Source organism: Phragmites australis, chromosome 4, assembly GCF_958298935.1.
Source record: "Phragmites australis chromosome 4, lpPhrAust1.1, whole genome shotgun sequence".
Classification (NCBI taxonomy): Eukaryota; Viridiplantae; Streptophyta; class Magnoliopsida; order Poales; family Poaceae; genus Phragmites; species Phragmites australis.
This window is the reverse complement of record NC_084924.1, coordinates 45,703,756-45,773,705: the sequence shown is the minus strand read 5'-3', so window position 1 is coordinate 45,773,705 and position 69,950 is coordinate 45,703,756. Positions and strand designations below refer to the sequence as shown.

Below are 69,950 nucleotides of genomic sequence, written 5' to 3'. Positions count from 1 at the left end.
ATTGCTTTTCAGCCCATGCTATTGTTAGGTAGGTGGATAACTCTTACTTTGTAAAAAAATCTATATAACGGTGCTTTAGGGACCTTGTCTCATCTAGATAGCCACCATAAGTTTTAACATAAATCTTAAAATGACTGATCTTATCTAAGTAAAATATTATCCTACATACTTCTTATTCAACATATATAATATTTCATCATCCGCTACAAGTGACGAGGGATATGCAGTCAAAAATACTGTAGCGCCCAGGTGGCGAGGCACCCCACGTTGAGCTGAACTGAACCGAGCATGTGAGAATGCAAACTTGCCGTGCGGCCTGCGGAGGCCCACGATTTGTGTGTTGGGCAGATCTCGACAGCCTGTGACCACGGATGCTCGGCGATGGCGCGGCCTAATCGCTTTGAATTGGTGATTCACCATGCCGGGCGGATCCGAGACAAACCGCCCAACGGTGGCCGAACTGGCCATGCATGCATTGGCACGCACCTCACTTTGCGAGGAATTGCACGTGAATTTGCTTCTTTTTTTTTGGGTGATGGCTCACACGGTACGGCTGCGTGATGGGCTAACGGCAGGCACGTTGGGGTCCCTGCCTCCCCTTGGACGAGGGCGCGGAGGAAGCGACGCTGAGACGACGCGCCCGACGCCCGTTTCGCACGTCGCTCGTGCCCAGGTCCCCCTGTCGAAGGCAATACAGCGACCGAGACGTGGTGGACTGATGGAGTGGCGCGGTACACGGCCTACACCCACATGGCCCTTGTGTGACATTTCTTATTGATCTAGCAAAGGCAATGGGAGGACGATGAATAGTGACGTATATCTTCATCTGTTATGTGAAATGTCATATATTATTATTGTAGATGTATTTATGTATGGATAAAAAATATTTTAAGTTGATCATAAAACATGAATTTATCGTAACACTCACATTTTATTCTTCTAAAGAACTAGCAAGTAGTACGCACTAATAGCATGCTAGTCTCGCTGCAATATTTTATTTCGATAAACTTTGGTTTAAAAATAGTATTTTAGTGTTACAAAACACATAAAATTAGAAAATAAGGTAAAAAATATATTAGTGAAAGAGAAAATTATTTATGCTCCAAACTCGTACCCAAATCGTATATATATATATATATATATATATATATATATATATATATATATATATATTAGTTTGATTCGTATATATTTTGATCAACTGTCGAAATCGTATATCAGTATAGGCAATTCAACTAAAATCAAAATAGCTTTGTCTTGACTGCATGTTGTGGCTTGCATGCTGACTGTTTGATGGGATGACCTTAAGCTACACGATGATTCTTAATCTATTATCTTAGTAAAAAATTTGATTTTTTATTTTTTAAATAAATTTTAGCTATTGATTAATTGTATTTTACATGACTCTTTATTTAGGTATTTGATTTTTATAATAATTTAATTTTTCTAACACTATATTTAATATGCATACTTTTTTCTCTATTCCAACCCCAATTTCAATTATTAATTTTATTTTATTTAGACTCTCTATTTAGATATTTTTCTTTTCAAACCATATGGAAATCGAACAGGTAATTTCCATAATTTTTAATTCTAAATTAGATATTTATTAATCATATTTGATATGAATTTTTTGGATTAATTTAGACAATTAGATTTTCATAATAATAAGTGATCTAGATTTTTTTAATTAACGTGGTAATTTTATGACCTTAAGAGCAAATGCGAGGTCTCATTTTCTCCTCAAATGTTAAGATAATAGATAGAAAATAGATTAAATAATATTAAAAGAAAATTACGCTTTTATAAGGATCAATTTAATAATTTATATACCTGATTTAAATTTGTCTTTTCTCATCCCAAATATCGTTTAATCCTGGCTGCCACCTGCCCGGCTGCCCGGAGGAGTCAATGCGCCGCGTCCACAGTTGTCACTGCTACGTACGCGAGGTAGCCACAGATCGCGATGCAAGGTAGCAAAATTGACCACGTCGTGCAGGACGATCGCCATACGCCATGATCGAGTTTGCACACGATCGCTTTTTTTGCAGGTTACTACCTGGTCTCAATAAAAGGGTTACTCAGTTAGTTAAAGACATTGATATATATCTAAATCACTCAGATTTTAAACCTCTTTGATACGATTTTTCTCTAATTAATAACTCTATCTAATTCCTTCTAGGTTGGTTTCAATTTCTTTTTCTTAACAAAAATGTTACTGTATCTGGCTTGCAAAATTGCAGGTAGATGGCGTTCCGTGAGGGAGAGAGTAGCAGTTTCGCGTTAGCATCCTGAACTGCCATCATTGAAGTTTCACTTTGCCTGACGCCGAGGATCTATGTCGCGGATTTTCGCTGTCGTTTCCTTCGACTTGGATCACAAAGAAAGGTTTGCATGCACTTACAGGTCACTGAGTCGACGATGCATCGAGGCTAGAGTCAAATGACTCCTCATTCCCGTCTCTGACTAATGGGAAACTGCTGACTAGTAAATGGTTTGTTCAAGTGGAGCAGAGCAGGCCTCGTCACGACTCAGGACGGATTTCCAGTGTTCACATGGTGCAGCGACTCTGCAGATTTCCATGGTTGCTTCAGTTGAGATCGGAATCGTGGCCTCGTGGGTATCATCTGCCAGAAAGGATCGGGGAGAACTACGCTTCATGTTTCCTGTAGCGGGTTGATTAATTATTGCATTCCTTGTTCATTTCAGGGTGCTGAATTTCGAACGGCAGGTCAAACAACACGGACGCATGCATACAGACTTCTTGCTTCCAAAACATTTGTCTTCCATGATTTTTGAAAGGGCGATGTTGCTTAGTATTCAAGCTCATCGAGCTGGAAAAACGCTATCCAGTACGAAAATGATGTCACATGTCATGCTTATGTTAGATGATGTCTCTAAAATTAAGCCAATTTCCCATGATGCGATCCGCTCTCGCGGTAGAACGTGCCTCTCCAGCACCCGAACCTCCCTCTCCTCTGTCGCCAGGCAGCCAGACCTTGACACCTCCGCGGTCTCATCTACACTGATCTAGTCGGATTAGTACCCTCTAATTTTACTCAAGCAAAAGCAAAGTTAGAGATACTACAGTAACGCGATTTTGGTCAGATCTCATGAGTGCTACAATATACGTGCTACAATGCTTATGCTACAGTGCTCCGATGCGATTTGTTCCCCATCCTTCTACGTCCTCAAGCGCCTCCATCAAGATGCCTTCATTGCCCGACTATTGTGGGGCTTCTTAGGATCACGCACTCCTCCGTCGCGTTGGCCTATCTCATGGTAGCTCCTCAGACAGATCTGCCTCGCGCTCACCGTGCTTGCGCCCCATAACAAAGGAGGCGTCAACAGGTTCTTTTTTTGCATGGATGTCGCATTTGCCGGGAGTGAGCATGCATGGGTTTTCCCCACTATGCTCGAGTTGCTCACTGTGCTCTAGAGGAGGTCAAGTAGAACAGGGGTGAGTATGCTAACAACTTGCTTACCGGGTTGTATGTATTTGCTCATGAACATGTAATAAATTGCTTCTAGTTTCGTACCAATTTGCTCACCGCATTTTTTTATTTTGCACAACTTACTTCCGAACTATACTGAATTACTCGTAATATGCAGCAACTTGCCTTTTCAAATTGTATAGATTTACTTGTAGATTGGTAAAAAAAATCCCTCCAATTTTTTTGACAATTTTTTCTCTCTTATTGCACGGTTTTTTTACACATAAAATTGCTCTGATGTTCTTGTTTGAAAAACATGGGAGCAAATCGATTTTGTTTTTTGACTTGACATGGTTACTAAATTGCTTTATAGATTCATATTGGTTTGCTTATTTTTTTGAAAAACAAAACTGCTTTTACATACCTGGTTGAGCAGGCAAAGAACAAACGGATTTCCCACCTGCACGGGTGAGCCTTGCTCTTCCGTCCTCTGTCACCTGCACCACTTACCTCCTCCCTACTCTACTTCTAGTGCAAGCCAAATGACTAGAAACGGAATGAAAGATGCCTTCAGACCATTTTTTTCTCAAAAACAGATGTGCATGATTATAGCATGCACGTGCAAGCGTTAGTATAGTCCTTTTTTCCGAACCATGTGTATCACATATTTGCTTTTCAAATTATTGCACTAGAGACTTCCTCATCAACTCCAGCAAAGAAGTTTCGCATCTGTCGCAATCCTTCTCTAAATAAATACTTATGAGTTGTGGTGCTCTTAATGTCACAGCAGCACTGGAGGAGATTCGGTGTGGTGAAGCTATCTATCTATTATTTTAATATTTGAAAAGAAAAATAAGCCTTTACATTCGCTTTTAAGATCATAAAATTATAACATTAATAAAAAAACAAAAAAAAATTATATCACTCATTATTATGAACATTTAACGGTATATACTAAATCAAATAGTTCATATCAAATACGATTAATAAATAACTAAATTCGGAATTAAAAATTATGAAAAATTACCAGTTCAATTTTCATATGGTTGGGAAACAAAAATATATAAATAAAGAGTAAAAAATAAAATAAATAAATAAATAATTGAAATTGGAGTAAGAATAGAAAAAAAGAAGGATCCATATCAAATATAAGTTTAGAAAAAAATTACTATAAACATCGAATACCTAAATAAAGAGTTCAGGTAAAATACAATTAATCAATAGATAAAATTCATTAAAAAATCAAAATTATTACTATGATAATAGATTAAGAATCACCGTGTATCTCAAGGTCATGCATCAAGCAGCCGGTAAGCAAGGCACAATACGTAGGTAAGGTAAATCTATTCTGATTTTAGTTGAATTGGCTATACTTGACATACGATTTTGACAGTTTATCAAAATATACACAAATCAAATCAATACATGTATACGATATTGTACAAATTTGGTGCATAAATAATTTCTCTTCTACCAACATAATTTTTATCTCTTCTTCTAATTTTATGCATTTTGTATCTAAATGACACTAACTTTATAAAAAAAAAAGCTAAACAGACTAATTTTTTTTTATCAAAGTTTATCATGACAAAATATTATAACCAAGTTAGACATGCTATTACTGTGTATCACCTTGCTAGTTATCTTAATATTTGAGGGGGGGGGGGGGGGAAGGAGCCTCCACGTTCGCTCTCAAAACCACAAAATTACTACATTAATTGAAAAAAAAAGAAAAAAAATCTAGATCACTTATTATTATGAATATTTAACTGTCTAGATTAAACCAAAGAATCTATATTAAATATGATTAATAAATAGTTAAATTCGAAATTAAAAATTATGAAAATTTACCATTTTGATTTCCATACGGTTTAGAAAGCAAAATATCTAAATAAAGAGTTCAAATCAAATAAAATAAATAATAATTGAAATTTGGGTTAGAATATAAAAAGTAGGATCCATATTAAATATAGTTTTAAAATAATATTATAAAAATCAAATACCTAAATAAATAGTTCATGTAAAATACAATTAATCAATTGATAAAGTTCAAAATAAAAAATAATGAAAATTTTAAAATTCTTACTAAGATAATAAATTAATAATCACCATGTAGCTCAAGATCATCGCATCAAACTGTTAACGGGTAAGGCACAGTAGGCATACAAGACAAACTATTCTGATTTTGGTTAGACTGTCTAGACTCGATGTATGATTTTAGCAGTTGATCAAAATATATACAAATCAAACCAATATATAATATATATATATATATATATATATATATATATATATATATATATATATATATATATATATATATATATATAGACACACACACACACACATGTTGGTATAAGTTTGAAGAATAAATAATTTTCTCTTTTACTAACATATTTTTTACCTTTTCTTCTAATTTTATGCATTTTGTAATTAAATGACATTACCCTTATAAAAACTAAAAAGACTAATTTTAATACAAGTTTGTCACGATAAAATATTGCATCCAAGCTAGAAATGCTATTAGCATGTGTCGCATTGCTAGTTTTTATTATCTTATGAAATAAAATTTACTTTATTAAAAAAGATATAGCGGGCACGACAAGAACTGGGGAGGAGGTGAGGTAGCCGACGCGCACGCCAGGTAGCGAGTTCCCACGTTGAGCTGAACTGGACCGAGCATGTGCGATCCAACAATCTTGGCATATGGCCTGTGGAGGCCCACAATCATTGGACAGATCTCGACAGCCCGTGACCTAGCGAGCCCACGGATTCCGGAGCTTGTGACACATGCACTCGGCCGAGAACCCAACGTGAACACCGCGGGTACGGCCGTACGGGTGCTTACATTTTCCCCCATGAGATCTTATGCTTTTACCATCTGAGAGATCCTTCAAGCAGAGGCAGAGCCCCCAGACTCGTAAGCTAAAGACTATTTGAGACATAGCATCAGCAGAGTTGAGTCCACCCATATCTTATGGCCAGCACAAAGGTTGCTAGTATCATTCATTCCATGCAAGAAATCAGCAATGCGCCAACGGCGGCAAGCACCACGCTGCCGCGCTACTGGCCGTCGCCGCTGGTCATATTCAGCGCCTGCCTTGTCCTCCTCGGCGCCGGCGGACCACTCCTCCTCCGTGTCTACTTCGTCCACGGGGGGCAGTGCCTGTGGCTTTCCACCATTGTCCAGCTCTCCGGCTGGCCTCTCCTCCTCCTGCCCATTTGCGTCTCCCTATTCCGTAGACGCAAGGACGACGGTATCGCCAACCACCTCCTCCTGCCTCGCCTCGCCGGCACCGTGGCCGTCCTCGGGGGGCTCTTCGCCGTGGCATGCTTCGCATTCTCGCTGGGGTCGCAGGCGCTGCCTCTGTCCACATCTTCGCTGCTGCAGGCGACACAACTCGCCTTCAACGCGGTGTTCGCGTTCCTGTTCGTCGGGATCCGGTTCACGCCCTTCTCGGCCAACGCGGTTGTCCTGCTCACCATCGGCCCGGCGGTGCTCAGCGTCGGGCAGTCGTCCGGAAAGCCGGTTGGCGAGGCCTCGAGGACGTACTGGGCAGGGTTCTGCGAGGCCATCGTTGCATCCGCGCTGGCTGGGCTCGTGCTGCCGCTCCTCGAGGTCGCCGTGTCCAAATACGGGCGCCGGAGCGGATCCGCCGCGAGAGTCCCTCCACCGTACGCAACGGTAATGCAGGTACAGGCCATGATGGGCGCGGCCGGCACGATGGTGTGCCTGGTCGGCATAGCCATCACGGGCGATTTCCAGGCGATGCCAAGGGAGGCAGCCAGGTTCGGGCTCGGCAAAACCAACTACTACCTGGTGCTCATCTTTGAAGCCGTTTTGTTTCAGCTTTTAAACCTGGGACTCATGGGACTCATCATCTACTCCTCGTCGCTCCTTGCCGGCATCATGTTCGCCGTTCTGCTACCGCTCTCTGAGGTCCTCGCCGTCATCTTCCTCCACGAGAAGTTTGATGGGTTGAAGGGCATCGCCCTTGTGCTCTCCCTTTGGGGCTTTGTCTCCTACTTCTACAGCGAGAAGGCGCAAAAGAAGATGGAGGCTAGCGAGGAGCAGGCTGCAGAGAGAACTGAGGAACTGGACTTGGTTGCCCCTTTGTTGGTCACTTGTAAGTAGTAATAATTTTGTATTCTCCCACTTGGACAAGCTTGTAGCATGTTCACGGCACATCAAAATAAGGGAGATGCTAAAAATCACATGATTCTTAGCCTTCTCTCCGACGACGAACGAGAGCTGTCCGATCAAAATCGTAAGCGTATCGTTCCTTCTTTAACCTCCTGGCCATCTTCAACCTCATGACACCTCCTTCAATGCCCTCACCTACCGTTCGCCTTCACCGTCTCCGACAATATGCTCACCGCTAGATCCACGTCCACCACCCATCATCACGCTAATCACTCTATTTTTCTCGCCCCTGTCGCTAACCCCTCCCACTACCTACCTACTACCCCCCTCAGCTCTATGACGCCACCATCATCTCGTCACACCACCACCTATCACTGGTCCGACCACCTCCCTCAAAACTTGAAGCACCGATTAACTTTGAAATCCCCAAATACTACCTACCCCACCCCTCATAGAAGGTATATTGTCGCCTTAATTTCACTACTACCTCACCCCTCATGGAAAATATATTCTCGCCTCAACTTACGAAGCATAGTTTCTAGGATCGACATCCTCGGAAATAGAGCACATGATTTGGGCTATTTGGGCACCACTAAAGTGCAAGTTTTTCTCGCGACTTTCATTCCAAAATCAAATTTGGACTACGGACAGGCTCATAATGAGAGGATGATCGAACTAGAAGACTTGTCCTCTATGCAGAATTGTAGATGAGTCGACAATCCATATTTTCGCACACTATAGATTCTCCAGGCGCGTGTGGAAGACTATATGCACTTGGTGTACTATGAAGACTAACTGCATAATGATATGGGATATCTTTGATACAATAAAGAAATAACGGACTACAATAGGATCTCTGTAATGTGTGACATCTAAGGCCATTAGATCTTTGATTATCCTTACAATATAGGGGCTATGAAACAAGAGAAATGAGTATATCTTTCAACAACACGAGAATACAAAGATCATCCTAAGCATGGTGACTTGCGAGAGCCAAGAGCTAGCATTTTTTATTTTGCATCTTTAGTTGGTTATCATTTTTCTTTTTAATCTCTTAAAGACTTTGTATTTTTTTTATACTTTATTAATATATAATTGGCAGAACTTCTACCGATTTCTTTAAAGATTAATAAATACTATTGTCCAACAAGCTTTACTGATTCCGACGTCGATATATAGGAATATATAGGTTCGTTTTATACACTTGAACTCTTGCCCGATTACTCATACCACACCTCAAGTGCCGCGCCGCTCAGTTTTCATACACTCAAACCACAAAGCAAAACACACACTAGGTAGTCCGACAGAACTACCGTTGCGGAGCTGGCCAAATTATTATTGCACGGTCCCCGATCCACTCTCTCCCAGGCCCCAGCGACAAGCTTGCATGCTGGCACGGCCCCCGATCGCACTCTCTCCCAGGCAGCCGTGCCAGGTCGAACTGACACTAAATATTACTCTACATTATTGCCGTCACATGCACTAGGGCCCCGCCTGCATGTACAGCTTGGCAGAGAGTAGGTGAGGCGCGGCCGTTCCCGTTCGTTCCCGCTGCAACAAAGAGGTAAACCCATTTCTACCGCGAAAGGTCATCCCACGGCCCATTTCTGGGTAGTCAGTCATCTTCTCCACGCGTGGCACCCTTCTTGCCGTCCACGCCGCTGCCCCACGGTCCCATCACTCTGCAGCAGCCAGCACATCAACTTCCACCGACCGCAGCCAGCGACGATCCCGCTGTTGCGCCGCCCACCGTCCTCGACCGCTGCGGCCTCTTCCTGGCTTCCTGGGACGTTCTTAACCTTTTCGGGCAGGACTGCTAACTTAAATTTGCATCTAATTAGCGTAATTCAACAGCCCTAGCACGTGATCACTAGAGCGGAAGCATGAATACATTATCGGATCCTTGCACGGCTATTAAACGTGATTAGTGCCTCGGGGTAGGTTGAGATGTACATGTTTATATTGGTGAGGATGTTACACCAAAGTTTGTCGGTGTTGATGAGTTGGTGTAGTGTCGGCTATCGACGTTGTTGCACAGATGATGTAGTGGGGCGTTGGCGTGATACAGATAGTGATACTCTAATGGTGATCTTCACTCACTGTAACATCCAAGATTATCAATCTAAGGTTTAGGTGTGTAAGGATGTGTGTTGGTCTCGTGTGATCGATAGCACTAGTGACCCGACGTAAGCCCTCTTTATATAGTCTTATGTAGAATAGGACCATAACCAATAGGTTGATTACACCCTTATCTGATATGAAGTGGGGACAAACCTTCCCTTATTTCTAGATCCGTTTTGTTAGAGATAGAACCAAAATTAATTTTAACAAGAATGTCCCTACTCCGACTCGTTCCACGGCCAGTCCCCTACCACCTGGGCCGGCGACATCCCCGCTGATCTACCTGCCGTGAGGAGGAGGAGACTGGCAGAACTGCTGGGAGATATTAAGAGGAGTAGGAAGAGATGATCGTGACCGTTGGCCGCTCACTCATAGGAATCTCAAAGGTGATTGATGGAGGTATGAGCTAAGTCGAGTACTCTATATTATTGGAGTAATAATTAAATGGCGTGGGCTACTCGGGAGGTCAGGGTATCCACGTCGGCCGCATCCCTGCGGGTTGTCGGATTGGCCTGCATGATGCTTGTCTCGGTGTTGGATCCTCATCTGAGTAGCAGCCCAGGCTCATTGGCTCCATCGTGCTAGGCGCCATAGACGGTCGACTCCAGGCATGGGACGGCTTGGCTTCTGTATGTCGTGTGGCTCCGTGCCTCCGTGGTGGGTTGCGTGCTGAGATGCCAGGCTTGGCCCATCTAGTCCTGCACGGGCCCTAGCCTGTGGACATGGCGCCTCCTGTGGTTGGGCTGACTACTTGTGCTTTGGGAGCATGGTGTTGTTCCCTAGATTTTGAGTCACGGGTTCAAATTCGAAACCGTTTATCGCATATGGTTGTGTGAATTTAAAACCGTATGGAATACAAAGAGCCAGCCGTTTAATCTCTTTCTCTGTCACTCACTTCCTTCTTGCTGTTCTCGTCCCGTTTTTCACTTTCAACTACCAATAATGGATTCATTTTCCCAGCAGACACCCTCTCCAAACGATTCATTTTCCCAGCAACCACCCTCTCCAAACAATCAACCATCGTCGGTTTGAGAGGCCAAACTAGACGTGGGCAGGACAATGAGACCAAGAAGGAGGCCATAAAAGAGGATGCCATAGCCACCACCAATGACCCTGCTATCACGCATGCTCTGCATGAAGAGCATGTGGCTACAGACCAGGATGCTGAAAGAAAAATGATGTCATCTAGAGATGAAGGTGAATAGATGATTTAACAAAACTTCATCTTATTTTACCGTTGATCTAAACTTGTAACGGAAAATAAACTAACGTATTTTTCACAAGTGAAAAAACTAAATATACTAGTCTCAATTAGTGCACAAACACACTAAATATGTGTGAAAGTTACAATCCTAAGGTGTGACAAAGATTATCTAAATCTAGCAAGGTATACAACAAAACTCTAATTAAAAATTTTGAAATTACTGTTCATCAAAAGTTCCAGATTAACCCGGAACTTCCGGGTTCAGACAGAGAAATGACTCAAAATTGAAATTAAAGTACGCCCAATGAGTTCTAGATCAAATCAAATGAAGTCATGTGTTCCAAAGGATGATTCTAAATAGATCCACAAAGAATCTACAATCAATTTCATATGAACAAGTAGATTGAGCAATATGCACAAATAGTGAACCAGAAATCAAGAACAAGAAAATAAGAGATGAGACATATGATTTGTTTTCTAAAGTTCGGACACCTCACCTAGAGTTTCCTACGTCTCCGTTGAGGGGCTTGGTCATACTTAAGCCGGTTCCCTCTCAACTCTTTTTCTCTCCAAACTCGGTCACACTTGAGCTTAGCTTCCACTCTTGATTTCTTCCCTTACGGAGGTGAAATCAAAGCCTTCACAAACTTCCTGCGGTACTTCACAACCTTGGTGCTCGCCGGCACCGCCTTGGTGCCTAGGAGCTTCAAACTCTAAGAGTAATAAATACGACGATGAACTTATTTGCCGATGACTCAAGTGCTCAAGATGGGAGCTATGCTCACTTGCACTCAAACTTACAATATCTCAACCCAACTCACTCTTCTTCTCAAATCTCACACTAGATTGGAGTGGGGAGAGTTTCTTTTGGCTCTAGAAGGTTTTTCTTTCATGCCCAAGCAGCAACCCCCTCAAAAGGGGTGAGTGGGTATTTATACTCAACCCCCCAAAACTAGCTGTTATGTCCAAAAGTCAGTACAATCCGATACTTCTGGATTCAATCCGAAACTTTCGGATTGAAACTTCAAACCACGACATAGAACCCCAACTCGGAACTTTTGTGTTCAATCTGGAACTTCTGGATTAAAACTTCAAATCACAACTGAGAACTCCAACTCGAAATTCATCCGGAACTTCCGAGTTAACCCGGAACTTCTGGATTCACCACAACTGACCCTCTGAAAAATGACGATAATTATTGATCCTGAGGTCCAATTTTGAACTCTATGGAAAGCTTATTCAGAGGGCTACACATCCCAATTGAAATTACGATCTCAAACACATTTGATCAAAAGTAGGAACACTCTAAAACCCGATTCGGACACTTCCACACTTTCAGCACAAAACTTCTAAAGCAAACACTCAAGTTAGAACTACCCGATGTTCGTGGGTGTTCACTTTGAGTTGGTTAGATACTCTTGAGAACTGAGATATAGCAAATAGCTTTATGTTGCATCCCTCTTAATAGTGCGGTAAACCTATACTTAAATTCAAAGATAAAACACGTTTGAACCACTTTGAGCATTTGAATACTTCAAGTATCGCTTCTTTACTTCAAACTTAGAGGGTTGCTAACTTTTATACCATCTTCACTTCATATCTTCTTGATTATTCATGTGATTAATGTGAATCACACGTAGCTTTCCATGGCCTTGCATGATATTGGCGCAAAGTCTTCACTCGCTCTTCACTACCGCCTTGGTCCTTCGGCATCAAGCCATTTGCTTACCCTTCACCATGGATGGTCCATCGCAGGCAAGTCTTGCTGGCCCTTCACTATCTTATAATAGAAAATAACTTTGTACTCGACATCTTCAATGAATTCACTATATCAAATATTGGATTTCAATTCAACTTATGTCTTCTTATGGGTCCTAACCCCCAAATCACTCTTAAGCACAAAATACATAGTTTAGTCCACAAATAACTTTATACCTTAAGTTACTTGATCTCCACAAGTAACTTAGCCTTCATGCTTATTGTTATTCTTCAATGCAACCTAACTCCAGTTATTTTCAATCACATAGCACACGAGTTAGTCCATAAAACTCTATTGACAATGGCATATCTTTAGTTGATTTTCACAAGTAACTTAGTCTTTATTCTTCAAGCTTCTTCTTCTTCTTATGAGCATCATTAAGATTTCAATGACTTTGATGCAATTATTTGAACTCATGGTATTTATCAACTAATTCATGCTTTATCATTTATGCATCTCCTATGGAATAACTTAATAAAAATTCTCAACATAATTGTTAGTCTATAGGTATTATCATTGACTTACCTGAGCATCACTTAGATCCCATCTATCTTAATGTATATCTCTTCTCCATACATCACATATGGAATAATCTACTAATAATTCTCAATATAATTGTTAGTCCGTAAGTATTATTATTAATTACTAAAATCACATATAAGGCTAGTGTGCCCGTGACAGGGTACGAGCGAGATCTTCCACCTCAACATCTGTTGAGTAGGAAGACGATGATAAGGAAGGCGCCGACGAGGATGAAGGGATGAGGAGGGAGCCGATGCTGACTCCGCCTTCGGTGACTCCGGTGATGACGATGACAGTGGTGCCACCGGTATCATTGCCATTAGCCATGCTGCCACCCTCGGCGGCCCCACAACGAAGAGGCGTAGACAAGCATAAGATATATGTAGAAAATTTATATATATATATATATATATAATTATGAGTGAAGAACTTATTTAATTAGTTATCTACATGTAGTAATAATATGCAGAACTAATTTATCCATGTGTGTACAAAATGGGTCAACTGCCATATTTTGGCTTTTGGTTAATTGTTATATAAATCAATGTGCAATTAATATATCTTTATATGTAGTTACATATACAATTGTAATATAAACCAATATGGATCGAAGATTGTAAAAAAAAAGAAGCAAAGCATAAAAGATATCGCAGACAGTTTCAAGTTAGAAAACTACCTCTAACGACATATTTCACATACATGGTTTTATGTACAATCGTCAGCGATATGTTTTCTCTCCTAAAAAATTTCATCCCAATTTTCCCTAAATCCTATGTAGGCCTGACATTTTCCAGCAGAACCCTAATGTCATCCAAATTGCTCCTCCACAGTGTTGACCTCCTTTAATACCCCATCATTGCCCCGACCTCATCCACCACGCTACCTAGCCCTTACCTCATCCACTGTGCCACCACTGCCTCGATTGTCCTCTGCTCTACCACCATTGCCATGACCTCATCCACTGCACTGCTCAGCCCTGACCACCTCCAGCACGCCATCACTACCTCTACCTCCTCCATTGTGCAGCCACTGCCCTGGTCTCATCCAACGCGTTGCCCAGCCTTGACCACCTCCATCATGCCACCTGACCCTGATCTCTTCCACCACACGTCGGCCCAGCCCCAACGTCCTACACAGTGTTGTTGTAGCCCCAACCTCCTCCAATGCACTGCTGATCATAAAATGCTCCATCGCGTACATCCCCGGTCCCGTCGTCTTTTAACACAACGCCCCAACCCCGACATCCTCCACTGTGACGTCCTCCACCACGCCACCCTAAGGTATGGATGGATGACGATGCCGATGTTGATGCTAATAGATGTATAGATTGATTATTGTTTGATGCTATATAATTTTATATGATTTTAGGTGCAATTAAAATAATTTTAGGATTTTAGTGGATTAGTTGCCTCTTCTAGCAACTTTAGTTGATTTTTAGGTGAATTGCGTGAACCCCACTACCCATAATATCATCTAGACACAATTGATTAATTTTTATTTAGTTTTTTTTGCCTATTGGTGATATGTTAATTATGAAATAGGCTAATGATACGATGCCACATATTAGAAAATGATGATGTTGGATAGCTAGACGCAATTTACACTTCTAGATACTGCAAACGATTGTTGGCTTTTCAGATTGTCAATTGAAACTTGATCAATTCATATGTAACAAGTCCAATGCTTGGTATGTCATAAGCCTAGGATTTACTCAACTTGGTTCACATGCCGCGAACAAGTTCATGGTAACTCGAGTGCTTGCTACATGAGGTATATAAATCATGTGAATGCTTTGGAGCGTTCATCTCAATCCTTTTCAACTCAAGTGATCTCTCTTTGGGTGATAAGAGTTCTAGTAACAGAAGAGAAATGGGAACTGTGAATATTGATTGTAAAAGTACTATCATTGTAATCCTTTATCTTATAATTTTAATTCTTTCTCTAGCATGTATTATTATCAACCTGGTTATGATGAATAGCAGAGTGTATATCTGTTGCATATGATGAAACTATGTGTATATCTACTGCCTATTATGAATGCATGTGTATTCTAATAATGCATGCAAAACACAACTCTATCGGCTTTCTAGTTAAACCAATTGTGATATGAGATATAAAGCAGACAATTTAAGAAGTAAACCATATGTGATATAAACATAACATAAACGGTTTTGCCGAACAAACCATCTATGATACGGAAATCACAGACGATTCTTATGGGTATTGCTTTTTTTTTCAGCCGCCTATTTTTGTTCGTTATTTCAAACGTCCAATGGCTCACAACCATCTTCAACCTCCTGCCCGCGCCTATCCCACCTCGCATCACTGCGCCCCCGCCCCCCGGCTGCCCCTAGCCGTGCCCGCCATGCTAACCCATCGGATTCGTGCTCCCCCGCCCCACCTTTGACCCATCGGCCATCCTCCGACACCCATGGCCGGTGGCACTCCACCGCCTCGCCGCCCCACCCCTACGCCCGCCTCCTTCGCGAGCTGGCCTACCTCCTTTAGAGCTTTCTCTAAAGCCGGCGACAAAGGAACCCCCCTCGAATCAATCCCCCATCGGGAAACCTCGCCAGCGCCTGTTAACGGGCACCTAAAATGTAGAAATGGTGGATTCTTATTGTTGTGCTCACTTGAACAACACACACACACACACACAGACACACACACACACACACACAGAGATATATATATATATTCTCTATTCTACTCCCTGCGCTAAAAATAGTTATTCAACGCACCGGTCGCACCGCTCCCCCCCCCCCCGACCCAGACCAGCCCTGAACCACCCCGAGCCCCGCCCCCCCCCCCCCCGACCCAGACCAAACTCGTGAAACCCCGCCAACCAACCTGCAATCGTAATCCAGCAATTATTACGACCATAAAATTTTATGTTATATGACCGTTTATGTATTATATCATTACCGTAATTATTTAATCTTTATAACCGTAACCATATAGCAACCAGATCAAAACAACCGCAACCGTGTTCCATTCATATTTCAATCGTATATTTATTTCTTATTTAACGATTCGACGTGGCAATTAACTGTATCGATTCCCAACCGTAATTTTATATTATATATGGTCGTATACGTGTAACATACCATTGACAGTCATGTTGACGCCGAACCCGCACATAACCGTACTGAACTAGATAATATAACCATATATTTTATTCTTTCACGGTCCCCCTTGCGGCACATAACCCTACCCATTCGTATTTACTCATTTGTTTTAACCGTATATACGTTATTTATTCACGACAGGATAATTTACAAAAAAATGTTGCCCCGCCCCCACCCCCCCCCCCCGACCCAGACCAATCTCGCGAAACCCCGCCAACCAACCCGCAATCGTAATCCAGCAATTATTACGACCATAAAATTTTATGTTTTACGACCGTTTATGTATTATATCCTTACCGTAATTATTTAATCTTTATAACCGTAACCATATAACAACCAGATCAAAACAACCGCAACCGTGTTCCATTCATATTTCAACCGTATATTTCTTTCTTATTTAACGATTCGACGTGGCAATTACCTGTATCGATTCCCAACCGTAATTTTATATTATATATGGTCGTATACGTCTAACATACCTTTGACAGTCATGTTGACGCCGAACCCGCACATAACCGTAGTGAACTAGATAATATAACCATATATATTTTATTCTTTCACGGTCCCCCTTGCGGCACATAACCTTACCCATTCGTATTTACTCATTTGTTTTAACCGTATATACGTTATTTATTCACGACAGGACAATTTACAAAAAAATGTTGCCCTGTCGATTTTGTCATTCATGTTTTAACATTAAAACTTTTACTCAATCATGTTTAGAGCGTTAAAACACGATTGTTCAATTTTTCTTTTTTATTATTTTTTTGGGTTGTTATTGTTCCCCGAATATTTTGGAAACCGCGCCATCTGCTTAGTGCGGTTTGGGGTGGTTTACCATTTACCACATTACGGTTACCATTTTTATTTTCTCGTCATTGCGCAATCTTCGTTCGTAGTTCCTAGGGTTCCGGCGGAAATTCTTCAGATTCATCATACGTTCTAGCCGCCTGGATCACCTTCCGCCGCCGCCTTCTTCCTCCTCCGCCACCTCGTAGAGGGTGAGTTCGTGATCCTGCTCCGCCGCATCGCTTCTCCTCCGTCGAGCGGCGCCATGGACTCTACCACTGGGCATCCGATTGATAATCAATCAAAGGTAAAATCTATTCTCGGGTTCTACTCAGTTTTTAGTTGTATGGTTTTGTTGCCATATAAATTTTGCTGATTTGTTCAACCCCTGACAACGATTTTATATCAGATTAGGTAGTTTTACCTCACCTCATTATTGTTTATCATCCAGTTTTCGTTCTCAGAAGTCATACTTTAGTATATTAGATGCAATGTGGAGCATTCCATCCGGAATATGTATAAATTTGTACATTTTCATAGGGTATTGTTTTAATACCCACCTGCTACAGTTTGACATCATTGTCATTTTTTATCCGTAGATGCGTCGCATTGATCACATACCAGAGCGCACAACCCGTGTCGCATTCATGAACAGCCAGGTTTATTACGACATGAATGTTGTTGGTCATCAGGCCCATGAAGAAAAATGTCCAAATTCTGAGGAAGTTGGTTCAGGTCCTGACAAATCTGGCACGGCCCACAATAATGAACAGGAACAATCAACAGATGATGGCGACTTTGTTAACCCATTGCCAAGAAAGAGAAGAGCTATCAGTAAGGCTCCGTTATCACGCAAACGTCACGCTGAGGACGCCGAAGCATCCCCAGTAATCCCTCCGAAGAAGAGGCTGGCTTCTGCGACTCGACATTCATCACGTTCACCCCGTCCTGAGACACAGACCATCAGGGTAAAAAAATTATTGTCAAAACATTCTGTTAATTACATCCTTAATCTGACCATACAATTACTGTTACATTTTTCAATGGACTTATTCGATATGTTCTCGTGCATACCTTAGGGTAAAGATGGTAAAAAGGGTAAGCTCATGTCTCGATGCAATCCAAAAGATGTCTTGGAAGCCATCAGGTCACTTTCTGATGATCAAGTGGCAGAAATCCGTCGTCTTGGATGGGGCAAATTTCTGGAAATCAAAATTGATGCTGTCGAGAGTCGCGAGCTTTACTGTTTTCTTATGGATCATATTGATATAGTTCACATGAATCTTATTTTATCTCATGATAAAATACTCCCAATTTCTGCCCAGTCAGTTCACATTGTTCTTGGTTTACCAATTGGCGGTGGAGAGCTCACCTTTACCAAGACCAAGGAGATTACAAATGCAAAAAAAGATCTGTTTGATATGCTTGGTGAGAAATTGTTGATCGAAAGGCTCAAGCTTGAAGTTTCCAAGGGCCTTGCGGATGAGTTGTCATTGAGGTGTTTCTTCATGATAGTGTTTAATAGGCTTTTGTTCCCGACATCATCATATGATGTTTCGAATAACGATGTCAGACTTACTATGGATATGAGCAAGATTGGTGAAGTTGATTGGTGCAAGCTTGTTGTTGAGGACATTAGAGCAGCGGCTTCTCAATGGCAACGTCGTGATTGTAAGGTCATTAACCCGACCATATCCGGTTGTTCCCCATATCTATTGGTGAGGCACTGAACCCTTTAGAAGTAATAAAATCCTAGTTCAAATTTCGGCATAACATTTATTTTAATATTTCCTTTGGTTTCTTTTAATTTGTTTGCTGTTCCTTTGCGTAACAGATATATTATTTGGATAATCTCAATCACGAGCTGAACAAAGGCGATAGGATTTCAATCCCTCGTGCAGCATTATTTGACAAACACAAGGTTGAGCACCTTACAATGCATGATAGATTCACCGACAGACATGGAAAATTGGTCTATGGTGGTACTCAGGTACTATTTATCTAGTTTAATTCTAATTTCCGCAACATGGATGTTGTTATATGGTTAAGAATCTAGAACCATAATTTTATTGTCAATACACCCGTATATATTTTTAATATGGTTTTATGGATGCTGTTGATATGGTTACATGGCTGTTTTGAATATGGTTAAGAAAATGGTACCATATTTTAACTGTATATTCAACCGTAATTCTTCATACATGTTGTGGCTGTATTAGAGAAAAACACGTTTACAATACTGATTTTAATATGGTTACATTCATATTATTAATATGGTTACATCATCCTCCATCTGTTTAACCTCACAGCTACATTATATTTTTATTTTTCTTAACAGTTCATGAGTCAGGTGGGATCGTGCTACCAATCGCATCATCCAGCTATCTTCGCTGGTCCTAGCCACTGCAGCACATCAGATAAGTCTACGGAAGTTCCGCTTCTGAATGATCTACTCTCTGGTGCCAGAACTTTTCTTACTGGCCGCAGTGCGAAAGAATTTTCCACGATGGTTTCAGAAGTTGACTCCTACATCAGCGCCAAGTTGGCAATTGTATATGATGCTAAGCAGAAAATACACGAGAATATGTGTGTTATTGATGATGCTCAGCAGGCAATAGTATCCCGTCAGCGTCAATTAGCAAAAGAATTTCGTCGACTCTTAGAAGGCCGGGACCTCAATCATACTTTTCTTATTTTACATTGAACACTTCCCTATTTTTTATTCATAACATTTGCATTTTCATATATTTTGTCACAGATGGCCAAACTGTTACAGAACCAGCACATACTGCTGAGGGGCAGCAACATGCACAAACTGAAGGCAATTTTGAAACTGTAAATCCCAACCTGTCTAAAGAGGCTGACATAGGTATGTAGAATAACCCCACACACCTTCACATAATGTATTTGGTATATGTGCTAGCCGTATAATAAATACCTTATTCATCCAAAATCCTATTTGTGCTGTTTGCAATTTTGTATCACGCTATCAGTAAGGCTCCGGTATCTCAATCATAATTTTCTTACTTTTCATTGAACACTTCCCTTTTTTTTATTCATAACATTTGCATTTTCATATATTTTGTCACAGATGGCCAAATTGTTAAAGAACCACCACATAATGCTGAGGGGCAGCAATCTCCACAAACTGAAGGCAATTTTGAAACTGTAAATCCCAACCTCTCTAAAGAGGCTGACATAGGTATGTACAATAACCCCACACACCTTCACACAATGTATTTTGTATGTGTGCTAACCGTATAATAAATACCTTATTCATCCAAAATCCTATTTGTGATGTTTTGCAATTGTGTAGCATCCGGAGACCATGTGGGAGATGTTAATGTTACTGATGATGAGCAGCAGCGTTCGCCACCACCAGGTGCTAACACGTCTCCGGGAGAAAATGATTCCTCGCCTCATGTCATCCCCAATCTACATGCATCTACATCTCCACCACATGAGTCTGGTCGATCGGAAGCTAATGTCAATGAGGATACTTTTGACCCTAATGGCGCCTTCAGTTTTCTTAATGATCCAACCCCTCCCCAGATAGAATCAAGTATGGCTGACGATTCTACTCCTCGTCAAAGTTGCTATCTCATTTTCCAGCTCATGTATTTTCCCCTCCACATTTTTAAATTTACGGTTATAACACATGCGCACCAAATATGCAGCTTCCGACCGTACGGTTGGCCTTTCAATTGTTCTGAACCAGGAGGTACTTGCTAATACATTGGCAAATCCCACAAAGGAAGGCTCTGCTGAAGGTGTCAATCATTTCTATCTTCTTTGTCTATTAATTTTTTTGTATTACAACAGTTACCACTACTCGACTGTACCGTATAACAATTTTATTTTTTTAGGCAAGGACGGCAATACAGATGATGCTATCGATGTTGTTGACAAGATTATCTCAAAATTACATATCGACGGAAACTTCAATGCATACTTGAATGACGAGGCAGTCCAAGCATCTACGGTAATATAGGATTATCTGTGACCATAAATTTTTTTGAAACTAACCGTAATTTAGAACAACAGAACAATAAATGTTTTTCCAATCCCATGTGTTAACCGTATATACATTCATCACGCAACCGTACCTTTTCGTAGATGTATGGAAACACCAATTATAATCTTCTGGTCACATATGCATTACCTAATTTACATTTTTTTCCCTTGGTTTCGCTATGGACTATAGGAGGCACCAACACAGCATGTTTTTGCAAAACCGGAAAGAATACATGATCTAGAGGCAATGTTCCGGGAAAAGCATCCAAATCAAAAGTTTAAGGTGAACCCATTGCCACCACCGGCAAACAAGGCGAAAACGTCCGAATTGTCGACCGACAATGTGCTGCCTCGTCATTACAAGAGAGCGAATCGGAAACCTCCAATGTACTCGTCGCCATTCAAGGCAGGAAAGAGCAGGACTGTCCCTGTAGTTGATCATGCAATGCAACTACGAGACCTTTTATGCTCCCCAGGTTCACCATTAAAAAGGTAACATATAATCCAATTCAAATATTTACAAAATTATAATAAATATTTGATTCATATGTATGTATCCTTCATTATGGGCTCTATTTTTCTACTCTACAGCCATTACTTGATTCAATTCCTCCCATTTGCATGGACGGGTTCAGATATTGCTGACTCATTCTCAGATGGGCGAATGACCGATATATTCTTTCTGGAGTATTTTGTTAAATGCTTGGCGGAAGACGATAAGTTGCACCGGGCAGAATCATACGGTTACAGGATTTTTATGCCGCCCAGAGTTTGTGTGCGTACATTATGTCATTTGTCATCTTTGCTAACCAATTGTTATCTACTTTTTTCCTAATAGAATGTTTATTCCCATGTAGTGTGCACTCAATCCAGAGGAACTCAACAAAGGCAATGATAGAGTCTTTGACCCTACCGCGCTAGACAACATGGTTAGGGAGAACCTTCCTCCCACCGATTGGTCCAAGGCAAAACTGGTGAGTTTAATGGACATAATAGATGTTGATTTCTTCATGTCAATGCAAGGCAATCTAAACAGTAAATCATTTATACTGACATGATTAACATGATCAACCGTATAGGTTTTCCTCTCGATGTGCCACCGCGAGCACATCTCTGTCTATTGCATAAACTTTCGGCACACTCGCATTGATGTACTTGACTCCCTTGACTACAAATCCATCGGAACAGAATGGGAACAACATCACGACAAAGAATTTTGTGATACCATGATGCAGCGTTTGAGTGATTCTTTTCAGAGGATTTCTAAGAAAGATTTCAAGGTTTTTGCAAACATGAGGCGCGTCCCCTTTACTGAAGCTCCCGTAATGGTTAACAGGAATGACTGCGCCTTCTTCTCTATGAAGTTCATAGAGTTCTTTGACGGAGAGGAGTCTTCACTTCGCACTTCAATTGCGCCCGTTAGTATTTTTCCTTTTTGTTAACATTGGTTTCATAGGAATACATTGGTTTCTCAATATTTCTATATTTTTGATGCAGGAGAAGTCTGGTGAGCTCCGATCCGAGATGCTCCATTACTTGTTGTTTCACACTCTGAACGATATAAAAGATATGCCTCCTGAGATCGAGCGGTTCCGGCTATCTGGAGTTCCGTTTTAGTTCGAACACATAATCCTTATTTGTAAATAACTCAAGTTACGATGTTAAGTTGTTGAATGGCATAGCCGATGACCTTAGCTGTAAACCACTTTTGTGTTTATATCATTATGTGTTTTTGGCCCAGAATTTGCATACAAGATTCTTCGTTCTACTCTTATTGTTCAATTATATCTCATATGTGCTAACTGTATTCACCAAACCGTATAATCTGATGGAGTCAAGTTTTAGGCTTAAAATCCTATTCACAATACCATATAAGAGTTACTACTTCGGTAATGTACTGTTTTTCCTGGTTCAAGCTTTGAACGTATAACTACATTCTTGTTCCCGTTATATATCGGTTTAGCTACCGTAAAATACAATTTACACTCCGATTTGATTGCCCTATATAAGAAATCAACGCATTTTCATGGCTCAAGTTTTGACCGTATAACCCTATCATCAAACTCGTTATTTACCAGTTTCTGTAACCGTAAAACCTATATTAATCTCTTATTTTCTGGTGCCAGCGTTACGCGTATAAAATTTATATTTGTCAACCGTCAAACATACAGTTCATCAACCGTAAAACAAAATTCTGCACCCTTATGTGATTTGATAATGTATATAAAATGACACAATTGAAGCATACAGTTAGGACCTCGACCGTATCGACCTTTAAAAAAAATAATCACTTCATTTTTCAAAGTGCATAAAGGAAACAGTCACAGCAGTATAGAAGATAAGTGCTGGTTCAATTTGTGACCGTAAAAATATTCTTTCATACCCGTAAACTCCCGACTTCACGACCGTATAACAAATTTTACACTTCCATGTCATTGCCCTGTTAATATCTATATAAATTCGACGATTGAAGCATTCATTTAACTCCACGTTTATTATTGTACCTTTACGTTCACGTTCCAAAGTGCATTAATGCAACAGTTACAACAGTAAATTCAATATTTCCATAACCATTAAAATGCAATCAAGCTAACAGTATATTAATTCATTCTGAATCTTCATCCGTTGTAGTTGCATTTTCCTCATCCCCAACTGAATATTCTTCTTCAGAATAGTTCTCAGAAACTCTACGCACGTGCAGATCTTCATCCAGCGACCGGTAAACCTTATTTTTATTGCCTGCCACCGTTGACTTCCCGCTACCCTTTGGCCTCCCCCTCTTTCTCGGACCTTGATTCAGCTTGGCAATCCTGTCCTTGTTCTTTGGGTTTTCTGGACAGGTTCCTCTATTATGTCCATTTGCGATTCCACAAAGCTTGCAAGCTCGGTTACATTTCTTAGGCCCTCTTGCGCCTAGTGTTCGCTTCTCTCCCTCATCCACCCTACGTCCCTTGGTTTTGGCCTTTGGAGGGGGTGCACGGTTGACCATATTGATTATATGTGGTGCTCTTGACTCCATAATTCCATTTACAGTTGTAGTGTGAATGTTTTCATCATGATTTTCTTCTGTGCACATGCCATCTGTCGCCTGGCTGCTATATGTTTGCTCCCAACCCTGTCTTGAGGTAATTGTACTTGTTTCTCCTTGTGAATGTCCAATGTCTGCTGGTAGGTTCTCAATATGTCCTCTTAGAATTTTCAGATCTTTCATTGCCTTGTCGTATGCCGGTCTTGACATGCTTCCTGCACGAACAATTGCCATTGCAACCACTAGCAGCGTTGTTTGCCGGTATTTCTGTGTTGTCCCATCCGGTCCAACCAATCTCTCATCATGTCGGTCAAATGGAAGTTCCATCCTTGCATTCCTGGTGTACCTCCTAAGAATATAGCTCCCTGGTATACTCTCCACCTGTGCTTGCATGAATGCTCGAATCAGATGTTCGTAGAACAAACCTGTGTAAGAGATATCATGTTCAATTATATATCCATAAAACATGGATGTTTGCAATATTGTTAAGAATGCAGAACCATAATTTTATATAGCAATGCACCCGTATATCATTTAATATGGTTTTATAGATGCTGTTGATATGGTTACATGGATGTTTTGAATATTGTTAAGAATATGGAACCATATTTTAACTGTATATGCAACCATAATTCCTATAACATCGTTACATGGTTGATTTTAGTATGGTTACATTGTTATTATTAATATGGTTATGAACATGGAAACATGTCAATTGTTGGTTCACTTTTTGACCGTATATAACTAATATATTAACTATAAAATATCATTTACTCAACCATACAACTCCACTTGTATGTTTGCACCAGCTAAAATAGAATAAGCACTTCACGTGTCAAAGTGCATAAAGGTACCAATCACAACAGTAAAAGATATCTTGTTCAATTATATTTCCAAAACTGTTGTTACCTGTGTGTTCCCATGTCCTACATTCGCACGTGAACTTCTGACATTCAATATCGGCACACACCTTGAATTGATGTTAACCCCATGATATTTTGTTTGTTCTTCTAGTGTGTGATACCAGGTAGTGGTTTTTTCCCCCCACAGGATCATCGTCAATTCGGTACCTTGTTGCTGAAGTCACTGTCCTCTGTACCTGCTCGAAAACTCTTCTTGTATACACCCGTCGTAGCTGATCAACAAATCCCCAGCCACTCTCATCTGTTCTGCACTGCATTTATCAATATCAAATGTTAGAATGCATATGGTCTAACCGTAAAATTATTTGCACTATGCGAAACACACTCACCATGCCACCATATTCCTCTGCGGCCTCGGCCGCTCTCCGCCTTTGGATAACCTTCAGCATTTGCTTGGCAAATTTATGGAGCACAGTTGTGTGGTTCACAAAGTTGTTTTTAACCATCATGTTAGTGCTCTCGCTCCGTTGTGTAGATGTCATCCTTCCACAATATTTATGCTTGAAGAATGCCTTTACCCACCTTTCCCTTATATTGTACAGGCTTCTTAATGTCGGGTCATCTTGCAGTTTGAATCTTGACAACATCTCTGCCCACGCACTCTCAAACTCAGTTGGTGTCAGTGGATGGTTGATGGTTGAATTGAACACATCTTTCAGTTCTTTGTGCAGCTCGTACAGCTCATTGAGTTTAGTCTGCACTTTATTTACCACATGCCATCTGCACAGCCTATGTACTATACCCGGGAACATCTCAGGTATTGCCACCTTCATTGATGGGTCTTCATCTAAATTTTTACCCGAAAACATATAATACGGTCAATAAACGAACAAAAGATTGCGTGCAATATTAAACTGCTTGCAAGATTCTTACCTGTTAGGATGCATCTTGGTGTTTTCCCTCCCATGCACCTCTTGAATGTCCCAAACAACCATCTGAAGGCATCAATTGTTTCGTGTCGTAGAAGTGCGCACCCAAATATAGCGTTCTGGTTGTGATGGTTCGATCCAACAAACATTGCAAGAGGCATCTCATATGCGTTTGTCTTATACGTTGTGTCAAAGGTCATTGCATCATTGGCACCAAAGTCCGCATAGTCCCCCTGCATGCTTGCATGGCTCCAAAACATGTTCTTGATGTATCCATCTTTATCACAATCAACGTCCCAGTAAAACTGTGGATTTTGTTCGTGACAGTAACGGAAAAATTCAATCAATTTCCCTATGTCATCTGCATTCTCCTCCCGCGTCTTACCTGCTTTCCTGCATCCAAACAGTATTATGTAACACAATACAGCCGTATATATTTATAGTATGTTACCATAATCGTCACATTAAAATGTTTTATTACCTGTTACCTATGTCACGTGCTGTTAGTGGGACGTTCTGCTCTCCCCCATGCATCTCGCTCAGCATATTTATCGTACAGTTGATTGGCACATTGCTTGTATTTAGTTCGTCCACAAGCTCCATCACCGTCTCATCCTTATGCTTGTGACACTCCATCTGGTTTGTTACTGTTGGTGTTTTCGCTAACGGATGGTTGTGTAACAGCCTAATATTCTCCACCATCACCTTGCCATCATACTCTCTGTCCTCATTCTCCACTTCCTTCAGCTTCATGTATACTTTGCACCCTGTTTTTTTAGAGAACTTGTTCCGCTTCCTTGTTTCCCCTGGCTTGAAGTACTGCCACTTCCCTGCCAATGAGCATGATATTTCCCTAATTGTTTTCTTAGTCCTGTCCCACCTTATTCCAAATCCAGCCTCCTTTGCATACCGTTTGTAGAACTCATACGCATCCTCCTCTGCTGGAAAGAACATTCCCACCTTTGGTATAATGGATTCATCCACATTGTCTCCCTAAAGTATCAATTAGTAACAACAATGTCATTGTAACAATTTATTCAATATAGCATAACCATTGTCATCATCAAAAGATGATATATGGTTGGGAAACATATGTTTTACTGTCACTTGAAGGCTTTGAATATGGTTATCAGTATGAAATAATCAGCTCTCTTCATGTTATATTTTACGGTTAGTCAAATTATGTTTTACGGTTCACTGTATGTTTGGAAAATGGTTATGTCTGTGTATATGGATTTACATTGATGTATAGAAATATACAACAATACGACTTTGGCAATCGAAATGCAGTAAACCCAATGAACTTACGTGAGTAAATGTTAGACCCTCCTCAGGTGTTGCCATCTCTTCCGGCGCCAGTGTTGATGGAGGTGTCCTTGTATCCGATGCATGAGAAGGTATCGACATCCGAGCTGTCAGGTCGATCGTCCTCTCGGGAGTTGGTTGAGACGCAGCCGTGGTTCTAGCACAGAAGTCGCTGCGGTCATCATCAGATCGCACAAACTGCTGCGTCGTTACGGGTGAAGGGCACGTGGGTATATTGCTTTGCATAGAGATCGTCTCTCTCCGCCGCTGCTTACGCACAGCGCTGTGTTCATGGTGTCGTCCCATGGCATACACTCGGATGACCTCCAACCCTAATCCTTTTCCGCAATATCCCGATTGATTCTCCATTTGATTTGGCCATTTTTTCCTGAGGCCTTTCTATTTTCATGTAACCTCCCCCCATTGGCCCAACCGTCATCCCGTGAATGGCGCCCATTTTGTTTCCCCCTCATAACGCCCTCCGTAAATAACAACATGTTCATACGGTTGCGGAAGCAAATTTACGGCTGCGATCGAAAGTTTTACGGCTAAAAATTATGCTCGAAACGGATCACAAACTAAATTGAATGGAGCCCTTTTAAATGGCTACGACTCCGAAAAAAGATTTAATCATAATTGATTTATGGTTACATGGATACTTTGAATATGTTTATGTGTACGAAAGATCACTCATTACCATAAAATTAAATTTTACGCTTCATAACAATATGATTTACGGCTCTCTGTATGATTCATATATGGTTCATAAATGTATATTTTACTACTGGCCAATCTAAGTTATACGGTTCCCTGATTGTTTTGTGTACGATTAAAAATCTGGAAATCAACTCGTTCTCAACAAAAATTATTTTATGGTTATACGGTTCCCTGACCAAAGGACATCTTCATACGGTTGCGGAAGCAAATTTACGGCTGCGATCGAAAGTTTTACGGCTGTGATCTTTTTCCCGATCGAAACGGACCAAATATGCTCTTCATACTGTTACGGAAGCAAAATATACGGCTGCGGTCGAAAGTTTTACGGCTTCGAGCGGATTTCCCGAGCGAATCCACGATCGGGGTGCGGGGTATCCTGGGGCGCTAAATAGCTATTCAACGCGCAGCGCTAAGAATAGCAGCGCCCTATATATATATATATATATATATATAGGACATCTATTCTATACTCCTAGGAGTATGTACTCCCACATGTAATATACCACCTAAACAAACACTTTATACTATTTTATCATTTTTAGTATACTCTAATACTAATTCTAAGATACTCCAATATGAGTTGTAAGAAAAAAATTTCAATGTTAGCCTTTCATTTTTGCTATATACTCTTTTTTATACATAAAAGAAGTATATACGCAAATTATGATAAAAATCATGGAATTTCATAAAAAATTTCGTGGAATTTGTATTGTAGTATCTTATAATTACTAATAAAATATATTTAAAGTGATAAAGAAGTATAACACACGTGTAAAAGTGGTATATGAGAGGTGGGAGTACATACACCTAGGAGTACATACTAGTTTTCCTATATATATATATATATATATATATATATATATATAAACGGTTCTTTCCTTGTGAAGGGTCTGTGATATTAGTTATCACATACTATAATTGGAGGGGTGGTTCAACTGCCGCACACATTAATCTGACCTTTTCTCCTATGGTAAGGGCGTGATTTTGTTTCTCAGAGTAGGTAAGACCGCTTGAGTGTTGGGTCTTGAGGTTGATCGTCGGAACACGCGCGCAAAATTGTTCAACGTGAATGTTCCACGCGCGCGGCCGCCTACACGGCAGCGTCAGATCTAGTAGTATGACCACATATTAGTTGGATTCCACTTGACCTCAATTTGATAGTAGATCACATTAGCAAGCATGTGTCGACAATATTAAGGGTACGTACCTTATCATACTTCCTGTACGAAACATGGGAAACAAATGATGTACGTATTTACCTAGCTAATCTCTACGTTAGCATGATATAAAGGGTGGCTAAATAAATGAACTTCTTAAGCGGCATTCGATTTATTTTAGGCGATTTTGTTCAGTTCAATTTCCTAAGTTTGTCACTCGGCACAGAATGATACAATATAGGAGTAGTTGCTTGCTAGCTAAATATATGTTGCGTAAGCATGACATGCATCCAGAATATACCATGGACTTGCAAACTCTCCGTCGTGCAATCGAGTTTGAACGAAGTGTTAAATTATGAATAACTACTCTCAACCTCGACATGCTTCAATATGTCTAAAAAAATAGCTTTTTTTATGACTGTCTGAAAGAAGTTGTGCCGCAATGCATTTGAAAGTCAATCTTTGATAATCCATCCGATACTGTTGGGCAAACATTCACGACATAACTGTAAGTCTGTACTCCCTTTGATTACAAATATAGGTTGTTTTAGACTTGTACATAAGTATTAAGAAAGTAGATTAAATGACATTGTTACTCTTTATTTATTCTACGTTAGAAAAGATAACGTATTTAATTGTGAGAGTGGTAGCATTTATTAAACAAGTGTAAGACGGGAACAAAAGAGAAAAAAAAATGCATAGAAATTTGATAATATCTTATATTTAGAGAATAATTAAAAAGGCTAAAACGATTTACATTTACAACCAGATTGGGGTGAGAGAGGCGCGGGGCGTAGTATCGTATCTGTACCAACTTTTTTTTAAAAAAACGTACCCACTTCTCCTTTTCAGGAACGAAATGCGCTTACCTACCCTCCCAAGGATGATACGATCTCGCTAGGCATGCACTAGGTTCAATCCACGACCTAGTGAGAGAATGTTCAGACATAGTTGAGCTAGCGCATGACTGAGTCGATTTCTCGCAGTAGGTCTGTAGGTGAATGCGTTTTCAGCACTTGGGTCGTTGTGGGCGTTACCAACGCACACTGAAAAGTGAAAACGCGGCACTTTTCTCCGGATAGGAGAACACCGGGAAATCCAACGAAAAAGAGACCACGCTTTTACATGGGAGCGACAACAGAGAAGCGCAATTCCTAGCTACCTCCAAGTTCCAGCTATCATTTTCTGCTCCAATGCTACCAATATTAGCCGCGGTCATCATCGTCGAGACCGGCAGGCTCAGCGACGACTATCCCATCAGGTCTGAAACCTTGCGTGATAAGAGTCCACTAGTGTTGCAGTAGCAAATATGCAAATGCAAAACGCACGTCGAGCTGATCAAAGTCTGAAACTGAATAATCCAATTTACGGTGCAATAGTACACTGTTACTATATTTCTGAATTATTACCACAAGGCACTAGTAAGCCATTTTGTAAACCTCGGCATGGCTGAAAAACGCAGGGAGGAACGTGCGGAAGAATTTCAGAATCAGAAGAACTCTGATACTATGTAGGAAGACAGGAGGAGAATTGAAGCAACGCTGATTGCATTGAGTGTAGAGTTGAACTTATACATATACAATGGTAGTTAGCCATAACGGATTGATCCTAGAAGCTATGCATGATCCTGAAGAATAGGTTAAACAAACAGATGTGTGCATCAACGGAAACGTGGTAGCTAACACAGTAGAATGGAACCGATCAAACATCTCAAATTTCTTTGAACACAAACATAATTTTAACAGCCAGTTGGGGGCAGCGCGCATGCGTCGCTTACCGGGTCTCGGCGGCCACATACACCAAACGGAGCCTGCACTTTCGAAGGAGGCGCTTCAGTTTGTTTTGTTTCGCTAAACAATGATCAGACCTCTGTGTAGACACGCGTGTGTGAAAGAATGGAGATTTCTTTTGTCAATACTTTATCACTGCTAGCTAGTATCGACGTGGACTAGTAGACCCACCATACTTCAGCTACGAGTACGTACTCTGGAGATGGTGGTTGGTTATGGACATGAATGATTAGTACGTACGGGTCAAACGGAGCAGAAGTCCGAGCCCTTGGAACGCTGACCGGCTTGCTCACATGTTGCTCCCTGTGGTCAATGACCAAGTATGCTTTACTCGGTCAGGACATACAAAGGACATGATATGTTGAAATTATAAGGAAACATATATTATATTAAGCTACATATATAAAACCCAACTAGTCTCACGCAACGAAAAATCGCAAAGAAAAAGTGCTTCTTCTATGCTTAAATATTTGCACGAAAAATGCACGTATATCCTGAATTATATGAGCAGTTGAGATTTCCACCAAATGTTTGCAGGCCTAGGCACTTCGGTTTTGAGAGGACATATTATAATTAGTGCTAATCATACATTTCGTCCAAAAGTTAGTTTTGGGTCCGTATTTGTATATACCACCCTGTAGCAAATTAGTATGTCCTTGCAAATGGCAACTTGCATGGCATGTGGAGTATAGCAGTACATTATATCTGGAGTTCAGAACCAAACAACCAAACTGCTCATTACTTAAGTGTTCCGTGTGTACTTGTTCTTTTGCCCGGCTGCATGCATGCGTACTTCTTTTCTCATTCCGCTGTGTTGACCCAACAACTTGGTGAACTTGATTTCTCCAACATTTTCTCTGGGACCTCGATCATCGGATTTTCCCTCTTCTATATAAACCCTACAAGCCTGTCATGCAAAGCACAAGAAAATCAAGCAGAGTACAAGCAGAAGCATCCAACAACTAGAGCCTCCAGACTCGTTCGCCAAACTACTAAATACGAGGCGGCAAGAGCCAAGAGGCATAGAATCAGTAGAGTGCAGAATTTGCTGTGAACTTGTGAAGTTCATATCCCATCAATGGCCACCATAACGGCTAGTGCCAGTCCAGCCATGCAAGAAATCAGCAAGCAGGCGGGGAGCACGTCGCCGACCCGCGCTACCGCCTCGTCTGCGCCGGCGCGTTACCGACCGTCGCCGCTGGTCATATTCAGCGCCTGCCTCGTCCTCCTCGGCGCCGGAGGCCCGCTCCTCCTCCGCGTCTACTTCGTCCACGGGGGAAAGCGCCTGTGGCTGTCCGCCATGCTCCAGCTCTCCGGCTGGCCCCTCCTCCTCCCGCCCATATTCGTCTCCCTTTTCCGAAGCCGCAGGCACGGCGTCGCCAACCTCCTCCTCCCGCCTCGCCTCGTCAGCGCCGCGGCCGTCCTCGGGGCGTTCTACGCTATATCGTGCTTCGTCTACGCGCTGGGGTCGCAGGCGCTGCCGCTGTCCACGTCGTCGCTTCTGCTGGCGACCCAGCTCGCCTTCACCGCGGTGTTCGCGTTCCTGTTCGTCGGGCTCCGATTCACGCCCTTCTCGGCCAACGCCGTCGTGCTGCTCACCATCGGCCCGGCGGTGCTCGGGGTCGGGCCCGGCTCCGGGAAGCCGGCGGGCGAGGCCTCGAAGACGTACTGGACAGGGTTCTGCGAGGCCATTGCCGCGGCCGCGCTGGCCGGGCTCGTCCTGCCGCTCGTCGAGGTCGCCATTGCGCGGTACGGCCGACGCACCGGACCCGCCGCGAGGGTGCCACCCCCGTACGCGACGGTGATGCAGATGCAGGCCGTCATGGGCGCCGCCGGCACGATGGTGTGCCTGCTCGGCATGGTCATCAAGAGCGACTTCCAGGCGATGCCAAATGAGGCCGCCGGGTTCGGGCTCGGCAAGACCAACTACTACCTGGTGCTCATCTGGGACGCCGTGTCATGGCAGCTGCTCAACCTGGGGATCATGGGACTCATCACCTGCGCCTCGTCGCTCCTCGCCGGCATCATGATCGCGGTCCTCCTGCCGCTCTCGGAGGTCCTCGCCGTCATCTTCCTTCACGAGAAGTTCGACGGACCAAAGGGCATTGCACTGGTGCTCTCCCTCTGGGGCTTCGCCTCCTACCTCTACGGTGAGAAGGCGCAGAAGAAACTGGAGGCTCAGAAGAACGAGCAGCAGGTGGCAAAGAAAGTTGGAGACCTGGAGTCGGCTGCTCCTTGAGGAACAATAAATTTTATCTGTCTAGCGTGTGTGCACGCATATATACAGGTATAGTCATCAACATGTTTTTCGGTTAAGAAATTGTTACAACAATATAAAATTTGTACGACATTGTTTCATTTGTAAAGTAGCAGAGGCAAGTCGAGTGCTACGATTGTATAAAATAAAGATCAAAATACGGCATTCTTCATGTTGAATTTAATCTCACATCAGAAATTGATGATAGAATAGCATGATTTAAAAGGTGAAGAGTCTCTCACCCATAAGATTAGTCTTTTGGGTTAAATTGACTCAAAATCTTAATCGTGGTTCTAATTGAGCCTGTGTGTATATCACATCTATTAAGACCTATGCTCGGAGCGTCAACTCGTGAATATAGCGGGCTGTGTCAGATTGCTACGTACCCTAATACTTCAGTTCTTGCCCATTCATACAATCTTTGGAGTACTAGTTACCTCTTTCAGAAATATGCAAATACAGCGCTTTCTTTTTTGTCCTCTGAAAAAGTGAAAGCATAGCAACCAGCAAAAGACCATCAGCTGTGATCTCTTTCTCAAAAGTGCCAAGGTAGCTGCAACGGACAAAGGTGCGGTGTGAAACTTAAAATTGTACTACTGAATCGAACACAACAATACTAGTCCCAACGAATCAAATTAAGAAACAAACGTACAACAGCACCAAAACTTGGCATATCCACAGAATTTCAAATTTCTGCACAACATACAGAAGACAAGACCCTTAGCCATCAACTATCGAGGTGTTGTGCCATATTAGTGTGGCTGGAATCGTCACAGCTATACAGAGGAAGTGCTGTTATGGCTATAGATTTGTGGCATGAACCAAACGTGATAAGAGTATCATTATCGATTCTATAACTGATGGTGCTAATCCCGGATTATTACTAACACTTGTTTACTGTCAGTTCAAAATTCCTAATTTTTTAACCAACGGTGATCATGTTTTCTGTAATAGTGTTCGTATCTGAGTTATCTCAGAATATATAATTGTGGCCGATGGAGAGAACTGCAAAGAACCTTCTACTACTATCGTTGTAGTTTGTTGCCTATCTGGAAATTCATTCTGATACGTAGAGCCCGTAGTTGCACTGGTGGCCCACATGACTATAATTTGCACTTTTCTTGTTGTTGTCTCTATGAGTCAGTGGTCTATTTCCTAATTTGATATCAAGAATGCCTTTTTAATGGTGAGTTGCGTGAGAAGGTCTACATGCATCCACCACCATAGTATTCTGTTCCTGAGAGTATGGTTTGTTATCTACGTCGCTTTTTCTATGGCCAAGCAAGCCCCTTAAACTTGGTTTGAGCACTTTTCTTCTGTGAACATTATTGCTGGTTTTTCTGCTAGTGCTCATGATCAAGCACAATTTGTCCACACTTCGTCTCATAATACACACTTCTCTTGTATATTGATGATATGATCATTGCATGAGATGATTATAAGTATATTGCCTTTAAGAAGGCTCGTCTCAATGAGTAGTTTCCTATGTCCAATCTGGACCCTCTTCGTTATTTTTTTTTTTTTGGATTGAGATTTCTTCTACATCTGAGAGTTTATTTCTGTCCTAAGAGAAGTATATTAAGGATCTTCTTGATCATGTTTCTCTTACTGATGGACGAACTATTGATATTGCCATAGAGCTTAACCTTCATATTCGGTTCACTGATGGTGAGCCTCTTGCGGATCCCACCCGTTACTGTCATCTTGTTTACCTTAGTGTCACTAGTCCTGATATTTCTTATGCAGGGTGCATACTCAATTAGTTTGTTTTTGCTCCTACTTAGCTCTACTATAGTGTCGGGGATGGATCCTTGATAGTGATTCCGGGGTGTATCGGATGACGGGTGCGTGCATGTGCTAATCTAAGAACACCAGAGTTTATCCAGGTTCAGGCCTCCATTAGGGTAATAACCCTACATCATGTGTATTCTTATCATTGAGTATGGTATCTTTTTTTGTTTCCTGGCCCCCTCTCCCAAGGTGGACTCTCTTCCCCTTATAGCCCAGGAGGAAAGGAGTCTTATATGTAGGCCCATCAAATAGACTCATGAATACCTAGATGGTCAACATAGACTATCTTTACTGAGCACGCATGCACTGTACCTGCCCTGAAGCGCTGCGATGCCAGTCCCATCCGTCAGTCGCTTCCCCGCTTATCAAGTTCGAGTTGCCCGGTCTGCCCGGTTCCATCGATGGTTGCCCATGCACGCCTGTCATGCCCTCTGTTCGTCTGCAAGCCCATCCCATAACAATTAATGTTGCGGGATGAAACACGGAAGCTCTGTGTCGGCCATGATCGCATCGACCGGAGTGGTGTTGCTAGGGAAGGAAAACGGCACGAGCATCGGCATTAAATGAGAGTTATCTGGTTTAGGCGAGTACCTGCCCCACGATTAGTAGGGATTGGTCGTGGTAAGTACGGCGTAGGTCGGGGGTGTGGTCGCGCGGTGCCGAGCGGTCGTGCGGTGGACGCTGTTTAGAAAAAGGAATTAGTCCTGCAAAAACTGGTTGTTGTTGGCCATCCTGGAGAGGGGCCCATTTTCTTTACAATGACAATAGCCCCCAAGCTCCTTTGTGGATATGATTGTCTGAGTTGATCTTTATACGGATGTGGCTGGGCCTGGTCGTACCACTAGAGCCCCAGGTGAACCCAAGCTTTGCTAAAAGAGTGGTCAACAACACAGCCCACTGTCGTGGTGGGTTCAGAAACCCACATCCCAAAGGGAGGTTAAGCGTCCATAGAAAAAGATTGTGGGAGAGAGAAAAAAAGGAGAGTGTGAGCAAGGGAGAGAATCATAGGAGAGAGAAACCTTAATGGTTGCTAGATTTTGAGGGAATTTCAGTTCCCTAGTGGTTCCTCAGAAGCTGAGATGGCGGAACCGAGTCGATCCTATAAATTGGAGGACAAAAAAGCCCCCAGAAACCTCTACGCCTTCCGAGCTCTTGCACCAGAGACCTCTCCGCCATCAATCTTCCCCCGTGCCTTTCGCAGAAACCACCGCTGACTCCCCATGGCATTGCGCACTGGAAAGTAGCCCGACTTCCCCAAGTCCAAGTGCACCACCGCGAAATTGAAGCAGATGTACGAGAATCGTCTGCTTCCGCACCGTCTATCCTCTGGATATCGCCTTGGCGGAGACGTTCCTTCTCCCCGCCAGGTGGAGATCGTAATCTTGGCCTCATTTTTTCTGGCAGGTCTCGTCCCCTCCTTCTCCGAGTTCTTCTGCACTGTTATTTCCTTCTATGATATCTGGCATCTTTATCTCAACCCCAATTCTATCATCATGCTGAGCATCTTCGCTCACATGTGCGAGAACTTTATTGAGATCGAACCATGTCTTGATCTCTTTAGGTTTTTCTACAAGACTCGGTTACAGCTAGGGCCGATCACTGGGAGTTGTGGCTTTCACCTCTGGGATGGCGTCGTGAGCTCCTACTTGGAGATGAATCTCAAATCGTCATGGTCGGGCTGGAGAGAGGAGTGGTTCTACCTCACGACCGATGACTCTTTTGACAACCTCCGCTTGCCGAAAGCGCCGGCGCGCCTCGCAAAGAGCTAGGGAAGCTCTCCCATGTTGTCCGCCGAACTACTGTCCCCTACCTGGTATGCCAAATGTCAGGGGTGAATCCTTAACAGTGACTCTGGTGTGTATCGAGCGATGGGTGTGTGATCTGTGTTCTAGGAGATGTGCCTATGCTAATCTAAGAACACCAAAGTTTATCCTGGTTCAAGCCCCCTTAGGGTAATAGCCCTACATTCGGTGTATTTTTCTCATTGACTATGCTTTTTTCTTTGTGTTTTTTGGCCCCCCCTCTCAAGACGAACTCCCTTTCCCATATAGCCTAAGAGGAAAGGAGTCTTACACATGGGCCTATCAAATAAACCCATGCATACCTAGATGGTCAGCATAGGCTATCATTACTGAGCACGCATGTGTTGTGCCTGCCCTAGAGCACTGCGATGCTAGTCTCATCCGTCACCCGCTTCCCTGCTTATCAAGTCCGGGTTGCCCGATCTACCCTGTTCCATCGCTGGTTGCTCACGCGCGCCTAACACTCCTTCTATTCGTCTACAAGCCCATCCCATTACAATTAATATTGCGGGATGGAACACGAAAGCTCTGTACCGGCCATGGTCGTCTCGGCTGGAGTGGTGCGCCTGGGGAACGAAAACGTCATGGATATCGGTATTAAATGAGAGTTGTCTAGTTTAGATGAGTACCTGCCCCACGACCAGTAGGTTGGGACTGGTCGCGGTAAGTCCAGCGTAGGTTGGGGGTGTGGTTGAGCGGTGGACCCTGTTTAGAGAAAAGAAATTAGTCCTGCAAAAACTTATCGTTGTTGGCCATCCTGACGAGAGGACCCCCATATTCTTTACAATTACATATAGTCATCTTATGGATGTCTTGCGATATATTTGTGCGACTATCTCTCGTCGTCTCTTCTTTTCACATTCCAACTCTTTACAGCTCCATGCATATTCTGACGCTACTTAGGCTAGTGATCTTTCTGGTCATCAGTCTCTTTTGGCCTACTGTGTTTTCTTTAGCGGTTCTCTCATTGTTTGGAAGATAAAAAAACAGACCATAATTTCCTATTTTAATGCAAAAGCGTAGTTGCATGCCATGGCATCATTGATAACGGAGCTCAGTTGGTTACAGTGGTTACTTGGGGATTTTAGTGTTTCATCTCTTGCACCTACTACTCTTTATTTCGATAGTATATGTGCTATCAGTATGCTCGAGATCCGGTGAAGCATAAGCTCATCAAGCATATTGGTGTAGATGCTTCTTACATATATAGTATAGGATGTTCCTTCAGTTGGCTAATTTCTTCACAAAGATATGGAGTATAACTCAGTATAGGTTTTATCTCTTCAAATTCAGTGTGGTTGATACTATGAGTTTGAGGGGCTGTTAGAGATATATTTTCTATATTTTGTGTCTGTTTAATATCTTCGTGCTATGAGTTTTTATTTTTCATATTGTTCATATGTACATTTATATATACTGGTCTATGACCTATGTGAAATACAAGTTACTATTTTTAACAGAGAAGACACCTCTTTTCAAACTTTGCTTTGATGGTTGCCATTTATCTCCTTAGGGTCAGGCCACTTCAGATGACCACTGGCGCTCTCCTCCAAACACTCAGTGAACTTCCAATTGATGTTTGAGATATCTGAGTTGTTCATCCAAAAACACTACAGATTTCCTCATCAAAATTTTGAAACATAGCTGCATTTTCACCCTCACATTAGAACATAAACACAAAATCAAACACCGCAGAGCAGATGACTTCAGTGACAAATTTCCTTCACCTCGTCAGTCAGCAGCCGTGGAACCTCGAGAGTAGGTAACAGCAATACTTAACAGGGACCCTTAAATCTTAATTATACACTGATAATTCAGTAAATAGGTGAGCCCTGTACAAGAAATTAAAACAATTGGACCTCTGCTACTTTCTATTCAAGCTCCGCCACTGCCAGAGTGCTTATCTGTTTAAATTGAATAACTTATATGTATTAAGTGTATGTGTCAAAGATACAGAAAGTAGACTGGACGACCACATGCACCAATATTGTACAACATGACTACTATAGAGTGTATATAACTAGAGCTGCAGTGGAGCAGATATAAGGGCAGAAGTGTGTTAACACTTCTGTCGATAAGTTAAAAGTATGCACCCTTTGGCAAACGTCATCGATGTACCATGAGAGTCCATCCATCCATCAATCCTGGAAAGAAAAAATGCCAAGCCAAGGGTGTCAATAAAAGTTTGTTAAAGGCAAAAGAACTGTCTTTTCATTAAGAGACGAAACAAAATAGTCTCATTTAAAAAAATAGAAGAAAATAAAGAGGGGAGAAAAAGAAAACAAAGAAGGTAGGCAAAACAGAGAGGCGAAGGCGATGTCAAATTGTCAATAATAGCCAGTACACTAAAGAAGCCAATATATTATAAGAGTGAAAGAAAAAGAAAGAAACTATAGCAGCACGAGGAATTAGTTGACTTTGGTAGGAGCAATATCATATCACAGGAACATTACAAGGAAATCATTCCAAAACTTCTGAATAGTTCATTTTCAACAAAAGGGAGGAAATAGATCAAAACAAGGAATTACCTTAATCCTCAAATTTGGCTTCACCGACCAATTAGGTCTTATTGCTGCGCACGATATGAGTCCTTTATTCCTGAAAGCAGAGAATGAGAAAACAAAAGCTTTTTAAATAGAGATATTATCAGAAAACATCTCTAGCAGTATTCCTAGCACATATAAATAAAGACGAGAGCTACATTGATTCTTCAAGAGAATATAAGAACAGTAAATGAGACGAAGTAGACACGTTGGCTTACCAATAACCGCGGGAGCAACAGGTGAAAATATGATGGGCGAGCATGTAAGGGCTCGCCGGGGCTCTATCCATGCATAGAATGTCTCCATCCATGGCTAGAGACCAGGTGCCACTACTTAGATGGTATTGCTCAACACGCGGGCAGCTTTGTCGCGGATCACGTGTTTCCACCTGTGGATTGTGTGTTGGTGCTCTATTTATGCAGGTGATAGAGTTTCCCAAAACAGAAGGGAGCACCTTGTTCGGTGAGACACACACACCCCTTTCCTCAACGAAGAGAGCATGCTCACCGATGTTCTTTACAGGAACAACTCTTCCGCTGATAAGATCATTGAGTTTGTAAACCACCAGGTGTGCATCTGAAGTGTGGTTGAAGCCAACAAGCATGAGGTCCGAGCCACATTCTACCAGGTGGACTATGCTGATAGTTTCGACCAGTGGGCACTCGGCGATCATCACTGGCAGCGGCAGAGACAGCGAGTGTGAACCTTGAGCGTTCGGTTGTGGCCGATCAATTTGGTAGATATATACCTCGTCGTTGTCTTGATGACTCGCGGGCTGGTAGATATATACCTTGTTGTTGTGTTGGTAACTCGCAGACTGCTGCGACATCACGTAAAGTTTGCCTTGGAAAGACACTGCTTGTGTTCGCAAAGGTGGGAGCTTCCAGGCCGAAATAGACCATTGCTGGTCGCCGGCGGTGGCGTAGGCCACACGGTGTATCTTTATCATGTCAAGGGCTAGCATGACAGTGATGGCCCCGGTGGCACTGACGTTAACGGCAGCACAAATTCCCCTGAGGAAGATGCTGAGCTCCATATCCTCGGTCATGCAGCTGCGCGCATGGGGTTCTATCTGCGGCAGGAGGGATAACAGCGGTGGGAGCTCCGCGATTTCGCCGGTGAATGGGTGGAGGAGGCGGATGGCGGTGTCGGGGTGACGGTACAGGAGGAGGAGACCGTCGGTGGAGTCGAGGACGATGTGGTCATCGAAGAGCGGGAGGTGGACGCGGACGAACACGCCCGTGGAGAGGTTGAAGAAGCGCACGTACCCACCGAGATTGGGGTGGCCGGGGCAGAGGCCGTGGCCCTCGGGCAGCATCATCCAGCGGCGCGGGTGGAAGCGCGGGTCGAGGAGGCCGCGGCCGCGCGGGCGGACGGAACTGGAGCTCCAGTGGATGCAGACGGCGCGGAAGCGGACGTAGTCTAGCAGGTCGCCGGCCAGCACCCGCCACCCAATAAGCTGCACCAGATCCTCGGGCAGCGACGCCCAAGGCCGCGCTCCGGGGGGCGCGAGGCGGCGACGCTTGCTGCTGCTGCACGGGATCCTGAAGCCAGGTGCGCGTTTTGGATAAAACGGCGGCGACATTCGGAATCACCGGCAGCAGATGATCTGCCGCAGCCGCTGAATTCGACCGCGCCGACTACCAAGATTGCGATTTTCTCCCTTTTTTCTTGATCCCGATCGAGGACTGGAGCAGATTGGAGCGATGGTTTGGGCATCAACTGTACAGAAATCTCCCAAGTCCCAACCAGCATAAAAGAAATCGGGGACGAGATGAGAATAGACAAGGGGACGGGTTCCGCAGTTTAAAATTGTCCGACCCGCAACCAGTTCTTCTATCCGGATTGGGCTCGAAAAAGTATATCGCTACGAGTCGAAAACGATAAGCCAGATATTGATACAAAGTAGGAACTAGTGATATCCAAGTGGGCCTGACCCGGCACGGCAGTTCAGCGCAGCCCAGGCGCGCGGCGAGTTCGGTGCAAGGATCGGGTGCTGTTCACGTGGTGGATCGGTTCTATGCTGCATGCATGTGGATCATCACATGGAGATGGAGATATTCTGCTGGTGGTTGCATGCGGCCAGCGGGCTTGGATAAGGCCGACAACAGGAGCATGACGGGTTGGATTAAAAAATCAAAGTGTGCGTGCATGCATGGCCGTGTGGTGCTTGCGGTTTTCTTTTCGTTCGGGCGCTGGCGTGGTGTTGTTGTTGGATTAAAAAATAGAGCCGTGAGTAAGGTTTTCAGGATCCTGACAGGCCTATATGTATATTCTGGGATCTTACCAAGCCAAAATAATATGGATAGATATGTGAATCTTGATTTTATGTACAGGGTTGAATAGAATCACATAGCATCCCAATCGGCAACAAATTTGTGGTCAACATACATAATTGGTTAATTCTTATGATTAATAGGTTTTATTGGTTCAATTTGATATATTTTTATGTTTTACATGGTGTATGTTAATGGTATAATTTATGTAAGAACATGTTAAATTATTAGGTTATGGATAAATAATGTTTTAAAATTAAATTTAATTGGCACTTAAATATACAAAAGTTAATTAAATTGATCAAAATCAATATTGTGGACTTCTGTTCCTTAGAACATATTGTAATTCTTATATATAAAATATATGTATTTTCAAATTTTGATATAATCATGATTCTACCATCTGATCCCGTCAAGAAAAAAAAAGATTATACCTAATTGATCCTCACAACCTCCTTGTGAGAGCGGAAACACACCAATATCCAATACTGTCTTAGAGCATCTCTAATAGGTATAGGTAGCTACTATCTTTTAGATACGATAGTACATTTTTAAAAATTTATACAGATCTTGTTGTTCATAATTTTTATATCTCATAGAGAAGAGAAGTACTAATATGATTTTGAAAATACTAGCTCTTCATCTCTCCTTTTTAGAGTTAGTTAGTACTTGCTCTACTCTCTACTATGTGAGGTATGAAGAGTCATACTAATTCTAACATTAAAAAGTGTGCTATCTCAACAGATAACACATCTATCTCTCAGCATTAAAGATACGAATAAATCACATAACTTAGTTTATAACTCATAGGCTCTTATGTTTAAACTTTTTCAACTTTTATTAGACTCTGATTTCCTAATTCCTATACATCTATCACCTCGAACTTTCAACCGTTCAAAACCATACACTTAATTAACTTTTGCTGACAAAAGCGCATCTATGTGGCAGTGGTTTTTACGTGGTAGCATAAAAAAATTAAAAAACAGTACAGGTCCACTTGTCAGCCTCTCTCTTCCATCTCCCTCTTCTCTCCATCTCCTTCCTCCAGCCATGACGTTGGTCCCCATCTCCATTCTCCACCCAAGCACTGGTCGGAAGCTCGTGTAGGCAGTTACACGCACGGACGTTGTACTCTTATCCGTACGGGTCCTACACCTGCCATCACCGCAGTTCGGCCCAGCGTGCCGCCGCCGCCGTAGCGACACACTCACTAGCCGCACCCGCCACGCATTCTCTGCTCGATCCCCAATCCCACTGGCATCGTCGCGGCTCGGCCGGCCCGCCACCTAGCGCTCGCCGGGACAGGCGGTAATAATAGTGTGAGCAATTGAGATGTAAATAAAATTCTTTTGATTCTACTCTCATACAGTGTACACAGGGCCAAGGGGGACGCCATGCCCGGCTAGCCAAGCTCATGGCAGCAGCGGGAGAGAGTCCGGGGACCTCGTATAGGTAGCACAATGGAACGAGTAAGACGCTATGGTTCTAATGGTGGTGGTTTCATGGCCGGAGTGGTGACGGACAAGGTCGACGATAGACACAGGTTCCTTGCCTATTACTTGCTCGACGGAATGCCCACCTCGACGTTCACCTCCACAGTTGGCTGCCGTGCTTCCTGGCAGTTCGTTGGCATCCGACTGCGATCAAGGACTAGCTCTACAAGTATGAGTCCATGGCCTCGACGCGCGCGGCACTGTGGATTTGGCTATATCTCAAAGGCCAAGTGGCCGGAGGAGTGATGCCGGTGACGAGCTAGGCGGCAGTGTGAGGCAGCATGAAGACTGAAGAGTACATGAAGCATGCATGTCGCGAACTCATGTGTGACTGCACAGGTTTTCAAGTGGCTACAAAATCATGCACCGGGGGTGCATGGGATCTCACCTAGTGGCTCTCTTCGGCAGCAACGAACGCCATCTCTTGGACTTGTATGTGCGCAGAGGTAGAGGAAGCCTACACTATGACATGCGGGTCCCATGATGTTTTTCGTTTTTAATTGCTAATTTCGCTGATAAGTATGCCACGTGGGATTAAAAATGGTGGCGTTATTACTTACGTGTCAACACGTGGGATTAAAAATGGTGGCGTTATTACTTACGTGTCAAAATTGTTGACACGTCATTGCCACCTCACGGCAAAACCACCTTTAATGGGATCAAAAGGAATTTTGACCCGTTTTAAGAGTTGAGGGTGTTAAATGTCTGTTTTTAGAATTCAATGGAGAAAATCAGACTGGGGGCAAGACTTTTGGGGAGGTGAAATAGACTTTTTCCCTCCTTATACTGTCTCACAAAATCACAATGCATATTACTCCAGGCAGGCAGCAAAGATAGGATAATTTCTAGCCCAAAACGCATGGACAACAGGTCCAGTAGCTACTCGCTAACTTATATATACACACACGGCGAGACTATTCTGCGCTTATACGCAGTTGTTATTCGCACTATGTACATCCCCGTAACAAATTGAAACACTGTGAGTTACAACTTGTTAGATAAACTAGTTACAACTTCATATGCAGAAATGCATAATTGCAACACGAAAAGCTAACACTATGAGTTACAACTTGTTATTCGCAATGCGCACATCCTCAAGTTACAACTCGAAACACTGTGAGGTACAACTTGCTAGGTAGACTAATTATAACTTCACATCCAGAAATATATAATTGCAACATGAGAAGCTAACACTGTGAGTTACAACTTGTGAGGTGTGCGTAGACATGAACTATAGTGAGCATTCCTGCAGTATATATATATATATATACCGTCGTTCGTTCATCGAGCGAGAACAATATGTTGTCCGATGAACAGCCGAAACATTGTGGGCCCTGCTGCTCAGAGAAGGTCTCGCCCCTTCAGCGGGCGAGAACTTTATATCGCCCGCTAAACGGGTGACACCATTATATTGCTCGTTCATCGTGCGATATGTTTGTGAATTAATTTAATTTCCAGCAGAATAAATATGGTTTGGCGAAAAATGTTTGTTGTACAAATAGTTATCTAAACGGCTTCATGATGTGGTTCGTTTTTTCCTTAATTTATTCTTAATTTTGGCTCGATATAATTTTGACGATATTTCTTTATTTAGTTGATGTAAAATTGTGTGAGAATTTTTTATTCTTTATTTTGGTTTGATATAATTTTGTCGATATTTCTTTATTTAGTTGATGTAAAATTGTGTGAGAATTTTTTTTAGTGAAGTAACGTTGGAAAGATATAAAATTAAATTTGTCAAACAATAGTAGTTCTGAATCACAATTATGATATAACCCAGCACGAAGGTTACATACGCTGATAAATATTACATGGGATATGAGGTTTTTCGTTGCTGCGCGAAGAAATCCTAACCATAAAGAGATGATGGCAACAAAAATTTGCATGTATGGTACGCCTAAAGAGTAACCTAATTGCGTACCACTACTAAACCTAACATGCCTTAGTGAATGAAAATAGTCAGTTTACAATGAATGCTCTACTGAGTGCATATAGGATATTTGCTCTTCATGAGGGTATAGGGCCTGCCGCCTTAGCACAACGGGTCATCTCCCGCTTTATTTCCCTCTCAGCTTTGTGTGCTTTAGTCGCGGTGCGCTCCTTTACTACCTTCCTTATGTGCTCCTCCTCCTGACACTTCAGCTATAGTTCTTCCTGTTGTTGCTCGTACTCTCGGTATTCGTAAGCTTGTCTCCTCCATCGCATACTCATGTCGACCCACCACTTCTAGTTCTCAGCCATCCTATGAAGTCACAGATAGGTGGAGGAGACTGGATAAATAAAACAAGAGGGGAGATTAGTAAGACGGTGCATGAAATCGTATGAAAACTGCCACATGAATAATCTATGTTGCGATACTGTTGGATAGTCATACGGTATATATCGAGGCGGATCGTACTGATAGTTGGCACAAATGAAGAAGCATTTGTCATACGTGTAGGAGATATCTTGGGACTCACGAAGCCTACAAGGGTTATCATAGTAACACATCGGTGGTTCGACCCCCTGGGTATGGAAGTCCCCCAATATTTTTTGGGTGAGCTTGGTGGAGTTGAGGAAGACATTGCAGTTGAGAGATGTGAGGAAAGAGTGACGTACTCATAGTTTAGGCAAGGATTATTTATGGTGTCTGGGTGTCGGTGCATGGATTGAGTGTATGAGCATGACTAAGGCTGGAGCATGGACGTATTGTGCACAAGGACAAATGATCTGGGATTTCCTGTGAAAGCTGAAAAAGTTGTGTCATTGATGCTTGATAGAGATTACTTGCGAAAGCTGTTGCTTGGTGTGGATATGTTATTCTGCAAAAGTTAAAGCAATGAGTTATTGTTATCTGTATGTGGAAGGCAGGGAATCTTATAAAAGCATTGGGCATATAAAAGATGTATTGGCATAATGATAAATCTCGATGATTTCATTGATGAAAGTAAAGTACATCACATATAAGACTCATTATACGTGTTCATTGTCTGTACGAGACTATAATATATAAGGCAACATGCACCGACTCATACTCTATCCATAAACAATCAATGATAAGTTACAATGACATGTAATTCCCCATCGCTAAATAAAACATGTCTTATAGAAAAACAGATTGTCAGGTGCAAGAAATCTTCTACTAGATTGGTGGAAAAGATGGAGGCTTCCATCCAGATATTCTCGGCGGATCACTTAAAAATTGCATCCATATAGATAAGGTTTACTGCACACGTACCTTTATCCTAGTCCATATGTTATAGATCCTAGCACAGCTAATAGGTCACACACGTATTATGAAGAAACCTGTACGTCACCGTATGTAGTGAGGGGCCGTGAAGTATTACTGCGATGACTTGTCCTCCAAGATGGCTTTCGAGAGGGCGGTCTTCACCGGAAACCAGAAAACGGGTGCTAGAACACAAGGTGATTTGCCGTCAAACCTCGAGCAAAGCGTACTTTGGTTATAATTGCGGGTGCTGTACTAGCAAAAGCAAGCTTCTGTTTATCCGGGAAACTAATGTCATGTGAAGAACGGCCACCTTCTTCCTGGTAAGGTTGATTAGCTATCACGATAGAGCGGATGTGAATGCCTCGTCCATTTTAGACAGAAGCAATCTTGTTACCGACTTAAGGATTTTGAGCAAGTTTTACAGCACAAGGGGATCCTCTGATTGATCCATTCTCATCCCAGATCTTGCCTTGTGGGCGATGTATTTTGCAAATTGCGATTGTCTTGATTTTGCAAATTGCTTTTGGATCTCTCTCATGTTTCAGTTTCTCCCTGATCTTGCAGAAGAATATTATCTCTGGTGTACTCACGGATTCTGTTATTTTTGTTGACATTCACTAAGGATTCGAAACTTGTGGTCAAATAATGTACTTTCCCAACAAATATTTGGTTCTCAAGTGATGTCTGGTGCCATTTTAAATGCCTTACTTTTCTTGGTTAAACATTCAGTTTTGGTAATTTCAGAAAACTCCTACTGTATTGCAAGAGAAAGCAAAGCAATTTTAATTGCTGGTTTGTTTATTTCAAGTCATCCAGAACTTCTTTTTGTTTTCGCTTTGTAGCTGAGATAGAAATGTTTCACTGTCACATCGTTGTGTACAAGTTCATCCAAGATCTACATTGTTTTTGTAACTGGAGGGGAGGAGAATGAGCTCATTTTAGCATCTTTTATTGCATCGATGTGTACACGTTCGTCAGGGGTTCTCTAAAGCTATTGACCTTCTTCTCAGCTTTTTGCGCTAATTCCTTTCTTATTGCACCCTGTCTTTTATTGCGGTTTCTCCGGTTCAATGTTGTTAGGATGTTTGCTCTTTTAAACTAATCAAAGTTGGTCTCTGTGTTTTCCATTCAAGAAACAATGTGGACAAAAGGACTGCAGTTGAAAACCTGGATCTTATCTTTTTATGCCTTAACGAAATTGTTGATGGAGGGTAATTCCTGCCTCGCAGATGTTAAGATTCAGTTCGTTTTATTTTTAATTTATTGTTTTTGGCCTTTTCTCCTTCCTTTCCAAAACGAGACTTCATTTTTTTTTCTAGTGTATAGGAATCAAGTAGCATTGTTAATTTGACAATTATCATGTCTGTAAAGTTTACCTCAAATGTGACAATAGACTAAGGACTGATGTTGGTGATTCTTCATTTGAGGGTTATGGTTAGGGATTATTTTGCTGTTGTTGGCAAGAAAGTGCTTCTTCTTATTTGCACCTCGCTACTTTGGCAACGTACCTACAAATGGTGTCCTCATGTGGCTAGTGCAGTAATTATCTATTTTATCTTAAGAAAAGAATAGCTCACTGTTAGGTATGCTCTATGAGGTTAATAAATTTGTGGAATGTATGTCCTGAACTGTTGAGGGCATGGACAGAGCAGCCCCCAGTTGAAATTTGAAGAAGTGTGATGACACAGTAAATGGGCTCAAATCAAAGATGATAATTCACAGATGACCGTGTAGGAATATTTACAAAGTACTCTGAACTACTTCTGAATCAAAATGGGTTCAAATCATAGATGACAATTCACAAAAACAAACAGGACAGGATGCACACTACGTCACACATTGAAAAACTGATTTTTAAGAAAGGTACAAATCGCGGCAAATGCCAATACCTATCCAACTAAACCGAGATAACAGTCCATTTGTCCAAACACAAAGTATATCACAACTGTAGCTCTAATCTATAGACATCACTGAGCACGTAAGCTCTGAGCCTCCTGATGTGCTTCCTGTAGATTCTTCACGGCATTGTCGTAGTACACGAAGCCCATGAACCAAAACTCATGGTTATCAACAGAAACCACCTGAATGTACTTCTCAGCTGTGTTGGTTCTGCTTGTTGAAGAATCAACTGACCTCAGTTGAGCAAGGGGGATGACCACCTGTTTTCAGATATAGAACAGTTTATAAGTTACATATTCTCTTATAAAGTACAGATATTAGTAAGTGATGACTAATGCCAGCAAATGAGATTACCAACATATTCCTATTTGCAGAAAAAGAAGGAACTATAATGACAAGTAGAATCAAAACTGATTTTACGAATTCTGCAACTTTACTTTTCATAAAATATATTAAGCCTGGCGTATTATTTCAAGAGAACTCTGTAAGCCTGATTATCTTAACAAAATAAGCTTCGATATGAACTGTCTATCGGAAAACAGACTTTATACTTCCTGAGTTCCTGATAATTACCTTGTAGTAGCTCCACTCAGTTGTGTCTCCAACCTTGTAAGCAAGTGGATTATCGCTGCAGAATGCCAGCTTTACATTGGACAAGTAAAGAACACCCATGACAGGACCAGCAGAGGTTGACAAATAACATGCATATGGTTTCTTGAGTTTTTCGCCGGGGCCAACATCAAAGGTTTGATGGAAAAAATTTTCATATCCACCTTCCGCAATGACTTTGGTGATCTGTGAGATCCTGCCCATTGCTGCATCAGTGATGCTTGGTCCAGTTTTCACTGTTTAAAGATGAAAAAGATCAATTATACATGCCACATGAGAAGACCGTGCTATGACTCAATACAAGAATGCGCAGGATCAATGTATCCGGCAAACAATGCAAAGGTGACATTTCATTCCAACACTAACTATATTAGTTGATCTGATACATTAGAAAATATAAGGAAGATCTGAATACTTCAGCTTCTCTACGTTTTAAGAACTTGAAGAAATGTAGTCATAATTTATCTAACAACTATGCATAAACATGTCATCACACATCGTACAACCAAATACATGGAACCAAACTTGTCAGTCACATGAGCTTAGAAGCCGCATAATCAGTCATTATCCCCACAAATGAACTTAATACAGGTATACCTAACAATGCTGCAAAAAGGAATTGTACAAAACACCCCAAAAGTCAGTTAAACCTTAAGTTAGCTCCATCATAAATCTGCAATGCTCACCAGAAATTCCAAATCAAACGTACACAAGTGGAATCAAGTGAAACTAGAGTCAACTAAACTTAGTTGTCCCTCTTTTTATCTGACCCCATCAATAAGAATTCATCGCGGCTAACCAGCAGTACAACTGACAAATTAATTCCATACCACGAGAACAAAATCAACTTGACCATAAACTACACATTCACAATCTGATGAAAAACACAAAGCAATAACTTCATAATCGAATTTTGTCAAAAGATCGAACAACTATAAAATCGAAACTCACAATGCTGCCAGAAGTTCCCGGTGATGTTCTCGGTCTTGCGGGCCGCCTCGCCGAACCTCTTCCCCATCTTCCCGAGCACGTCCTTCACCGAGTCCATCGTATCTGCAACCCAAAGAAAAAACGTAAGGAACGATCCAAATTTCAGTCAAATATGCAGCTAACGATGCCAGATTTGGGGCGTGGGGAGACGCACTCTTCGGTGCAGTGGCGGCGCCACCGGCAGGGGAGGAGACGTAGGGGTTGCCGCCGTAGGGAGGCGGCGCGGCGGTGGCGGCGTGGTACGGGGGAGGCGGGGGCGGGGCCACGTCCTCCGGCGAGAGCCTCGGGTACGGCGCGTACTCCGGCACGGCCGCGGCGCGGTCTGCTCCGCCGGTGGACGCGGCTGCTGCGGGAGGATTCATGTCGCCGGCGGGGCCCGTTGGGCTCGATGTCCACAGGTCGTGGACAAGGGTGCCGCGTAACTCTGGTCTGCAGGATCCAGGTGTTTTTGCTGAACTTCTTTTTTTCTGGCTGACGAATTTATTTGGGAGCCAGCCGTGTCTGGTACGACCGTACGAGGGCGTGTCAAGTTGTTCGATTTTATTTTTATTTTTTTCTCTGAGAAACACGGTGCAGCCATCTCTAAGCACGGTGCTTCAAAGTCCAAACTCGATTTGATCAGCCAAAATGCTTAGCCACGAAGGTGTTCTCTTTGCAATAGAAAAACGAATATCCGCTGTCCTCTCGTATCGTATGGCGTGTGAATTCTCAAAGAAACTCCAGATTCAAAGTACTACGCCTCGTGAATTCGTCATGTGTCATGTGACGGTGACGCGTCTACGCGTTATTGCTCGCAGGCCCACATGTCGGTCTGTCAGGTGAGGTCGCAGGCCCCACATGTTTAAAAAAAGTGCTGCTTCCTCTTTGGCTCTTTACCAACGGTTCTATTCCGGCCTTTCGAAAATAAAAAAATTACAAAAAACTAAATCATGACTAAATGTGTTTTGAATTTTGAGAGCAATGCACCGCTGTGTTTTTTTATTTTTTAACATGTCATCCGTTGTAAAAGTGACATGTTTATTTTTTTAATATATCATCTTTAGTTTTGCATTTTTTTATTTTCGAAATATAGGGATCTTTCGCGCGCCACCGAACAGGCTAACGGCACGTGAGCCCTCTCCGCCCGTGGGCGCCGGCCTTGCAGCTGATGAAACGACCCAGCGCACGAGGGAGTACCCGCTCGGCCCGCTAAAGGGGCAAGGCCACGGACGGTACACGCCCGCACAACGACGGCCCGAGGAAGCACGCAAGGCGAGCGCGGAAGGAAACAGAAAGCCTGGCCCTTGGGGCTTGGGCCTCTCCCCCGCGCGCGGTGGCGTCCTTGCGTCTCCAGGCCGAATACTTACTGCGGTCGCCAGGAGCCCGCCCGCGCGGGGAATCAGGCAGGGCGTGAGCACAGTGCACGGCCGGGGACCGCAGTATCGCACGGCGGGCGCCAACGCGCGGGCACGGGTCGACGGTTCGCCGGCCGCGAGAGGTACGCCGCTGCCTACGCCTTCCCTCTCGTCTGCACGCCGTTTTTGATGAGGTTTCGATCCATTCGCCCGACACACGACCGTGGCGTCGGCCTTGCGCAGTTCAATTGCCGATCCTGCGACCTACCACCACTAAGGACCAGAGCCACCTTTGGACATGCTCAAGGGGCCTTGTAAAAGCTGGGCACCAATAGCCCACCGGTTATTGGCTCCAACGTCACATCATGGTTCTAGCTTAGCCTGATCATGTATCTTTTTTATAACCATTACTGAGGAGAATTTGATGATTAATAATTAAGACTTATTAAAAATACGACATATTCTAAAGATAGATGCAGAACACGTGCCCTTAATCTGATACGGTATCTTTTTATAACCGTCATGAGATAAATAAGATATGTATCAATATTTTAGGCAGCTCATCGTGTTATACACGAAAACTATCCCCATGTTAGATTTTTTTTAGATATTTGAAAATAATATAATCCGAAAAGGTTACACTCAGAGACTTCGAATATAATATATCTCCATGATCATACTGTATAAGGAGATGGAGTACATTCGGAAGGGAGAGGAAAAAAATTAAGACTCAGAAAAAGCAATATGAAGCAAGACTAGTCAGATAAAAACAGAAATAATCTATTGAAATATACAACAATTTCGAGCCAAGATCAAATAAATCTGGTAACGGCTTCAAGGCTTACAACACAAGCAAACTCATCATATCCTTGAGATTAGATCTAGACACACCTCTATTATAATTATCTTTTTGTGAGATTAATTAGGCAAAACAAGACTTAAAGACTGTTATACTAGGGGATATGGTTTAAGAAAAATTCAAAACCAAGCTAACATGAATAATTTTTCTTCCAAATAGGAAGACCCTTAAATAATAGCCAAGGTTACCCGACCAGTGTCAGTTAGGCTGGCAATGGAGGATGGCCAAGTACTCAACAACCTTTAGAGTATTGGTCAACTTTGTAAGTTTTATATGTAAGTTTGATCAATTGGTAAGGATGGTCGGTTATATTTTATCGTTTTTTCGAATAATTCAACTGATAAGATTGTCTGGGATCTTTGAACATTTCTTTTTTCTTGATAACCGTCATGTGAAACTCAAAGTCAAGATAATTTTTGATAAATCTTCATCGAGTCAAAGTAAAATACCGAGTATTTATTTCTCGATGTTCTTTAATCTTATTCTAAGTGAACACGGGTAAGAGTCAGATGAAGATGTTCTTTATGTGTTGATTGTGAGTAAGATAATTGTATCTGATTTCTCAGTATGTTAGTTTTAAAAAAGGAAGAAAAGTCTATCTGAATTGCCTAAACAAGGGATTAACCACTTCTTTGACTTTGATTGACCGCTCGGAGTTTTTCTTCCCTATGGAACAGTCAAGGTCTAGGGAAGGAAGAGCATTCTTGAGTAATATTTATGATAATTTAATCTTCTTTTTTATAGTTTTGGTTTATCAGAGAGAGATTTGGCAAAGAGTTTGTAAGCTCTTGACGATGGGCTAGGTTCTAATATATCCTAGTACACTTGGACCAACGTGTTTGTAACACTTGGAGAAAAGTAAATTTGGCTCAATATAAATATTCACAGATGAATTATCGAGTTTTCCTTCTCCGGTTTCTCAAATACCTTTGTTTACAAAAGCCTTATTGTGTCGCTAAGTACTATTCGGTGTTCGTTCCTTGCTTAGATGAGTCAAGAATTTTCTTCCTCTAAATAGTAATACGAGGGCTAGCAGTCGAGTACATTGTCCTTTCGCTCTAACTTGATTGTTTCATCTAAAGGAAGGGAGGGAAAAAATTAGAACACAAATGGCATAGAAGGAAAACAACTTTTTCGGTGGCACAAAAGAAATGACAATTTTTTTAGACAAAATGATATACCCCGTTTTTATTGAAAGCCGATAAACACAAGTCTTTTACATACTGGGGTTATCAATTATCCAAAAGCATACGAAGGTAACTACTAACAGAAGCTAGAAAGAGCAAGCACAAGCTATCCTATTACATGAACATCACATCCGAGATATTGTTTGAAGATGGATGGAAGTTTTCCGCCCAAAGCAGCACCCTTGCTGAGATTTGTTCAAGCTTCTCCTTATCATTCGTCTTCAAAAGGAGCTTCCACTTCTGTAAGTAAGACATATCAGCATAAACGACATCAATAGACTGATTAGGAAAAACTTTTTGGATAGCCATCTTGTTCCTTGTGCTCTAGAGAGTCCAAGCTAAATCTGCAAACAAGAAAAGGCCTAATTTGTAATTGACACCAAAGATATCTGCGATCCCATCATGTAGCAAAGTGTCAACAGAATTTGGCTGAGTCTCCCAGCCAAACACTTATGATAAGATGCTCCACACAAATCACGCCAACACACAATTGAAAAGGATGTGATTAACTATTTCAGTACAGCCACGCAAAACACAACACTCGCTCCCTTGCCAGTGTCTCTTTTTTCAATTTATGACCAGACTGAATTTTGTTCTGAAACAAATGCTAGAGGAAGATCCCTATTTTCAATGGTAAACGACACTTCCAAAGCTTGTCAGCTACCCTATGTTGAATACCACCAAAAGCAAGGAAGTTATATAAGGATTTGACAATAAACATCTTAGACGGAGACAGAGCCCATTCAACACCATCCATCTCACACGTGAGATGGACCTCCTATAGTAAATCTTGCAATAAATTTCATGCCTGCATCTCTAGATCTCCAAAACTCCTAAAATCCATATTCCAGCCATCCTTTGCACAATCTGCCACCATAGTAGTAGGATTGGAACATACAACATAAATCCTAGGAAATTGAATCCTCAAAGGAGTGTTTCTCAACCACACATCATTCCAAAACTACGTCAATTTACCATTTCCTACCTTATGGATAGCACCCTATTTGAAGAGATGCTTAACTTTATGTAAACCTTGCCAAATTGAGAACCTCTAGCAGCAGAAGACTGAAAAAAAATCACCGTTAGGCATATATTTAGCCCTTAACAGCCAGCACCAATCATCATTCCTATTATTGTAAAGTTTCCAGATCCATTTTGTGATCAAGCAGTCATTGAAGAGTTTTGTATTGACAATACCAAGACCTCATTACTCTTTTGGAGGACACATAGTAAAATTAGCTTTTAAAGTTTCATGTAAACCCAGAGCATCAAGTCTTTCCTCCAAAACAAACTCTCTCACATATCTTCTCCTATCAGGTTTACCCAAACTTCTAATATTCCAGAAGATAAACTTCATAGTTTCTATTTAGAATTACTCCCCCCCAGATTTTCTTCTACCAGGACCCGTCCTGTTAGAAGTATCTGGGGTGTCTCATTAGCTCTATCTCCATTGTTAATCACATTCATCTTCAAACTATGCAACTCCTCTTCTGTTAACCTTTCATGTTCTCTTCTTTTTTCTAGATAAGCTTTAAATTCAGCTTCCGCCAAAGCAGCTCTTGCAAACTCTCCAGCTTTCATGGCCCCGCGAACGAGCGTATAGCTCGGTGGCAAGGCACCAGTGTGGTGCTAAGTCGATGGGGGATCGATCCCCCATCTCGCACCTGTGCGTTCGGGCTAGAATAATTTCCTGAGCCTCTCCCGCTGATACCACAAAGGTACTATGACATGCCCGTCGTCTATGGGATCCATGTGGGTCCTGGTGATCTCTCTAAGGACGTGACCTTTAAGCTGTGTGTAGTTGTAGAGCTGATAATGTGTGTGTGAGAGGTGTGTTTAGGTGTGCGTGTATTTTGTATGGGGTAAGTGCGCACTCATGAACAAATACTATAGCTATACCTAGTGGAGAGGCGTAAAAAAAAGCTTTCATAGTCCCTATCTGATTTACCTCACCCTCCGTCAGAGTAAAAATAATTCCTACCTTGCTAGCTACTTCCTCTAGGTAGTCATCATCAACATCATTAAATATAGTAAAATAGGCAAATAAATTGGTATTACCTGGAATCTCAAGGTTCTTAACTTGGACTCTCCTAGTTACCTTAGCTTCCATTGTTAATCCTCCCTGTTAATAATTCTAACACTCTTGTGAGAAGGAACTGCAGAGCCCCTTTTCCTTTTCTAGTCAATCTTTTTCTTCTTCTTACTAACATTGCTTGACCACCCTTGGTCACAATTTTTTTTCAGTGGTAAATATGGAAATTCTCTCTGTAAACTTTAGGGTACCACATGAGAAAATACATGGCAGTGCTAAATGATGTTATTAGGAATCTCTAGACACTGTAATAGTTGGTTTGATTCCAACCTGTAAACAAACCATAAAAAAGTACAGTGTATGGTCAGCACTATATAATATCAATTAACATGGGACAGATCAAAATGTATTCCCACCATGAAATAAAATAGTTTATCATCATAAATATTGAAGATAATTATATGCTTTGATGTACAGAGGCTGATATGGAGTCACATGGCACCGTGCAGTACGATATTAAAATAATTGTTTTTGCAAAGGCTGTGTAAATTTGCTGGACAAATCGATCGGCTACTAACACGGAGAGCAGAAAATTTATTGAACAAAATCAGGATTTTCCATCAATAATTTGCATGTTCTTTGCAAGGGAAAAAAAATCCCTTGCATGTTGTGAGTGGACAGTCTGAGCTGTGCCTTGATCACCATCTTTCTGCAAGGTAATTGACTTTTGATTGCACATACAGAACAAATTCAGAATATTGCATCAGACACCTGGTCAAAAGATGAACAAATCAGAATACGTCTATTGCCTGCAACTCTTAAAACGAAGTGCATTGTTTCATGCAGTCAGAAAAACAACGGGCAGTTCTATATGTGTGTGGTCCACCAGTACTTTTTTGAGTGAGCTTGAGTTGCAAATGATAAGTTCAACCAGAGAGAAAGGAGAATCAAGATATGCAGAGCAGGAAGTCCACTAAGAAAGGTGGCGACTTTTGCCTCCAGTTTCCGTTTCTCCGTGCGGGGAATTGCATTATGATATCGGCAAGTCAAATAATAGTGCATGGCCTTTTCGTGTTTGGAGATGGACAGCTCATCTGCCTGCAACTTATTCAAAAGAATCCGCGGTGCCGTGCTCGTAACAACACGATCGATCTGGGTCTGTCTTGAATCTCATGCTAATAAACCTGCAAACCAGATGCAGTAAACTAATGCCACACCCACCGGCCAACGTGATGTGTCGAAGCATGATGTGATACCTGTTCTCTGAAAAGAAAAGGAAAAAGAAAATGGAGTATCATCCTACCACATCACATTGCAGAAGATTATTATGTGGTTGATGGTTTTTTTTTTGTTCTTCTGAAAGTGAAGGGATGCTGAAAATATGTGTACTTGCCTCTGTGGTGCAGTGAACAGCTTGTGCCCGAGATTGCCAGGCATCTGAAGTCCTGATGAGGAACAGCAAGATCACATGACAGAAAGACTGGCCTGGAGATAATCTGAGATGACTGCAAGCACCGAATGCTCATTCTGCACAGCTTGGTTGTACATATTGAGTTGCTGGAGCATCAAGTACTATGCTATGTTCTCTGCATGTAATTCGAAAAGGCTAAAAGGGAACTTGAATTGGAGCTGAGCAAAGTGCTGCTGATCAAGTCAAGTGACCAGGTTAATTTCAATGCTGTTCTGATCCTTGGGTTTAGGGTTCCCCATTGACATGCAAATCAGCATCTTTGAATACATATACAAGGTGCTGCACAGCACAGCACAGCAGTGAGCAATGGCTCAGATTAATTTGTAGAATACATAGACAACCGGGACATTATAATGAGCTTTACTTCTTGTTTTCTAACAGGGAGTTTGTAAACAGGGGTGCTTAAACAAATGTGTGCACTAAGAATCCCAATGCCTTGACTGACAGCAATCCCTGCCTGCAAAGGCCGACCAAGCGCAATAAAAGATGTGGGAAGAAACAAAAACAAAGAACCTTTCCTTGGCCTATCTCTCGCTCTTTGCTGTTGCGTTGTAAACAAAGCTCCTGATGCATGTGGACTGGGCAGCAGTGGGATTAATTTTTGGTCTGGATTTTGGACTGCTTTTCGATCGAGTGGCCCAACTGATCTGCATGACTAGTTCAACGATGGCCTTGGTTAACTTCAGCTGGAACTTGCACGAGCATGGCCATTGGTTTTTCTTCATCGCTTTGCTTTCTTCGTCACTCATATCAAATTTTTTTTCTTTCAAAATGACGGCACAAGCTCTGCCAATTTATCATTAAAAAAAGTTAATTTAATTTATAAAAAAATAGGATCCGAAAACTATACAACATCAAGATTAATTAGAGGAAAAATCGGCTAAAACTCCTGAAATTTTGAACAATGGAGACAAAAATGGTTCAAACATCACTCAACATAGCTAAAAAATTAAAGACCGGTTCAAATCACCGTTGCAAATCTCGCCGCTCTAACAACATAGCAACTCAGACTTTCCGAAGTGGATTTTAACCGCTGCCTTGTTGTCACTCACCTCAACTAATCTGCCAAATGTCTATTGATGACTTTAGAAATTAGCTACACTTAACAACACAGGCAAGTGATCGGATCCTCACAAGAGCAAAGTTTGTTTAACTAACGCTAGCTCAAGACTTTTTTTTTCTCTGATGACAAATGACAGGCCTTGTGCATCTCACATCAGATGTCACATGAAGTTTCTCTATGAAGTACTGTCGAATTTGGGGGTATAATACAAAATTTTACCTGGTTGAAATCGTTGGATAAACGACCACACTAGCTACAATTTCTCATAGCTTAAGAGATGTTTGTAACGCATGAACTACAAAATCCAGTTGCAACCAGAAAAACTTATATTTTATAAACCGGTGCCTGAACATAACACAAGAGGCCTGAGTCCACTAATAATTGTCGGTATTTTTTGAATTAATTTGGAGAAACAAAACATAATTTTACTAAAAAGAAACAGATAATTATGTTTACAGCTCTAAAATTTTTAAAGCTATATTTTTTAACTCTAAAAATTCGTTTAATTGAAGCCGTAGGTATACTAAGGGCATTTGATTAAGCAATCTTATTTGTATTTTAAATTAAAAATAGAGATTTAAAATAACTTTATGTTAGTTTATAAATTCAGAAATTAACGTAGAAGTGTCGTGTTGGATCTACCGCGCTGCCGTCGCAAAGGGGAGAAGAAACGGGGAGAGATCTACCGCTCCACGGCTCTACCCAACGCAAGCGGTTGCGTAGACCGACCGCAGGCGAACACAAGTACACATCACACCCACCCCACCACCCAGCCCGCCGAGCAGAGCAGAGCAGCGCAGCTCAGGCGCCTCCACCTCCACTCCGCAGGCTTCCCCTCCCACTCATCCATCTCGTCCTACTTGACCGCCTTCCACGCCGCATCGCCAACCCGCGCGCGATGTCGGAGGAGGACGAGGACCAGCCGCCGCCGAAGCGGCCGAGCGCGTCGCCGCCCGCGGACCAGGTCCTCGACAACGTGCTCGAGACGGTGCTCAAGTTCCTCGACGCGCCGGGGGACCGTAGCGCCGCGTCCCTCGTCTGCCGCTCCTGGCACCGGGCCGAGTCCGCCACCCGCGAGTCTGTCGCCGTCCGCAACCTCCTCGCGGCCTCCGCGGCCCGCACCGCGCGGCGCTTCCCCAACGCGCGGAGCCTCCTCCTCAAGGGCCGCCCGCGCTTCGCCGACTTCAACCTCCTCCCGCCCGGCTGGGCCGCGTCCGCCTTCCGCCCCTGGGCCGCCGCCGTCGCATCCGGCACCTTCCCCGCACTCACCTCGCTCTACCTCAAGCGCATCCCCGTCACTGACGCCGACCTCGACCTCCTCTCCGGCTCCCTCCCCGCATCCTTCCTCGACCTCTCCCTGCTCCTCTGCGACGGCTTCTCCTCACGCGGCCTTGCCTCCATCGCCACCCATTGCAGGTATCTCCTCACCTCCTCTGATCTCCGTGCCGTTCCTCTGCGTCATTCCTTGCGGGATTGCGGTAACGGTGCGCTTGATGCGTTCCTCTATTGTCTCGATGGATGTTGCTTACAGGGGGCTGCGAGTGCTCGACGTGGTGGAGTGCGACATGGCCGAGGAGGACGAGCAGGAGGTGGTGGACTGGGTGGCGGCGTTCCCGCCGGAGCCGACCAACCTCGAGTCGCTCTCCTTCGAGTGCTACGGGCCGCCGGTTGCCTTCGCCGCGCTCGAGGCGCTTGTGGCGCGGTCGCCGCACCTCAGCCGCCTGAGAGTCAACCAGCACGTATCGCTCGGGCAGCTGCGCCGGCTCATGGCGCACGCGCCGCGGCTGACGCACCTCGGCACCGGCTCGTTCCGGCCGGCGGACGGCGGCGACGAGGGGGTCAACTTTGGGCAGATGGTGTCCGCGTTCGCGTCCGTTGGGCGAGCGCGCACGCTCGTTTCGCTGTCCGGCTTCCGTGACCTCGCGCAGGAGTTCCTGCCAACCATCGCTGTGGTGTGCGCCAACTTGACGAGCCTCGACTTAAGCTACGCCCCGGTCACCCCCAATCAGATTGTAATGTTCATCGGGCAATGCTTCAATCTTGAGACGCTATGGGTACTGACTGGATTGTTTCATCAGCTTGATTTTACCTGGTATGTGTGGTTCTGGTTTTCTGATGACGACTTCTTTGCTAGGTGCTTGACTCTGTGCGTGATGAAGGGCTCGAGACCGTGGGGAATTTCTGCAAGAAGCTCCAGTCTCTTCGTGTGCTCCCATTGGACGCACACGAGGACGCCGACGAGTTGGTTTCAGAGGTTGGCCTTACTGCCATCTCCCGGGGTTGCCCTGGGCTCCGTTCAATATTATATTTTTGCCAGACAATGACCAATGCTGCTGTTATCACCATGTCGGAAAACTGCCCGGAGCTCAAGGTATTCCGGTTATGTATAATGGGACGACACCAGCCTGACCATGCGACCGGTGAGCCTATGGATGAAGGGTTTGGTGCCATTGTTCGGAATTGCAGCAAGCTTACCAGGCTGTCCACATCTGGGCACCTTACTGACCGGGCATTTGAGTACATTGGCCAGTATGGCAAGTCCTTGCGGACGCTCTCCGTGGCGTTTGCTGGAAATAGTGATCTGGCGCTGCAACACATTCTCCGGGGCTGTTCAAAGCTAGAGAAGCTTGAGATAAGAGACTGCCCTTTCGGTGACGCCGGCCTCCTCTCTGGGATGCACCATTTCTACAACATGCGTTTCGTCTGGATGTCAGGCTGCAACCTGACGCTGCAAGGGTGCAAGGAGGTGGCTCGTGGGCTACCGCAGATGGTGGTGGAGTTGATAAATGGGCAGCCTGAGAATGAAAGGACCGAAGGTATTGACATCTTATACATGTATCGGTCACTTGATGGGCCAAGGGAAGATGTACCACCATTTGTGAAGATCCTTTGAAGCTTCTTCTGTGGCGGCCTGGGAGTATCATGCTGCACTTGATATGCTGAGTGCAGATCAAAGGCAGCCTATGTAAGTTGCTGGAGCTGCGGAGATGGTCCATTTTTCTCTGTTTGACGTCTGAAGAAGGATTTCCAAGCACTATAGGGGAGCAGCGGGGTGCCCAATTGATGTGCAAGTAGGGGTTCATCAGTGTATGCAAAGTTTGCTACCGCAAGATCATAAGCGCAGCAGAGCAGGCTTCTTCGAGGGGGCGTCTGCGCCGCCTCAGTTTTGTTTGCTGCTCTGTGAGCGTCCGGTTTGAGGACCGTCTTTCCATGCCGGCGCAACCACCATGGTGTCTCTAATTTTTCAAAGTGAAGCTTGTTATCAGATTTAAATTGATTAGCACTTTCCCTGTGTTGTTGCATAGCTTTCTTTCCATTTTCGAGGTTCGTCAATTTCGGAACTCTAAGCAAAACCTCCTGAACTGAGCTATGTTAAAATTTCAATGTTCCTTGTCTCAAATTTTTGTGATCTCTGGTCATGCTTGAAAAGTGCTGAGCCTGTCTTTTCGTTATCTCATCTGAATCCTGAGCGTTGGCTGTTGCTATCATTACTGGAGGTCCTACGGTCACAGCCTGAAAGCTCTATCCATGGGTTCCTTGCTGAAAGGTCAGCAAAGGGTTATGGTTAGGCCCTGGTCCATCAAGGGATGATTGCCTGGCGTCTAGTTTCTCGCCGACGTGTTCGCCGAAAACGATGGCCCGGTCTTGCCTTCCATCGACTCCTGCAGGTTATATGATGACTTGAGTACTTGATGATGAGGTTCTGCAATGCTGGTACTCTTGCACGCTTGGCTGCCACCACAACCTTCCTCGTTTCTTTTGGTTGCTGTTCCTGTGCCTGCTGGTCACAGTTTCGGCGAAAGAAAAAAGCTTGGATGGCGACCAATCCAATCCTACAAGGGAGGAGCTAAAAGACGACGGAGAGATGGCAAATGATGAGGGAGTGATGACCGGTCGATCCATCTTGATGGGGATCGATCGATCGGTCGTTTGACTGACTGACCCCCACGAGTCACTCACTCAGTGAAAAGCCTGAAAGGGGTAGATGCCAAGCGAGCGTGATTCAGAGGACAGTACAATCTTCAGGAGGTGAAAGGGCTTCCCCAGCAAACTCATTGGCTTCCTTGACCATTTTGTTGTCACTCGATCATCAACGCGAATCGAGAGCTTGCAATGCAAGCGAATAGTTGGTCCTGTTCATCATCGATTGTCGAAGGCGCAGAAAATACGAACTAGACGTGTGAAACGAATAACAAGTTTTTACTGTCAAGTGGTTATGTCTTATTATTTCTGGTGATATTTAAAGCAGGTCTGTCAGTTGGATCATTGAAAGCTGCAGCCACTGATCACCCCAGCAAGTGTCCGAACACTTGTGATTTCCATCTCCCTAAAACAGGAGATCTTATTGGTTCCGATCGTCCGAGATCAGACTGAATTATCGCACGATGGTACCTCGAGGCCTTGCGGTTGGGATCAGTCGCTGCTCTCGCCATCTTGTCAAATAATTGGCTCCTGTTCCAACTAAACTCGGGCTCAAGAAAAAGAAAAAGAAAATCTTGCAGATCTAGTGGACCTCATGCTCCAGCAAAAGGTGCGAAGCGGCCATGGAAAGAGGTGAGGTGAGGTGAGGTTCTGTGCAAAGCTTGGCCGTTCGAGATGCTGAAGTAACGGGCATGCATGCTCTCCCGGCCATCTGGTAAGGGGGCTGTGATGAATTCACCTCGCAGAAAACTGCAACAGCTATCCGCCATGTGGAACAGCGCTGTGTGCAAGCTTTATTACTCTACACTAGCACAAGGGCCATTGCCACTGCATGGTGATTTGGATGAACGCCGTTCGCCCAATCAAATGCTTGAGCAATTCAGGTTCAGACAGGCGGGTGAGAGTTACTAATTAACAGGGGGAAATAAAAAGTCATGGCAAACCGCTTCTTCCATTGCGATCTAGTTGCAGTTATTTTTGTTTGCTGTGTCTTCTTCTCGTATCATTACGTTTCAAATCACACCTTTCTCAGGCTCATTATGTTCGGTAAAAAGGATAGAAATGATGGCAGAAGTTGCTTCACCGTGTTGCTCACCTATTTTAACTATAGTTCAGTGGCTCCAAAACTAGCAAAAGGTGAGGTAACTCCTTTTTTACGGTCATCAGCACTGCATGCACGGAGACATGTGTACTTGATAATCTCTTCTGAAAGTTCAGGCAGGCATGGGCTCCCATATACAGTATATCTGCAGACACGTTAGCAGTTCTTAATCAGATCGTGTCAGTCATGGTACAACCGAACTTCATATGACCGCGTGGTCTGGGAGCCCTTTGATCTCTAGTTTGGTGTGGAACTTTTGCATCTCATCATGATTATTAAACGATGAAGCACAAACTTAACTCCTAACTACTTCCTGCAGTGTGGGCCCATGGCGATAGGGCTTGCAATCATATGGATATGCGAACAGTGATAAGATTGAATTTCGAGGCTTTCTTTATAGAGTGTCAACACCTTTTTTTTTGTCACATCATCTTTTTCTCACCCTTTGTTGATTGAGGTAGCAGTAGGTCCATGTTCCTAAATATCCAAGATTACATTTCCAGCGTGTCCACATGCATATGAAGCCCTAAAAAGTGGAATGCTCCACTAAATCCCAGAAAGAGAGAGCTATTCACCTCATGACCTGTGCCTGACTGACCCTGATGTTTGTACCGGTCATCTACCGCAAATGTCAAAGTTCTTGATGAAATACTGCTAACGCATCTTTTGTCGAAATATCAGCAGAGTATATATTTGCATTGCTTTATAGCAAAAAGGAAAAGCAAAGTGGCTTTGTATTTGTGAAAGCTGGATTGCAAGAACATATTCTATAATCTGGACCATGAGCAACTAATCAACGATTTCTGGTACATGCAATGTTTCTGGGTGAACTGACATACTGTATGTGACTTCTCCAGATCTTTTGTTGATTATTTTGAACCTAGTTGCGAGGACGTGTTTTTTTAGTTCACCTCTGGATTGGTACATGGTAGCACAAGCTACAAAGGCATCCTGCAAATTTGAAATGATTTATTTAACATTAAGAACAATGAATCGCCGACCATGCTTGCATGACAGTTTATGAGAGTGGTCATAAACAACAAATTTATGGTTGGGAGATGAAAGGGATTTTCTATTACACCTGCAAAAGACACATACTAGTATTACTTTTCCTCGACATGAATAGCATTTGTGATGGGCAAACATCTATTTTTCCAACCAAGAGCTTGCATTGAAATTTTTAAATAATTGCCTGCCTATTAGAGTTTCGATTGCTCCCTTGAACAGACATAGTATTTGAGAATTCCTCCCTGAAATCTTGCTAAAATATTCATCAACCAACAAAATGCCACGAATACAACACAAAGAAAACGTGTACTGAACTTTTGGATGCAGACACCAAGCAAGCACTTAATCTGTGCCATCAAGCGTTCTTAGGTAAAGAGTTGATGAAAAAAGTTACTACAAAAGTTTTGGCCCATTGGCTCAATCAAACACTTTGCTGTTCATCAACTGGCTCATGTTTGTTTCTCTTTTAACCTGTGGATTTGCTCTGTCCCCGGGACATGACAACCCACAAGTTGCTGTTGGATCCTGTGGCCAATCGGAGGAGAGGACAACTCAAACGGGGCATCTTTGGATCTGGAAAACGCCCCAACCAATCTAATCCAGTCCTCGATGAACATGCATGGCACAGCCATTGCTGCCCTAGCAAAGTGGCAGGTGTTTGGTGGCGCTAAACAATGGGGCCGTGCTTGCCTCGCGGTTTACCATGTGATTTCTTCAGAAGCCAGCCAGTTGCAGGTTAGTGGACGCACATGATTGGGCTCCTCCAATCCTAGCTCAGAGAGAGAGAGAGAGAGAGAGAGAGAGAGAGAGAGAGAGAGAGAGAGAGAGAGAGGGGCAGGCAGGAATCAATGTTTGCAGCACAGATCTACAGCGATGCATGCTAGGGCAGGGGCAGGGGCTGCTGCTTGTGCATGCAGCACAGGCAGAAGGTGATGAGGAGAAGCAAACAAGGGGTCTAGTTAGATGGCAGCACAACAGGACAAGGCTGAATCAATTCTTTCTTGATCCACCTCTTTATTTCATTTCATTTCAAAACCAAATGCTCTGGCAATCTGGCGCGCTGATTGTTTTGTACTATCCTTGCACAAGCCTGATTGGAAACCAATGCAAGCTGAAGCAGTTGATCATACGGCAGATATTGTATTCTAGTGCTATCTGCATGTTGATGCAACATTTTCTTCTCTATCTCTCTCTTCACCTTGGAAGTAAGTGTAGGGAATCTTGCTCATTATTTCAGCCCCCAAGAACCATGGACTTCTTGGTAGACGAACCGCATCATACTGATCAGTGATAAGGGAGTGGTAAAAAAAGAGAAAAGGCTGCCTTACCTTACATGCACCAAAGTTGCGACTTGCAGTTGCAGATGCATTTTGCCTTTCATGCCTACTCACCAATTGTGAACTACTCCAATAGTACCAAGTGAATGCTTTTTCATTCGGCTTTTACTGTGTCCTACTCCACAATCTTCGACGCACTACGCGATCTTTTTTGAGCTTATCAAAGCTGAAGCTTAATTAGGTAGAGAAGGTCCTTCAGTGACAATAGGAACTCAGGTCAGGTTTGATTTGAAGACAGCGAGCAACCTGAGCTCTTGAAGCTGTTTTTGGAAGATAGGAGTGTAGCTGTGGCACTGTGAGATGGTCAAAGGCTTCCCATTCAAACCCCTTGTGGGGTCTGAGCCTCTCATTGCAATTTGCAAAGGCAAAGCAGTGCACTGCCCTAATCCAATTACTAGTTCAGTCTCTGCTGGGGCCAATGCATGCAATGCACATCCAAGGGATCGGACCTGTTCATGCCCTGACCGACAAGGGTTGAATGGATCCATTCCAACCTCACTGCTTCCAAAGCCTATTCATGGTGATGGATGGATGGATCCTCATCCAACTGGGTTCTGTGGTCATGGAAAGGCTCAAGTGTTGATCACAAAAAGGCAGTAAAGGAGGGAGAAGTGAATGCTGCACAGTGGCATGAACAGAGCAAGAAAGCAAGGCACCTCTGTGGTTAGATAGAGTGTGATGAGGAGGCATGCCTGCCTCAAAAGAATGGGGGCTCTGCACTGCTTCTTACACATCACCTGTGGTGTGGTGGTGCTGGAGGATATGCACATTGCTTTTCTGGGGTCCTCTTTTATCATTGCAATCTTGTGCCATTGTTGAAGATGACACAGGACAGGGTAGCTATATGACTCCTTGCTCCAAAGGCTTCAGTTCATCTTCACCATTTCGCCTCGCCGATTTCTTATGGGACAATTCGGGTGGATACCTCAGGACATCCAGTCTGTAGATGGTTATATGAACAGGTGTTGATCTGGTCAAAAGTTCATAAAAACTTGATCAATTCCATTGTGCTAGTACTTGCATCAGTACTGTATTTCATGAGCTCTTTTACGGTGGTCCATACTACCTAGAGGTAAGAGGTAGTATAAATCTAATCCGACGATCTATATAATTGGATATTTTGGTAATTATGGCAATTTTGTTAAAATTAACTACCATGTTTTTGCTAATAGAAAAATTGACGCCGCAAACATCGGATCGCTAACCCTAGCCGATGGGTAGCAAATGAACTCTCATGCCGAAGACAGATTAAAATGTTAAAATAACAATGAAATATTACTCTATTTAGAGACACATAACTGCAGTTAATTAGTTTTATGCAACGTATTTTTCTTCCCAAAATAACCCTAATACTACTATACTACTCACATATACTACCTATACTACTAGTAAAAAATGAGTAGTATTCTGACTAATCTGGATCGTTGGACTCTAAAAATAGATGGCTCATATTAATTTTGGACCACCGTAAAATTTCTCTATTTCATTACTGCTACAGCTTGCACTGCATTACTCCTAGCAGGACCATCTTGGACGGACGCTGGAAAAAAGCTTGGTTTCAGGCCAAGTCTTTTATCTCATTTGCTCGTCCCAGATCCACAGCAGGTGCTGCCATGATCTGCCTCTGCACCCGGTCGATCTCCAGATCGTAGGGACACATGGCATCACAGCTCGTGCGCACGTTTGACCGATAAGATAGATATTTACGCCACGATTGAAGACTCTGCTTATCACCTTGCATCGATCATCCAATGCAGTAGATGAATCGTGTCCGACGTGGCAACATTCGGCTCAATGGCACAGAAAGCGAACTGACAGATGAGTATATCTATCGACAAAAGGCACATATCCAACCCAGTCTTTTTGACAGGGTTGTGTTTTTCAGGACTCAGGAGATCAGAGTCATGGTGACCTACAGGCTACAGACCAAGATAAGATTCTGCTGTGCTGGTTCGACGAATGCCATCCAGTTCAGTTCACCATCTCAGAATGTGATTCCAGCCTTCATTACAGAATCCATGCAAAGGCTGAGAGATGCATGCATTGAGCTTAAATAATAGCAGGTGGAAGACGATCCTCCATTTGTCAAACAGCTCCTGGAGATAAATGGTCAAGGTGCCAAACTTTCAATGCGCCACCCCAGAGTTTCAGATACTCCTCCCAGGGAATACTGGTAAAGTATTTGACATTACTTTCTCTGCAGGTAGTAAATCATTGAACATTTGGATCGGGCTCTGAAGAAATGGATCGAGCTACTGCAGAGTGACAACACAGCAAGGGGGCGGTACAATGATTTTGCTACTCTAACTAGGCCTTACATCAGGTTCAGGCCAATTAAGAATTGTCAGAGTTTATTTTGGAATGTGTAGAAACGAGATTGATGATTAAATCGGGGTGAATAGATGTCTCAATAAATTTCTTATGAAATCGATGATTTTCTCCTATTTGAATCACCCAACACACTTCAAAAATCAAGCGAAAGGAAAAAAAAATCGAGAGAAATTTTAACAAAAACAATCGAGACAACACGACTCCACGAATGGATCAATTTAAGATCAATTCATATATCTTAGCATTCAAAAGATCACAACTAACAAAGAAACAAGAAAAGATAAACACTAAGCAATGAAACTCTCTAAGTTGATTGTCTAGATGTAAGAGAATTCAAGATTCCATCTCATAAACGTGTGTATACAAATTTTATGTCTCTAACAACAAAAAGAATAACCTCACAAGATGATGAAATTTCAGCCCAAAAATCAAAATCAAAATCAAAACCGGAAAGAGAAAACTTGCATACAATGCAAGAGAACCAAGAGAGAAAAACTAGAAGGAGAGAAATTCAAGCATATGAAATAAAATAAACTTTATTACTCAGAAAAGTCAGCTCTATTTTAAGCAGATTATAAAGATTTTTCTCCCAAAACTCTTACCTATTACATAGGCTAAACACTAATCCTCTTCTCCACTAAAACTCTAGCATAATGCTCTCATATAGGTAGCACAAGGGGTTTAAAATGGCTGATTCACACTCCCTCATATCTCTACCCCTCTATTTATAGGTCTAGTCACTAAGTTTCCTAACTTTTTTCTAAAATACTCATCTTTTGGGCATTTTAGTCTATTTTCTTCTCCATTCATCGGAAGGCCGTGGCGCCTTTACGATTTAGATTCGTCTTGATGCAAACTTCATGATAGTACCACGTACTCCTCCAGTCCTTCACAGTTTTGAGACCAAACCACGAAACCCTAGCACGCTTCTCAAAGCGTGACTAGATGTCACTTACTTCGACCTGAAGCAAGCGCTCTAATGATAATGCGTGTCCTCCGTCTTGCAATCTTAACCATCAGCAAGTTTCTCTCACTTCCGATCCTTCAAGCCACCTTGTCACTTGCACCGGCATCCCCTTCGCTTGACTTTGCCAATATACCATCTTCATCATCTGTTTCATGCTTTGCTTGACCTTCATATGTACAGCTAGGATCACCTTTGGCTCCGTCCGACCCTCTTTGATCGTCTGGTACCAAGCACTCTCTTAGCCCTGATCACCCGCCATCGATCGTCAAGTTGCATACGTCACCTGCACACCATGAAAGAAGCAAACATATTTCTCCACATCACATAACATCTCTAGGTTAGCATAAAATAAAAAACTTCAACTCAGAGCACATCCTGCAGAAAATGTGAACACCAAATATTTTAGTGTGTTCTTCTCCTGAACACCGGACCGTTCGGTAAGTGTAACACTATCTGTTTCAGAAATTTTGTGCTATCTGCAAGAAAAGGTCCGGTGAAAGCTTCTGGTGATCTCATGTCCATCATCGGATAATCCGATATGTGCTAATCCATCGAACCACCCTTCTGCAACCTCTCTGCAACAAAAGTTCAGGTGCATTCTCCGGTATTCACAATCTCAGCACTAGACTATCCGGCGTACATAATCAAACTTGACGCAAAAAATCTCTTCTCTGTAGAAAATACTCTGACGCTCTCAAAGTCCATCACCGGACCATCCAATATTTGCTTTCATTTCTGCTTCAGCATTGAAAATACTCCGGTGATACTCTCTAGTGTAGCCACCACACTCACCAGACCTTCTGAAAGTATTTGATGTCATATAGATGGGGGTGAATAGACGTTTCTTAAAATTTAAAACTTTGCAGCGGATTAAACAATATCTGGATACTTCGGTTCAATCCGGATACTCCGGGGTCGGGAGTCTCCGAATTCACCCAGATTATCCAACCTATACAGGAACTTTAAAATCAAAGAGAACTTGAACATGTCTAGATATATCTATGTGTTACCACAAGTTATAATAGAAGCTTAAAGGTCTTTTCTCCAACAACCTGCAACCACAAACCCACAAGCAAGTAGATCGGAGCAAATCGCTCAAAATCAACTAGAACAATGAAAAACAAGAAAGTATAGGAGACAAAGATTTGTTCCCAAAGTTCGGCCACTCTACAAAGAAGTGACCATGTTTCCGTTGAGGCGCTCACAAAGAACGGATTTTTTTCAACCCTTTTCTCATCCAAGCGACCACAAAAGATCGAGCTAGTGTTTCTTACTGAAATCGATGGGTAATAAAAACTTTTCGGGACACTCCACAAACTTGGGTGCTCTCCGGGCGACACCAAACGTCTAGGAGCTCAAATCTCCAAGAGTAAAGAATGCAAATCGAAAGCTTGGCGATGAACTTAAGTGCTCAAGGATGGGATTTAAGCTTTCTAGCACTTAATCTTACTCTCCCAACCATAATCCCCAAATCTTGCAAGAATCAAAGCTCTAGAGGAGTTGGGAGGGCTATTGAATGACAATGAATTCTTTTGTTCACGAGTTATTTAGCAGCGAATGAAG

The 69,950-nt window shown here is 42.8% G+C and overlaps 8 protein-coding genes and 2 long non-coding RNA genes across 10 annotated transcripts; 7 read left to right on the top strand and 3 right to left on the bottom strand.

Annotated features, from left to right (window-relative positions):
• The first annotated feature begins 6,206 nt into the window (after positions 1-6,206).
• On the top strand, positions 6,207-8,167 carry LOC133916813 (purine permease 3-like). The gene has a single exon (XM_062360668.1). The coding sequence runs from the start codon at positions 6,412-6,414 to the stop codon at positions 7,567-7,569; it is 1,158 nt and encodes a 385-aa protein (XP_062216652.1). The 5' UTR covers positions 6,207-6,411; the 3' UTR covers positions 7,570-8,167.
• Positions 8,168-17,018: 8,851 nt separating this feature from the next.
• On the top strand, positions 17,019-19,805 carry LOC133914853 (uncharacterized). Its single transcript, XM_062357843.1, has 5 exons — positions 17,019-17,408; positions 17,701-18,069; positions 18,181-18,819; positions 18,936-19,091; positions 19,440-19,805. The coding sequence occupies exons 1-5, from the start codon at positions 17,367-17,369 to the stop codon at positions 19,803-19,805; spliced, it is 1,572 nt and encodes a 523-aa protein (XP_062213827.1). The 5' UTR covers positions 17,019-17,366.
• A 52-nt stretch (positions 19,806-19,857) lies between these two features.
• LOC133914481 (uncharacterized) lies at positions 19,858-20,501 on the top strand. The gene is made up of 3 exons (XR_009909258.1): positions 19,858-19,970; positions 20,193-20,303; positions 20,418-20,501. It is a non-coding gene; the product is annotated as an uncharacterized LOC133914481 (long non-coding RNA).
• Positions 20,502-20,517: 16 nt separating this feature from the next.
• LOC133914480 (uncharacterized) lies at positions 20,518-21,000 on the top strand. Its single transcript, XR_009909257.1, has 3 exons — positions 20,518-20,663; positions 20,779-20,871; positions 20,968-21,000. It is a non-coding gene; the product is annotated as an uncharacterized LOC133914480 (long non-coding RNA).
• Positions 21,001-21,007: 7 nt separating this feature from the next.
• On the top strand, positions 21,008-22,844 carry LOC133914479 (uncharacterized). Its single transcript, XM_062357581.1, has 6 exons — positions 21,008-21,083; positions 21,306-21,607; positions 21,707-21,890; positions 21,973-22,089; positions 22,195-22,533; positions 22,613-22,844. The coding sequence occupies exons 2-6, from the start codon at positions 21,363-21,365 to the stop codon at positions 22,730-22,732; spliced, it is 1,005 nt and encodes a 334-aa protein (XP_062213565.1). The 5' UTR covers positions 21,008-21,083; positions 21,306-21,362; the 3' UTR covers positions 22,733-22,844.
• Positions 22,845-25,067: 2,223 nt separating this feature from the next.
• On the bottom strand, positions 25,068-27,387 carry LOC133914852 (protein FAR1-RELATED SEQUENCE 5-like). Its single transcript, XM_062357842.1, has 5 exons — positions 27,244-27,387; positions 26,417-26,928; positions 25,940-26,328; positions 25,396-25,853; positions 25,068-25,317 (listed from the first exon to the last, which is right to left on the bottom strand). Exons 1-5 carry the CDS (start codon positions 27,340-27,342, stop codon positions 25,126-25,128), a joined length of 1,650 nt encoding a protein of 549 aa, XP_062213826.1. The 5' UTR covers positions 27,343-27,387; the 3' UTR covers positions 25,068-25,125.
• Positions 27,388-31,783: 4,396 nt separating this feature from the next.
• Positions 31,784-33,374, top strand: LOC133914478 (purine permease 3-like). Its single transcript, XM_062357580.1, has one exon. It carries the CDS (start codon positions 31,983-31,985, stop codon positions 33,141-33,143), a length of 1,161 nt encoding a protein of 386 aa, XP_062213564.1. The 5' UTR covers positions 31,784-31,982; the 3' UTR covers positions 33,144-33,374.
• Positions 33,375-38,589: 5,215 nt separating this feature from the next.
• LOC133914477 (uncharacterized) lies at positions 38,590-41,045 on the bottom strand. Its single transcript, XM_062357579.1, has 3 exons — positions 39,516-41,045; positions 39,283-39,352; positions 38,590-38,898 (listed from the first exon to the last, which is right to left on the bottom strand). The coding sequence occupies exons 1-3, from the start codon at positions 40,880-40,882 to the stop codon at positions 38,893-38,895; spliced, it is 1,443 nt and encodes a 480-aa protein (XP_062213563.1). The 5' UTR covers positions 40,883-41,045; the 3' UTR covers positions 38,590-38,892.
• A 6,955-nt stretch (positions 41,046-48,000) lies between these two features.
• LOC133916812 (GEM-like protein 1) lies at positions 48,001-50,248 on the bottom strand. Its single transcript, XM_062360667.1, has 4 exons — positions 49,930-50,248; positions 49,737-49,838; positions 48,750-49,021; positions 48,001-48,436 (listed from the first exon to the last, which is right to left on the bottom strand). Exons 1-4 carry the CDS (start codon positions 50,135-50,137, stop codon positions 48,245-48,247), a joined length of 774 nt encoding a protein of 257 aa, XP_062216651.1. The 5' UTR covers positions 50,138-50,248; the 3' UTR covers positions 48,001-48,244.
• Positions 50,249-58,484: 8,236 nt separating this feature from the next.
• LOC133916810 (transport inhibitor response 1-like protein) lies at positions 58,485-61,121 on the top strand. The gene is made up of 3 exons (XM_062360666.1): positions 58,485-59,137; positions 59,253-59,775; positions 59,856-61,121. Exons 1-3 carry the CDS (start codon positions 58,620-58,622, stop codon positions 60,612-60,614), a joined length of 1,800 nt encoding a protein of 599 aa, XP_062216650.1. The 5' UTR covers positions 58,485-58,619; the 3' UTR covers positions 60,615-61,121.
• Positions 61,122-69,950: the final 8,829 nt, after the last annotated feature.

What these genes read in the sequence shown, in the direction of transcription:
- LOC133916812 (XM_062360667.1), bottom strand. Translation starts at nt 50,137, where the DNA reads ATGAATCCTCCCGCAGCAGCCGCGTCCACCGGCGGAGCAGACCGCGCC. An exon ending in CGCCGCCACTGCACCGAAGA is followed by an intron (nt 49,839 to 49,929) that starts GTGCGTCTCCCC and finishes TTTGGGTTGCAG; the next exon opens with ATACGATGGACTCGGTGAAG. An exon ending in CGGGAACTTCTGGCAGCATT is followed by an intron (nt 49,022 to 49,736) that starts GTGAGTTTCGAT and finishes ATCTTTAAACAG; the next exon opens with TGAAAACTGGACCAAGCATC.
- LOC133916810 (XM_062360666.1), top strand. Translation starts at nt 58,620, where the DNA reads ATGTCGGAGGAGGACGAGGACCAGCCGCCGCCGAAGCGGCCGAGCGCG. An exon ending in TCCATCGCCACCCATTGCAG is followed by an intron (nt 59,138 to 59,252) that starts GTATCTCCTCAC and finishes TGTTGCTTACAG; the next exon opens with GGGGCTGCGAGTGCTCGACG. An exon ending in TCAATCTTGAGACGCTATGG is followed by an intron (nt 59,776 to 59,855) that starts GTACTGACTGGA and finishes CTTCTTTGCTAG; the next exon opens with GTGCTTGACTCTGTGCGTGA.
- LOC133914479 (XM_062357581.1), top strand. Translation starts at nt 21,363, where the DNA reads ATGTTCCGGGAAAAGCATCCAAATCAAAAGTTTAAGGTGAACCCATTG. An exon ending in ATTGGTCCAAGGCAAAACTG is followed by an intron (nt 22,090 to 22,194) that starts GTGAGTTTAATG and finishes TCAACCGTATAG; the next exon opens with GTTTTCCTCTCGATGTGCCA. An exon ending in TTCGCACTTCAATTGCGCCC is followed by an intron (nt 22,534 to 22,612) that starts GTTAGTATTTTT and finishes TTTTTGATGCAG; the next exon opens with GAGAAGTCTGGTGAGCTCCG.
- LOC133916813 (XM_062360668.1), top strand. Translation starts at nt 6,412, where the DNA reads ATGGCCAGCACAAAGGTTGCTAGTATCATTCATTCCATGCAAGAAATC.
- LOC133914853 (XM_062357843.1), top strand. Translation starts at nt 17,367, where the DNA reads ATGGACTCTACCACTGGGCATCCGATTGATAATCAATCAAAG. An exon ending in CGATTGATAATCAATCAAAG is followed by an intron (nt 17,409 to 17,700) that starts GTAAAATCTATT and finishes TTTTATCCGTAG; the next exon opens with ATGCGTCGCATTGATCACAT. An exon ending in CTGAGACACAGACCATCAGG is followed by an intron (nt 18,070 to 18,180) that starts GTAAAAAAATTA and finishes TGCATACCTTAG; the next exon opens with GGTAAAGATGGTAAAAAGGG.
- LOC133914478 (XM_062357580.1), top strand. Translation starts at nt 31,983, where the DNA reads ATGGCCACCATAACGGCTAGTGCCAGTCCAGCCATGCAAGAAATCAGC.
- LOC133914852 (XM_062357842.1), bottom strand. Translation starts at nt 27,342, where the DNA reads ATGTCGATACCTTCTCATGCATCGGATACAAGGACACCTCCATCAACA. An exon ending in AGGGTCTAACATTTACTCAC is followed by an intron (nt 26,929 to 27,243) that starts GTAAGTTCATTG and finishes TTGATACTTTAG; the next exon opens with GGAGACAATGTGGATGAATC. An exon ending in ACCAAGATGCATCCTAACAG is followed by an intron (nt 25,854 to 25,939) that starts GTAAGAATCTTG and finishes GTAAAAATTTAG; the next exon opens with ATGAAGACCCATCAATGAAG.
- LOC133914477 (XM_062357579.1), bottom strand. Translation starts at nt 40,882, where the DNA reads ATGTCGCCGCCGTTTTATCCAAAACGCGCACCTGGCTTCAGGATCCCG. An exon ending in TGTTGCTCCCGCGGTTATTG is followed by an intron (nt 39,353 to 39,515) that starts GTAAGCCAACGT and finishes CTCTGCTTTCAG; the next exon opens with GAATAAAGGACTCATATCGT.